This window comes from Vicia villosa, linkage group LG1 (assembly GCF_029867415.1).
Source record: "Vicia villosa cultivar HV-30 ecotype Madison, WI linkage group LG1, Vvil1.0, whole genome shotgun sequence".
Lineage (NCBI taxonomy): Eukaryota > Viridiplantae > Streptophyta > Magnoliopsida > Fabales > Fabaceae > Vicia > Vicia villosa.
In genome coordinates, this window is record NC_081180.1 from 95,086,962 (window position 1) to 95,153,928 (window position 66,967).

At 32.7% G+C, this 66,967-nt stretch overlaps 5 protein-coding genes across 5 annotated transcripts; 3 read left to right on the forward strand and 2 right to left on the reverse strand.

The window, feature by feature from the left end:
* Nucleotides 1-21,880: 21,880 nt before the first annotated feature.
* LOC131643598 (uncharacterized) lies at nt 21,881-26,020 on the forward strand. Its single transcript, XM_058913857.1, has 5 exons — nt 21,881-22,165; nt 24,251-24,608; nt 24,723-24,793; nt 25,373-25,471; nt 25,562-26,020. Exons 1-5 carry the CDS (start codon nt 21,923-21,925, stop codon nt 25,655-25,657), a joined length of 867 nt encoding a protein of 288 aa, XP_058769840.1. The 5' UTR covers nt 21,881-21,922; the 3' UTR covers nt 25,658-26,020.
* Nucleotides 26,021-32,784: 6,764 nt separating this feature from the next.
* On the forward strand, nt 32,785-34,975 carry LOC131612816 (reticulon-like protein B1). The gene is made up of 5 exons (XM_058884567.1): nt 32,785-33,148; nt 33,821-34,001; nt 34,146-34,287; nt 34,387-34,456; nt 34,577-34,975. The coding sequence occupies exons 1-5, from the start codon at nt 32,953-32,955 to the stop codon at nt 34,735-34,737; spliced, it is 750 nt and encodes a 249-aa protein (XP_058740550.1). The 5' UTR covers nt 32,785-32,952; the 3' UTR covers nt 34,738-34,975.
* Nucleotides 34,976-38,184: 3,209 nt separating this feature from the next.
* On the reverse strand, nt 38,185-43,469 carry LOC131643599 (F-box protein At5g52880). The gene is made up of 6 exons (XM_058913858.1): nt 43,177-43,469; nt 42,782-42,936; nt 40,465-40,552; nt 40,102-40,262; nt 39,643-39,788; nt 38,185-38,400 (listed from the first exon to the last, which is right to left on the reverse strand). The coding sequence occupies exons 1-6, from the start codon at nt 43,359-43,361 to the stop codon at nt 38,281-38,283; spliced, it is 855 nt and encodes a 284-aa protein (XP_058769841.1). The 5' UTR covers nt 43,362-43,469; the 3' UTR covers nt 38,185-38,280.
* A 3,749-nt stretch (nt 43,470-47,218) lies between these two features.
* On the forward strand, nt 47,219-47,739 carry LOC131649621 (uncharacterized). The gene is made up of 2 exons (XM_058919376.1): nt 47,219-47,366; nt 47,510-47,739. Exons 1-2 carry the CDS (start codon nt 47,219-47,221, stop codon nt 47,737-47,739), a joined length of 378 nt encoding a protein of 125 aa, XP_058775359.1.
* A 12,289-nt stretch (nt 47,740-60,028) lies between these two features.
* Nucleotides 60,029-62,726, reverse strand: LOC131612825 (uncharacterized). The gene is made up of 6 exons (XM_058884578.1): nt 62,311-62,726; nt 61,821-61,931; nt 61,673-61,722; nt 61,467-61,564; nt 60,446-61,271; nt 60,029-60,375 (listed from the first exon to the last, which is right to left on the reverse strand). Exons 1-6 carry the CDS (start codon nt 62,382-62,384, stop codon nt 60,290-60,292), a joined length of 1,245 nt encoding a protein of 414 aa, XP_058740561.1. The 5' UTR covers nt 62,385-62,726; the 3' UTR covers nt 60,029-60,289.
* Nucleotides 62,727-66,967: the final 4,241 nt, after the last annotated feature.

The window sequence follows — 66,967 nt, forward strand, 5'->3', positions numbered from 1 at the left end:
TTTTGGAAGGATACTAGAATTGGTAATACTCCCTTGTTTGTCATATTCCCTAGGCTTTTTAGCATCTTTGATCAACAAGAACGGTCTGTCGGGCATGTGGGAGCTTAGACTAATGGGTAACTCACTTGGAATTTAAGGTGGAAGAAACCTCTTTTTAAATATCGGCAACTGATGGTTGCAAACTTGTTACTTATTATCAGGGTTATTACTGTCTCCTAGGATCAAGGCAGATTGTCCTGGTGTCTTTCTAACGATAGTGTCTTCTCTGTTTCTTCGGCTTACCATATGCTCCTTCAGAGTGTGTTTTATAATTCTTCTTTGGAAATTCTTGCAAATCTGAATCTTCCCCTTATCTGGATAATTGGGATTCCTCTAAAGTGATTATTTTTTCTTGACAACTTCTTCTTCACAAGATCCTCACTAGAGAGAACCTATTTAAGCATAAAGTGATAGTGGACCCCGATGGTGCTTTAAGTCGGTTACCTGTTTATTTGTTGTTTGTGAGTACATTGTGTATGTCTGTTATGAGATTTTTAGGTGGTTGGGGTGGTGCCTTGTTCTTCCTAAGTATCTCACCATTATCTTCTTGTTAGTTACTTCGTTAGGGGGTAGGCCTAGAGTTAGGGGTGAGTTGTACATGATTTGGCATGATGTGGTATGGTCTAGGTGGAACTCTCATAAAGATATAGTGTTTTCGAGTGCATTTATCATTAGGATGGAAGTGAGGGATAAAAGTACTTTTCTAGCTTGGAATTAATATCTTGGCAAGCACGTGGGCAATGCTTCTGCTTTCTCTGACTGACTCCAAAACTCTCTCCTTTATCAGTGTGAAGTGGTTCTGATTTGGCGATGGAGAGTTTGTGGGGTTACTTTGGTTGATTTTTTTTTATTGATGGTGGCTCTTTCACCTAAATTTTAGCCTTTTCATTTGTGGAGTGATTCTCTATTTATTTGATTTATGGATTGTTTTGACATAGATGATTGTTTATTGATTTAGAAATTTGTCTAATTTTTGCTACTTATCTTTATTATTTTTGTGTGTTCGTGTTCTATACTTCTTATGTCATAGCAAACCTCATATGTACTTTTTGAGGCCTTTAGTTGTCATAGTGAATCTCATCTATATAGTTGTATTGTCACTTTTTCTGTAAGGTGTTATGTGTGGGTCTTATAAAACAAAATATCATAAATATGATAATTATAAAATTATTACTGAGATTTATTTAATCATTTTAAAAAAATATTGAATTGAAGTAATTGAATACTTATAAATTAATTAAATAATGTGCATACTTGAGATTCATTTAAACACTCTTTAGAGATGTTCTAATCTAAGTCAACTTTTTTTTTTTTCATATGACTACTCTTAATTACTATACAGTACTTAGACCTTTACACCAATCATTAATTAACAAAGGGGAAAAATAGTGTTCTCAGAAAATGAAATGTGAAAAGGATTGATTCATATACAAGCAATAAATTTTTTTTCCACATTAGACGAATAAAAGTGAAGTTAAATTATAATGTTCTTCTAGAACTTGAACTGCATCACCAAGTAACCTACAGATAATAAGCATGAAAGCTTCCATGTACATGTGTATAGTTCGGGAAAATCCTGATCTTATTTACATTGGAATATTTTGTGGTCCTCATCTAAGTTTTTTCTTGAGATTCTCTCTGATGAGTGACAATGGAAAATCAATACCTTAACGGCTTGGAAATCTTTTGCTCAAATACAAGACATTCACAAGAAAACAAACCTATATCATAACCATGCTCAAATTTACCTCTCATGTAAAGTACCTTTCAAAGAGTTCTATTTTGTGCCAAAAATGACTAACTTTGACTCCTAAAACAACTAAATTCTAACGTTTGGTTACAATTATATATTCTATATATTAAATCCAAAAAAATAAATAACAATTATTCATGTGATTCTTATACTGTATAGTTGGTTGGATAATGAAGAAAACATATATAAAAAGAATGAATGAAATAGTCGTAGACTCAGCAACAAACTCTGGCGCAGGAAGAGGAATCAATCTCATATCGTGCAAGCCATAAACTAGACAAGTTTCCTTTTGAAATTGGCTTGATATATGCATGTGTGATGTGTCTATTTAAAAGAAAATTGTACTTTATTTGATTCCAATTTAACGTGGATCGATAAATAGTGTGACAATATTGCATAACAAACTTTTAACTATCGGTCAAAAATATTATGTTAACCTTTTATTTTTATCATTACTAGATTCATGTAAAGAAAAATACACTATCTCTTTATTTATTCACGAAATAAAAATGGTGTTCACTAACCGAAAGATTTGGAGAAGTGATCAAGAATAGTGATGGCAATGGTATCCCTTTCATTTAATAAATATAATATTTGTATCCGTCTCATATTTGTGCGGGTATCCGTCAAACAAATATCTGTAAATTTTGAGATACCCACAAATATTTACGAATATTCATAGATACTAATATTTGAATATTTTTTTTAAAAATGATGATTTAATTAATTGATTTTTTATCTCTATTAAAGACAAAATAAATGATTTCAAATTTAACACATAATAATTACAAAAATAAATCACATTCATTTTATTTTTTCTTTTATCAAATAAACTATACAAAATTTAATAAAATACTAATAGTTTTATATTCAACAAAATAATAATAATAATAATAATAATAATAATAATAATAATAATAACTTCATATTTAACAAAATAATAATAATAATAATAGTGATTTTACATTAAACATATTAATATTTAAATAATTTTACTAATTATTAATTGATATGGATACATGCAGGTACGTGTACCATCAAATTTGTGTGCGTAAGAAACGCGTAACTAGATATCCATTTATTTTACTCGTGGATGCTCATTAAGCTATACAACTCATGCCCGTGACAGACTTTACCAGTGGTTATTGATAACACGTAAATTATACCGTTTATTTAGGTCAATTGTTTTAGGGTAAATTCGTGTACTTTTATGTGTTATGCTGGTTTTTTGATATGTATTCAGCTACTGGTCAAACGACAATGTCTGCAAGAAAAAACAGTGAAAAAGGAGAAAATGACAAAAAAATACCGAATTTCAGACTGTCATGACATGCCCGGTCAAGCAGTGACGCTTATCACCCAGCCAAACCAGTAGAATGTCAGGCAAGTGAAGTAGAAATGAAGAGTGTATGCTTTAGATCTATGACGGGCAGACCGCCAGCCAAGCAGACGTCCATCATGACCCCACGATATAAGGATACCTACTTAGTATGTCATGACGGGTAGGCCGTCAGCCAAGCTGGCGCTCGTCATGACGTTCGTGGCTAGAAAAATATCCACTTTCCAATCGTTAATTCACCACCTCCACCACTATCTCCCCACATCATTTGCATGTTATGCACTGATTCTGAAAGAATGTTAGCTTATAAATAGCAATGTAAACACTTGATTTTGTCATCCAAGCTTACCTTTAGCCATAAATTTACTCTTGTATAGCATAAATACTTCACATTTAGGTGTTTATGCAATTTACTTTATGCACTTGAGTTTATTGGCACTTCCAATGTGAAATATGGTAGTTGATTTGTAATTTCCTATTTCTCATTAATCTGGTATGTTGTTCACCCTCCACTATATATAAAGGGCTCTGGCCTTTTGGGAGAACTTTCGATATCCCTAAAAATCAGTTTCTATTTGCAAATGTACTCTCTTCCCCTCTTCAGAAGTATTTCTTATAGTGTTTGTTATTCCTCGAGCAAAGCTTTCCATTATGCACTTAACCTTCACCTTCTTCATCAAACGCCATTCCTATCGGGTATTCTTCTTACCCTGAGCTTATTTCATATCTTTAGTATTTACTTTACCATGGCTAATATAAATGATCATCCCATAAATGTGTCTAGCAATTTTGGGAGTAATGATTTTTCCCTTTTAATTAGGGCAGAAGTGTCTTCTAGTTTGGATTCTTACCACCTAGTCACTAATCAATCAGTCCCAATAGTTATACTTGTATCTCATGACTCTGATTCAGATAAGCTTTATAATGGTTCTTTGGGTAAGGAAGATTCCTTTAATGAGTTTTCCTTTGAAATTCTTTTTTCTGTTGAGGATGCAGGAGATAACCGTGTAGTCAGTTCTACGCTCACATCATCCAAAGTTATAGGCGCTTCGGTTTCCCCTGTTTTAATTCTCTCAGATATGGAGGTCTCTATTTTGAATAGGGTGGAAACCTGAAGTTTCATCAAGACTTCTCACACTGCTTGCGACCGGGATCTAAGTGATGCTGAGGTTAAGGTTCATCTGGTGCGTGGAGCTTGACTGGAAGGTGAGTTGGCTCAATCCCTTCGAGATCTTTCAAAATGATGAGATACCTCTAAAAGGAATCACCTTAGTGGAGTCGGCTGATGCAAACACATATAAATATGTGGACTCAAAGATATTGGAAACCCTTCTATTTTGAGTGATCCAGTGGCTCTGAAAGAGGCTAATATCATAGTCGGCTGCCCCATGACTCGTCAATTCTCCCTATAGAATTAAGCAAGAGGATATGTAGTACTTTTGATGAATGCTTCATCCTATTTTATGAGTGCATATTCATTCATATAAACTCATGGTTTCCCTTATCCGAGTTTGATGTTGTGGCTTTTAAGTTTATGAAGGTTGCTCCCCCGCAGCTTCATCCTGGTGCTTAGCCTTTTATAAAGGTGTCCCAATTATGGGCTAAATATCGGTCTTGGAAATCCTCTTTTCGACTGTTCTTCCATCACATCTTTGTAATACATATCTCTAGGTATAATATCCGGGTTCAACAATATATTGTGTGATGCCAAAAATTTCTAAGAGTTGGGATAATGTTTAGGGGTGTTTCCTATTGGTGAAGCCACATACTTTGGAAGCCCATTCCATGTTATATTATGTTCATGTTGGGTCTTCTCGTTTCTGCATAGATAGGATTCATAAATACTTGGCTTGGGTCCATTTCCATCATGAACCCCATTCGTATTCTATTCAAATGGATTCTCTCACCCCTGATGAGGTTATGATGAAGAGAGATCATGAGGATCTTTATTGAAGTCTCGATTTTGAGAAGGTGTTTGAACCTACTAAGATGAAGTCTTCTCTGTAGAGGAAGCAATCCATTGATACTTACATTATTGTGGGCATGGTCAATATTCGAAGTAGGAAAAAGGTTTTTGGTGAGGGTAGAATCATTCCCTTTTTTACATGAGTTTTTGATATTTGCAGATAAAATGGATGATCTATAAAATTTTTATATTATTTCTAAAGTGCAGAAGGTTGGGGTGTTCTTGTCACACCTCTGACTCAGGCCCGTACTCCTCATCCTTTCGGTCCTACCATGCATGTTACTTTGAGGCTTCTTCGGGTACTCATGGTCCTAACCAGCTTTCTTCTAGGGATCTATTGTGATTGGTGAAGACCAAACTCGTTCCTCTCCTTCTAATATAAAAGGACAAAAATTAGGACTAAAGTCCTCTCCTTGATGAAGATTCAACTAAATGGACTCGGTTGTTCGGGGATGCCGCTTCATGATCGACCACCTTTCTCTCACTCTTCAAGAGACCGGTGTTGCCATGTCTAAAGAGAGTCTGACCTACCTTCAGAATCTCCTTGAAGTGTAGAAGATGTACTTTGTACACTTACTGAACTCCTTCTGTATTCTCCCTAAATGTTGCTGGTAGGGGCATTCTAGCCTTGGGCAATCCTTCCGAATAGAGGTATATCTGGAAGGGCAAGTACGAAGATATGGAATAGAAATGGTCTAAGATTTAGGAGGAAATATTATCCCTTTAAAAGAAGGTTACTTGTGTTGGGGCTCTTCTGGGGGAAGTGACAATTCATGGCATTCCTTCTCCTTTAGTTGCCATGATTATTGAATTGAGTCCTCCCTAGAAACGAAGAAGAAGCCTCGACTAGATACAAATGTTGCTAAAAAGAAGATTAAGTTCCGTGCCAACGAGGCTTTGAAAAATATTCAGTATGAGAAGGAATCTCGAGCAATAGACTGCGAATCCTGTGATGATCGGGTGGCTGGGCTGAGGAAGGAGGTCATATGTCCCTTTAGCAAACTCTTTAGAAGGTGTATAGGGCCTTTGATCTAGTTGCTAGCTAGGTGAAAAAACTTTGTTTTGACGTCTCTATTCCTTGCTTGCATTTTAACCCATTCAAGGTCGTTTGGGATGGAGAATTGATGGAAGACCTCGATGTAGCGTCTGAAGGTGGAGACATGTGAATTTTTTCTCTTTTTCTTTTTTGTTTTTAATGTAATGTTAAAAAGGGTGTCATTTCCTTATGTTCCCTTGTTATCTACACAAACAATAATATTTATACATTTACCTTTCGTTTGATGCTTTCTTCGTATATGATATCATTTTTTAAAATTTTCTTCATGGTATTTCAGCTTTATTACTTAGGTCGTTGTCAGCTTGGTTTCTGAGCTTCGAACCCACTTGTTATTTCCTACTCTTATTGTGACTGAACTTGACTGTTTCTGTAAGTGGGGTTTATCGCATTATATTTATCCTCTCCATGTCTTTAAACCCAATTATTGATTGTCCTACTAATGAGGCTCGGTGTATTTGCTAAATTCTATAGTTATGACTAGTGGGAGTCAAAATAGTGATCAAGTTTAGTCGTTATTAGTTTCGGTTGCAAATAGTTGGTGATATTTTTCAGCATCATAAGGAATCGTCCCTGACCAAAGGTGGGGTTCTTGTCCCTGTCCCCATGTTTTGATATGTTTTATAGTGGATGTCTCCAAGCTACAACGGTTACGCTTTTTGAATGATTAGTTCCTAAGAGAAAATGCTCCAGCTGCGCTTCAAGCGCATTTTGTCAAGAGGGATCCTACTTTAAAAATATAGTTTGTTCAATATTGAAAAAGGCTATAAAGGTATTCGTACACATAATATTTCTTATAGTTAGAAGATTTATTTGTTTAAATTTTGAAGAGCTTCTAGAGATACTTATCTTGTTGGGGGAACAGTAGGTAAGGAAGATGCAACTTCTTTTCCATTTCTTCCCAAATGAACTACGTAATCTAGGAGTATGGACGCGCGTTTCCTAGACAGTCGACTCCCGAAAGTTTGAGTTTGACCATTTAGTGATCAACATATCTTAGAGTTTGGTATGTTGTTGGTGTGATCCTCGCTTGTCTATCTTATTTTAGTTTCTCGCGTCTATATACCCCCGTCTAAGGAGTACAACCATGCAACCAACATATTTATGGTTGGTTTACTTGATCATGAATAACATTTATTCTCTAACAAGTCCGATCATATATGTATGGTCACACTTATATAGTAAATGCTCCTAGCTGGAAGTTGTACGGTTGACTAAGTCGTTTACCCACTGGTCTAGTACAACATTGGAGAGTTGTCTTGTGTGTTTCACTTCAAAAATAAAGTGGGCCTCTAATAGTCTTTCAAGCATTCCGACGGTACCTGCGACTTTTCTTGGAGATTTTCGGGCATTTGATCGATATTCTCTAGCAAGTTGCTATGGTAGAATCGATGTCGGGCATTTCCTATGGAGAAATAGTGAAGAAATTTGTATTAGCTTAGATTCATCTAATCGGCGTGTACTTTACCTCAGAATGAGGTCCAAATTTTATCTTATGGATCTGGTTGAATTATCAATGAGCTAAACCACTTCAGGATCGTCGCCCGAGTTTGACCTAACTTCTTCTTCATGCTCGCCAAGGTCGAACATGATTAATCTCTTTGGACCTTCGTCTCTATTTTGCTTTCTCTTTCTCCAAGCGATAGTAGTAGACTTGTCATTCTACAAGGGCAGGTTATGGAATCGTTAAAAGCCATGGAATCTCCACCATTGTCCAGACATAAATCTAGATGACGGAGCCCTAATTTCTCGAGCGTGTTGATGTAGAGGACATTGCACAAATTTTCATCGTCTTTGAAGGGTCTTGCTACCTTGTAATTTGTTACGGTGACTGTTATACCAACGACAACTATGTGTAAGGTCAATGTAAATTACTTTATTGTGATCTCAAAATCCTAGCATCGGCTTATCCTTACTCTACGATCTAGTATTAGTCGTTTATGAAACACTTATTTCAATATTTTTGAATGATGCGGGCTCCCTTTTAAGATGACCCTACCAAACACATTAGTCACCTCTTTAAGCATTTTGTTTCTAACAAATTAGCAATAGTAGGAAGATCACTTTTCCTATTAAGTGAGCGCCAAGGCACCATTATTATGGAAAAAACTCATCTTTCCCCCATATGCCAAATTTCATATAACTTATTAACTTTTAAGCCAACTTAAAGATATCATTGTCTAGCCTCCATTATATAAAAGAAAATAAAACAATCTCTATCTCAATTTGCAATTTGCATAGCTAGCTTGTCAGATGGCTCGCATGGATATACAGCCATGCAGGCATTGAATATGGCAGTCAAAGACAAACTGGACATATCCTCTTGACCATCTTTGTTTTAAATGCTTATATAAGGTGATGGAAGCAAGTATGTTCACAATCTTCCAAAGTCTCATAAAATACCACAACACAATTGTTTTAAGATTTTCTGGATAGGACAAAACTCCTTTTTTTTCTTTTTCAAAATCATACCTTTTTATATATATTTTTTCGAGTTTTAATATGGGACTTGATCATATTTAATTTTCCAGTAAACTACACACCATGTATCTCTGAAAAAAAGCCCAGAAGCCAGAGTGCAGGCGGAAGACTGTACTGCTCCTGCAGTGCAAAGCATTAGCCAACACTCTTTGCACTTGCAGTCAACATATACTTAATTTTGCTTGTTTCATGCTATTAATGTGTATTGTACTATTCTTCACCTCAATTTTTGTTGTATATCTTTAACAAAAGTTATGTATCGTATTATCAAAAATAAATAAATATATAACAGATTAAAACATAAATAATACAATATTAATATTTCATCTTAATAATATTTTAAATTTCAACATTTAGTCTATTAACTCTTTCGACAAACGTTTTTCGAATTTTTCAACTAATGGTATTAGAGTCATAGTTAGACTCGGCGAGTGAGCGGATGTTGATCCTAATATAATCAAGATTAGTGATGTGACTGACTCACACTTGTAGAAGAAATTGTTGGGATTCAAGTGTGAGTAATTAAGTCTCATATCTATTAGAAATGAAGAAAATATTGGATATATAAGAGAAATTACTCATGTCCATATTTGGATGAAACATTTTAACGAGAAAAATAATTTTTTGAGAAAATTTAAAATGACTCGACTAAAATTCATTGTTTGAATTTAAAAAAAAGAAGTTAAAATAATATAAATTTATAAATTATTTTATTCAAGTTAATTTAAAGAAAGTCAAATTATTTAAAATAAATAAATTAAATGGATCCTATGAAATAAATTTAAGGCATTGGTTGAGTTTTGTTTGTTGTTTTGGACTTAGCCCACACATCGTGCAGAAAAAAAAATTAAAAAATTCAAATGACAACAAAATATAAAAAATTTGGAATTGCTTCTTCAATTTATATTATATAGAAATGTTAAATTATTTATAATTAATTTTTTAAATTTTGCAAGAATGTTCTCATATTTTATGAAAATTTAAACACTTCCAAAATCTTCAGAAAATTGTAAATAAGTCTTAATATATTCCAAATTTTATAAAATAGTCTCTTCAAAATTTCAAAAAATTACAAATTAATGTCTATTTTTTATATTTTAAATTTAGCTTAAATTTTTTAAAATTTATGAAACTTATTTTAATACTCTATTGAATTTAAAAATAAATAAGTTCCATTGATTCACTTAAATTGTTTAAAATTTTAAATTCTTTAAAAAATTTCAACTAAGTCATCTAAACACACTTAAAATGTTGGATGACATTTAAAATTTTAGATTGATATGTGATACAAAGATCTCTTGGATTGTAAAGATTTGACCCATTAACAAAAATTGAAAGAGTGACTATCCATATCCATTTTAATATAGGGTAAAACTTTTTTTTTTACAAAATCATCTAGCTACCTCTTTTTAATATGGAACAAAACTAATTTTTTACAAAATATCATCTAGTTATCTCTTTTTAATATAGGACAAAAGTATGTGGTATAGATAATTAATTTGAAGGCGAAGAGTGCTTATAATTCACTAATTGTATGTTTAATATTACAGTGAATTTGAGAGAATTACCATGAGCCACAGTTCAAATCGAACGTGATATCAAACGTTTCATAAGTGCACCATGAATATCTCTGGTAAAGCACAGACACTAGAGTGCAGGCAGAAGACTGCACAGCTCTGGCAGTGCAAAATAACAAGCAATACAGTCAACTTACTTAATTTTGCGTGTTTTTCATGCTACCTAGTGTACGACAAGTCGCACGGACACCTAAATTTTTTTTTTTTTTTCACAACAGATAATTTAAATATGATAATTTTTAAAGGCAGAAATTAAAATTGTCGAATTTTTATAGAAAATAAATATATTTATTTTTTTATATTTGATTAGGACTAGGGTTTTAAACCGTCATTACCGTAAAACGCATGCGACAAAACGCTATCAATAACAATATTGTTATTCACTATTTTTATATTAAAAAAATAAATTATCATTAATTTATACTACGACAATTATAATCACGGTTACACTTTTACGAAACCAAAAACATATTTAATGTTTAAAAAGTGTACTTGTGATTATAATCGTTCTAGTATAAAATAATGATTAGTTAGATCATTTACTTCAAAAATTTTACATATGATTCGTGTTAGTCAAATTTAAAATAATTAATATAAAAATAGTTAATTTGATTCGTGTTATTCAATTTCTCTTTCAATTTTGTACAAAAGTTAATTCTGAATTAAAAATAGTTAATATAAAAAATTAAAGGAGATGATCTTAGGTGCAAAATTAACTTTTGATTTCGTAATCAAATTAACTATTAACTATTTCTCTTTTGAATTTTATTTTTATTCTGTTTCCTTTTAGATTTTACTCTTAAGTATTGTTGAATTTTATTTTTATTCTGTTTCCTTTTAGATTTTACTCTTAAGTATTGTTGAGAATTCGAACATGTGAGTATGTGAATATAATGTTTGTTCATAGCAATATTTTCATGGAGTTGGCTAAAAATTCCATGGATCTTTCTTACTATAGAATTTCTCATTAAGAAGTTTTTGGTTTGGTCTCCTTATTCTCTGTCTGTAATATATATATATATATATATATATATATATATATATATATATATATATATATATATATATATATATATATATATATATATATATATATATATATATATATATATATATATGTCTCAAGTATAACTTTCAATTGATCTTTTTTAATGATACAAAATTTTTTTTTTTTTTAATATTTGAGTGTGAAATTCTTACTATACATTTATTAAACAGACTTGCGTTTAATTTAGAAAGGATTTTTTAAAAAGTTTTTTATAAATTATTGTTACACTTCTTTTGAGAAATTTTTAATCTACTCTTATACATGCTTATGGATAAGAAGATCCCACATAAAACAACTAGTACAAACATGATAAAAGAATTCAAAACAATAAAGTATTTTTTTTTTCTTTTTCTGTTCGTAACGTCCATGATGAAATGTTCAATACATGGTTTTATTTTTTAGGTTCATTGAGCAATCAATATATTTAGACGGTATAATAGACCAAATACATTGATTATCCAATTAATCTAAAAAGTCAACATTCTCTTATAAATAAGACCAAAGGTAGTAATAAGCATTGCACATAAAGACATAAAAAATAGACGAGATCTCACTACGATCGAGGACACGTGATTAAAGCCTCCAACATATTTTTCATCGTTGGATTTGATTGGAAGGCAACTCACGTGAGGCGTCGGATCTCACAAACACGGTTTTAACCGATCACGCTACATAAAGCATAACATGCGCTATTTTAAGTATTTTTTTCATTCACATTTTCAAAGTACTTTCTCACTCATTTACTGACTTGGACAATGGAGTACCTTGCAAGTTCATTCCCGCTCCACCATACAGGAAGCTCCCTCCACCGCATCAGGTATTTGTTTCATTCAATATCAACCTATTTCTGGTTCCAATACGAAACAATGATGCCGCTTGTGGGAATCGACTCCTGATTACTGTGAATTTCCATAAAAAACCACCATGTCTTCACCATGAATCTAGATCATTGATCTTTCTATTTCAGATCACTGATCATCTCTCTTTCAAAGCATATATCTCTTATATATATATATATATATATATATATATATATATATATATATATATATATATATATATATATATAGTTTGCGTATCCATTCATATTATCACAGTCGCATTGAAAGCTATAAGCTCGGCTTCTGACCGCTACTACAACCAACGCTCCTGACCCGTTGAGGGAATGTGCACTTCCTCCACCAACCGAAGACGCTACAGTCTTAGTTACTCCTTACACAGTTCTAATGTTGCAAAAACTAGCCCTTCAAACAGTTGTACAAAGGATCTTTTAAGTTCTTCCAACCTTTTAACCTTCTCTAAAACTGCTCCAAGGTCAAATATCGAAGCAACCTTCGTCGTAATCTTTAATTCCCGGACATGAAATGCTCCACAATCTCCAACAAATGCATGTTAGTTTATGCACAGAATGGAAAAACAATTTGGTGAACAATGTCTATAACCTAATGCAATAGTAGACCTCACACTTTCTCGCCGAAACTAAAATTTTATGACCGCTACTACAACCAATGCTCCTGATTCATTGAGGGAATGCCCACTTCTTTCACCAATCGAAGATGCTCTAGTCTTAGTTACTTTTTCCACAGTTCCAATGTTGCAAAATCTAGCACCTCTAACAGTTGGAAAAAGGGTTTTTCAAGTTCTTCCAACCTTCCAACCTTATTAAAAACTATTCCATGGTCAAACATCGAAGCAATCTTCGTCGCAATCTATAATTCATGTTCATGAAATTCTCCACAATATCCAACAAATGCAAGTTAGTTTAGGCACACAAGGGGAACACGATTTGATGAACAATTTATATGACCTAATCTAATACCAGAACTCACACTTTCTCGTCGAGACTAAAATTTTATGACTGCTACTACAACCAACGCTCTTGATCCGTTGAGGAAAGTCCACTTCCTCCACCAACTGAAGATGCTTTGGTCTTAGTTTCTCTTCCCAGAGTTCCAACGTTGCGAAATCTAGCACCTCCAACAATTGGACATAAGGTTTTTCAAGTTCTTTCAACCTTCCAACCGCTCCAAGATCATGCATCGAATCAACCTTCAACACAATCTATAATTTTTGGACATGAAATGCTTCACAATCTCCAACAAATCCTAGTTAATTTAGACATGCAAGGAACAAACAATTTGATCAACAATGTGTATAACCTAATGCAATAGAAAAACTCACACTTTCTCGCTGAAACTAAAGTTTTATGGTAATTCAATTTAAGTTATTATATTTTTTAAAATATAATAGTTTAATTTATTTTATGAATGTATGTATCAAGTTCCTTTAAGTTCTGAATTATTTTAAAAAAGCCTTAAAAAAGTAGAATTTTGCACCAAGCTCCGTAAAATGGAGATTTTATCCTTACACCCCACCTTAACCTGACAACCCTATATATTTTAATAATGACAAAAATACTCTTTGCATTGTTTACTTTTAAAAAATGACATTTTGTAAAATAAAAAAAAGTCCACTCTATAAAACTGGTAAAAAAAACTAAAAATCCAATAGTTATCAGAAATATCTGGTATGAACATTTTTGCAAGAAATAAAATTTATGCATTTTATTTGGATTTTAAAAATCTGGTATGAGTTTTTTCCTTTTTTTTTTTTAAATATTCGGTATTTTGTTGCATTTTTACCAGATTTTTATTGAAAAATCTAATATTTTGTTGCAGTTTTACTAGATTTTTTGGAAAATTCTGGCATTTTCTAGGTAGTAGTTGTGTTCTTTACAAAAGTTTTATATAGTTTGGTACATTTCTATCGAATATTTCAAAATATTCGTGAAGCATCGAAAAGTATTAGATTTTTAGAAAAATCTGGTAGTTGAGGATGCTAAATTTGTACGGTCTAGATCCTGATGGTTCCCTTGTAGCTTTTACTCAATTTTCCCCACTCTTTATTATTCTTTTGTAAAACACAAGACCATTTCCGAAAGAAAAAAAAAAAGATAAACGACCAAACGAAAAATCTACAATAAGTATATAAAACCAAAATATAATTCATCTTAACTTATTAATATTTAATTTACATAATAAAAATATGGATTGAATCGTTTATACAATTAAATATTAATATTTGATTCATTATTAAATAATATTTTTATTAGAAACTATATATTTTGTTGTTATAAACTATACTTTTCACTAACTATATTAATATGAAAATAACTTGACAAATAATTTAATTTATAATAATTTTTAAAATTAATTTCTAGACATTAGCATTTTTTTTGTTAAACCAAACTATCTTCACACCCAAGTGTGGATACTAATTTCTTAAAGCAATTGCGTGTTCATTTAAGAGGTAAATCTCTTCCGTCATAGGAAAAAAAGTCTGACTAAGATACCCTAAACATACAAGAATGACAGTATATTGATTTGTTATCACATAATCCATATCTAGAAACATCATCCATTTTTCTTGTGGATGAGGACCTTAACATGATATCATCAAATATTCTCTCACTTCTAAAGATCTATCTCCAAATAACTTCTCATAGCGACTTTGATCTAGCTCTTACTTCATTATCCAAGTCTCGACTGACTATCAACCAACCATTCTCACCATATCTAAGCAATGGTGCAATGAATCTAAACACATACTTTCTATCTACTTCAATATCAACTATATCATCAAAATTTGACCTATAAGTCATAGTGTGGTAAGCCCATAATTTGACCTATACACTTATACTTCAATATCATTTTTCCTTTATTTTTTTTAGACGGTGAACCCATAAGTCATAGTGTGATAAGCAATTTCACACATCCTACTTTTTAATGATATTTTCCTTACAATATTCAGTGACTTAGATCTTCTCCATAATGCTTTTATTACACTAGTCATTTCCACCTATGTTCCATCATTTGTGTGCACCTTTTAATGACCTTCCATGCTTAATTTTCTCGAATGAATATGAACAACATTTATTGGTATCGAAACACCATCTAATGTGTATCTTCCTAACTTAAAAGTATAAGGAAACACGTATGATATTCCAAGAGTATACCCACAAATTTGGATATCGGTTCCCACATAATCAACCTTTAGGAAATCTTCAACAATGCGTCTCAAAGAAGATTTGGGTGTCTGATCCACACAGATTCCCATAAAATGGACTATCTTGCGCATGCTCAACTTCATAAAAACTCTTCTAAAAAGAAGCTTTAATGTTTCCCAATAGTAACCTCAAGTTACTATCCATAGTCTCCCAACATTTTTAAAAGTCACATATAATGTTCTCCAACAAATGCTTTAATTTCCAATGAGCAAACTCAATCCTAAAATGAAAGAAAACATCAAATGATGATATACCTGATAAAAAATATCAAATGAGCATGCTATACATTAAAATGATAACAAACACATCAAATGAGCATGTTATACCTTAAAATGATAAAAAAAAATCAAATAAGCAGACTATACATTAAAACGATAAAAACATCAAATAAATATAATATAACTACTAAAAGTATAAACATATTAGTCGTGGTATTTCCCGAATGAAACATTTAATTGATTCATTCTCCAACAAATCTATGCCTATGAGAAGTGCAAGTCATCTCAAAACCATCTATGGTGCCTTGGCAGTTAAGAAAGCATTGAAATACAATACATGTTTCATATAGTCAATTAATTAACTACAATTTACATAAACATGCTTAAGTTGTTGCATATGTTGATGATACTCCACCTCATCACTTTCCCATACAAGTTTCATCTATAATGTGTCTCTCGTCTCTTGCATATCATTCACACCATATTACTTGCAATATAGGGATAAGAATAGGCCAGGCCGGCCTATAGGAGTCTTTAGCCTGACCTATTTAATAAAAGGTTAGGCTTAGGCTTTTTAAAAGCCTATTTAATTAAATAGTGAGACTTAGTCTATTAAGAAAAGTCTTTGAAGCCTTACATGTTGGTCTATATAGGCTAAATAATATATAAAAGGCCTTGTTTTCTATGTAAAAAAGTAGGTAAACTTGATTATTTGAAAGACTTAATGTGAAACAAGATTTTAAATATGCCTTTAGCCAAACCCGACTTTTAAAGGTCAGACCAAACTAAAAAAATTCTTTAATAGGCCATAGACCAGACAAAAAAAAAATCCTATAATAGGTAATAGACCAGACTCGGGCATTAAAAAATTATTGTAAGCTAGGTTCGGCCCTTCTAAGGCTCGGCCTGACCTATTTTCATCCCTACTTTCATCTTGCTTGAACATTTTTCACTAATATGAAATCAACAGAGCAAAATAATATCCTTATTGTTGCACCCCAAAATTTGCCCTCCTAATTTTACTTCTAACTGACTTATGCTTCTCATGTCATCTGCATACCTATATTAGGTCATTCACATATCATGCATTCATTCATTAAATAAAACCTCTAAAAAACATGGGATCAAGGATCATAGGACAAATTAAGGTTTCACTTAAGTCTTGGCACAAGGTTAATTATTTCCTTAAAGATGGTATCTTGCAATTAATCAGGATTGTGATTGGCTCAGGTATTTTGAAACACACTTGATTATATAGTTCCTATCTACAGGGATTTCTTGACCTAGGGTTTATTTCCCTAGGCATATGGTGGGCATGGACCTCAAAGGATTAAGGTTCGTGGTTCCATGTTGAAGCTTAGTGGTGTTCATCAATTGAGAATGAGATCAGGGTTTTGTGTTAAGGCTATCATGGTTATGATGCTTCCTCAAGTTTTGCTATCATTTTCTAGGAGCCCTCAAATGGGCTCATTACTTATACAAATCACTTAAGGTTCGAACATTAAGGTTGAGGTTTTCATTGACAATTGATGATCATGGTGGGGTATTAATTCAAGTTTCCCAAGGTGTTCAAATGGCATCAAAGGTTTTAAGTTCAAAGGTCTCGAACAAAGGCGTCAAATTCACTCGTCCTTAATTCACATTTTCGACATTCATCCAAAGTTCAAATACATTCAAATGCTATCATCATTCAAAGTTCATCATTCAACTACAAATTATTAGTACAAAAGCCAAATATTCAAAAGTCAACATTCATGTGAAAAGTCAAACCGCTCAAATTCCATTACCAAAAATCCTTACATTCTTCATTCTCTTGCCAAGTATTCATTACAATATTCCCACCAAGAAAGTTACAAAAAACTTACATTTTTACAAGAGTTGACTTTTTGGTCAAAAATTGACTTTTGGTCAATTGTTGACCATTGACCCTGTTGACCAAACTAGTTGACCTTTTGACTTCTAAGTCACCTATACCTAAACTTCTCTCCCTGATAAATTTACAGGCGATTCGATTTTATTTTGAATGATTAATTAAAAAAATCTGATCCGATCTGATTTAATTTCATGCAGTGTATTTTAGATCGATTTTTGGATATCTAAATTAAAAATTATATATTTTTTTAAGATTATAAAAATGCTAATAAATAATATCTTTATTTTTGGAGCAAATAACAATTTTATTCCAAAAACAGGACAAGTACAACAACCGATCCAAAGATCCAGGCTACTACAAGCCAAACCAAACACAGAAAACTCTACATCAGAAGATTACTACAACATATTGCAATAATTAGCCAATTTAAAATCTAAATCAACCCTGTATCAAATAAATTCCATGATGGCTTTACTCCTTGAAGCCTCCTTTTTCCCATTCTGGAAAATAATCTTGATTCTTTGGTTCCAAACAACATAGATCGTCTCAGTGACTGCTAACTTTAGATGTTTAGCACGACCCCTTTTCCCCTTTATCTGATAACAGAGCCAGTTTAACTCTTCAATCCAATCTCCAGGAACATGCCTAATCTTCATCCAGGTGAGAATCTGACTCCAAACGCTCTTGGTTTATGCACAATCGAAAAACAGATGCCTACACGTTTCCAGCTGACCACAATACACACACTTTCCATCAGTTATGATACCAAACCGATTTAGTCTATCCTTCATAGGCAGACGGTTTTGACATGCCATCCACAAAGTAAAAATGGCAAACGGTCTAGCTCTATTAGCATATATAAGGGTCCCCATATGACTTTGAGTCTATCTCCTCTAAGCAACTTATACACTCTGTTGGTTTCATAAACCCTAGTCGTTTGAAAGACTTGCCACGGGGCAAACTGCATTAAATCTTCTCTATATTTGAATATAGCCTTCAGGATCTAGGAATTGGCAGGACTGGGTTGATAAGTGTTCACATTATTCCTTTTGATGTAGTAAAGGTGGATCCACCTAATCCACAACTTATCCTTTTTAGCACACACATTCCATAGTAATTTGCCAATAGTGGTACGGTTCCATTCTGCAAGAGATATAATATTCATGCCACTAGCTGCACGAGAGCCACAAGTATGGTCCCAAGAGATGGGAGCCTTCCTTGAAGCGACATCTTTTCCTGTCTAGAGGAATCTATGGCAAAGACTGTCAATATGGGCAATGATATTTTTGGGCAAAGGGAATATTTGCATCCAAAAGTTGGCTATCACAAAAATCACGCTTCGTATAAGCTGTAAACGCCCTGCATAGGATAAAAGTCTGGTACTCCAATGATTTATTCTACACAACATTTTGTCAATAAGGGGTTGGCACATATTTATACTAAGTTTTCTACTTGCCAGAGGATCCCCAAGATACTTGAAAGGCAATGCACCTCTGCCAAAACCAGTTGCCTGTTGGATCAAACCTTGATCCTCCACATTACCACCCCCAAAGTAAACTTTACACTTAGGAGGGCTAGCATACAGCCTAGTTACAGCAAAAAACTCTCTAAATTTCCCCATCATCATTAACATAGAAATCAAGTTGCCACTGCTAAACAATAATAAATCATCTGCAAAGCACAGGTTAATAATCTTAAGATTATGGCATTTAGGATGGAAATTAAAATTAGGCTCTAAGCTAAGACCTTGTAACACCCTATGAAGGTATTCCATAATCAGGACAAAGAGAAAGGGAGACACCGGATCCCCTTGTCTCAATCCTCTCTTGGCTTTAAGGATTCTAGTAGGGGTACCATTAATAGAATATCTATAAGACACTGTTCTTACACAAACCATAATCCAGGTAACAAACTTATGGGGAAAGCCAAGCTCAATTAAAATTTGATTAAGGGCAGGCCACTCAACGGTATCATAAGCGTTTTGAATGTCCATCTATATCATACATCTGAGGGATATATTTTTCCTGTCATAGCCTCTCACCAATTCCTGAGCCAACATAATGTTATCATGGATAACCTTCCCAAGAACAACCGCAGATTGACTGTCATCAATAATAGAGTTGATCACTTTACCTAGCCTGATAGTGAAGATTTTGGAGATTATCTTATACACTGTGCTGCAGCAGGATATAGGGCGCATATCTAAATAATAGATTTGATATAATATTTAATATATATTATATTAACAATTAATATTAAAAAATGAGAATGATCGATTATGATTGAAATAAAAGAAATAATAAAATAAACAGATTTAACTAAACTAAGAAAATCATCGTATAATAAATTAACACATATCATATGAATAAAAAATAAATAAAAAATAAATAAGTATAAAATATATACTTACAATTTGGTTCGATTTTGAAAAATTAATCCGAAATATGATCTACACCATGCGTTTTTTACAAAATGACACCCAAACACATCCAATAATATTCAATTTTTTTTGGATCGGTTTAGATTTGAACACCTCTAATTTTAACGACATCATTCGTTTCCATTCACTTCATAACACCAATAACCTCCCCAAATTTTAAAGTTAATTATTCTATCCTTTAATAATCCTTTTAATTTTATTTTCTTATTTAATTATAAATTTTAGATGTATTAATATTTTATAATTCAATATTTAAATATTTATTATATGCTCATTTCATTTTTTATTAAAATTTGATGTTAAATATTACATTTTTATAAGTGGTTTGATCTATTGTTATTATTTTTATATAGAAAGATATACTGTTTAATTTTATTCAATAATAATATTATGATTTTAGCAAAGTTAATATTATTTTTATTAATTTTAATAATTAAATATATTATAAATTAAAGTATTATATATAAAAGATGTTTAAATAATCATATTTGGGTTAGTTTATCTTAGTATAATTTTTATAAAATTTTATAATTTGTATAGTTAGTTCGACTTTCTTCATCACACTATATCAATTCTAATAAAATGTCAAGGTTTTCATCAAAATGTCTCAAAATTACAAGCGTCTCATTATTTTGAGAATATATTTAACATACAAAATTTTGAATGTTTATATATATTTTAATTATATGATTATAATTGTTCTAGAAATTTGCCATATTTGACAAAAACAAAATGGTTGCATTGTATTCTCATATTTTACAATTTTAATTTTTAGTTGTTTATTAATTAAAAACACTTTGATTTTAATATTGTTGTTAAAAAATAAATGTTTGCATCGATAATTGCGTATTTGTTGTTTAGCCTTTCTTTCGAAATGTTAAAATATTTAGATATTTTTTTATAGCTTTAATGTTATTTGCATTTAAAATCTTTCTATGGAACAAAATTTTAAAATTGAAATATCCAATTGGTTTACTGGTGATTGACATTTAACAAATTTTTTTTTTAATTGAAATAGTCTTTCAAATTGTATGAGACCGCTCTTTTTTTTAATGTAAAATTTAAATAATATTTACTTTTATAATTAAATATTTAAGAATTTATTATATGATTAAAATTTAAGAACAGTTGTTCAATTTTTTATTAAAATTCTATTTTATCGTTAATCCTGAATCTCTAAAAAGTTCATATAATAAAAATAATAAATCTCTAATAATAAATAAGTATAAGAACTAGTAGTACGATAAAATAAATAAAATGAGTAGAAGTTTTGCACCTAAGACCATGTGCAATGGTGTGTTTAATTAAACTCAACATGGCAAAATCATGTGCAATGGTGTGTTTAGAGTAGTGTTGAGTGTGTGTTGGAGGAGAGAGATGTTGAGAAAACTCAACACCATGTACACTGACGCAGGGGCTGATGTGGCTGGTCTTGATTGGCTGGCCAGATTTTTATCCATTTAATACTTTGAACTTAATTATTTCGTTGCAAATTAATTTTTTTTTTAACCAAAATTCATGATTTTTTTTTCTCTATAAATAGAGACTTGGTTCATTTGATTTGGACACAGAAAAAAAACCAAGTTTTTCACTATTTTTCTCTATTATTATCTTTCTAGTAGTGTTTTTTTTGAAGTTAAGTGTCTTTTGTATCGTATCCAATTATTTAAATAAATTTTGTTTTTATTACAATAAATTAAAAAATAAATTATTAAGTATTTATTATTTTAATTTAATTTTAATCGATAATTGTAATTTTATGTAATCATAAAAATAAAAATAAAATTTGAATAAGAATATGAAAATAAAAAGTGGTGGGGTAGGGTGTTGAGTAAAAAACCATTGGAGAGGGTAAAAGTTGAATGGGTGTTGAGTTATTAGGTGGAAGAAAGAGAAAATGATGTAGAGTGTTGGAAGTTGAAAAAGTGGGTGTTAGTGTTAAAACCATTGTAGATGGTCTAAGATAGAGCAAGACACGAGTCAAATTTGAATGGTTAATAACCACACAAATATAAAACGAGATCATTATTATATTACTGCAATTGAATTAATTAGAGAAAATCAGAATATGGCACTGCAAGGATTGAGTACTGCGGCTGTGGCTGCATCAGTATCGGTAGGACCTCCTACTCTTCTCCGGATTCCTTCCTCAAGCTTATGTTGTGGAGCTCGGATTCCTTCTTCAACAATCAGAATCCGGTCGGTAAGGTGTAAAGCGGTGGGAGAAAACCCCCAAGGTTCATTGAGCGATACCGTAGTTTATAAAGGTGTTTATGGCCCCTGGACCGTTGAATCCTCTGATGTTCAAGAGGTACACACCTTCTCCTCATTCAGTTTCTATCTATACTTTGTTACGAAATTATTACCCAGTGTACTAGTAATTTCTATGATAAATAATTAATTTTATGAGTAAATGATAAAAAATGAACCTTATATCTAAATACTCTTATTAGTAAAGTAGTTAGTGTGGCAGTTAAATTGATTGAGATGTAAATAAGAGTATTAGTAGAAATTTATGTAATTAATGCCACATTGATATTCTAGAACAGAAATAACATGAGAAGGTGTTAATGTTTGATTACCACTGAGGCTATGTTTGGATATCATAAAATCAACGGAACGGATTGGAGCGGAGCGGATTGGGATGAAGCGGAATGGAGTGGAACGGAACGAAGATACCATTCCATTGTTTGGAAATTTTAGAACGGAATAAGTTAACTTGTTCATTCCGCCCAAATTGGAGGGGAAGAAAAATGGTGGTAAGTGATGGAATGGAAATTTTAGAACGGAATAAGTTAACTTGTTCATTCCGCCCAAATTGGAGGGGAAGAAAAATGGTGGTAAGTGATGGAATGGAATGAAATCCATACCACTCCATTCTGCTCCGCTCCATCCGTTTTTGAATTGTCCAAACAATGAAATATCATTTTATTCCATCTCATTCGTGCACTATAGAGGTTTAAAACAGAGTAGTCAAATAGCAGAGTGGAAGCTAAGGAGAATCTTAACAGTGCAGAACCCTATAGGAGGCTGCTATAGGGTAAATAGCAGAATTATGGAGGAAAGCAGAGCGGTTCTCAGCCCTGAGTGTTTTCTGGCCCGCTATCCTTTTCTCCGCTAAAAACCCAAAAGTAACCACCATTAAATTTACATTGTTTTAAGAGTAATTTTGGAGTTTTCAATCAAACTTGAGTTAAGACTCAACCTTGCCCTTCCTTCATAGTCCTTTATGCACTTAAAGAGTCATGTGTGCGATGATTTATGAATATTTTATGAGTTGAGTTATTTGTTTAATTTTAAATTAAATATATGTTATAATTATTAGAGAAAATGGGTCGGTGTAAATCTGTTTTTACACTATCGATTAATGACCATTGTGTATTCTCCCAAATCACACTGATATTTTTGAGTTAGTGTTAGGACATGGCTGAATGGAGAATTTCTATTGGATGATGATGTAAAATTATTTTACATTGTCATGCACTACCTTTAATCTCTAATTATTATAAGTAATTTTTCCAAAAATGATCAAATAGAGCGGTCATTCCGTATATGAGCAATCCCGCTATCCCACTAAACGGCTCTGCGCTGCCATTTGGAAATGACTACTCTAGTGTAAACAGGCATCTTAAGTAAGTATATATGACAATAACCACTAGAAATATATAGACAAGTGTGAAGTTTCTGGTTCAATTAGGGTGATGGTGTCTAACCTAATAATATCGGCTTTTGTCTAATCTTCGAAGGTTGGCCTAATAATGAAGGCTTAGAATCTGAGAGTGGACTTCTCTCAAGATCTCAAGTTCGAATTCCACTAAATTCTAACAATTCCCGTGTTGGGTCAGTCTTTACATAGAGCTTTGCTATGACTTTAAATGGACCCCTTCTCCGCCAGTGGTTGGTGGGATTGGTCCCCTTGAATTAGTCGTCTCAAGGCCCCGGATACTAAGTTAAAAAAAAAACTATTACTATTTTAAACTTATAAAATTGTTACCTTAGCAAGTGTTAGATTAGTTTCATCACACTCAACACTGATATTACCATCATTTTAGTTCCTTTACCATATGAAATAACAATTGTCTTATTTTTATTCTATAATCTTCTAATATAAAAGTAGTTTTCTATATGACTCATGAACTTTTAAGTGTTTTAGTCGTTTGTAACTAGTTCCTCGAATGTAGGGTAGGGACACAATTACAAATTATTTGCAACTTCTGGACTCAATTACACGCTTTTTAAATCAACCACATATTTCAAAATTCTCAAATAATTTTGTTGTATAGTGAAAACACACAGCAGCAACAAACAGTGTAGTCTATATATGTTACATATACAGTTGCAGCTTGAAAGCTTTTGGCTTATGCTATGCATATAACGCTAGCTATGCCCATGGCAGGTTATTTCGTACAGATCAGGATTGGTTACAGCCGCTGCATCGTTTGTCATTGCCGCATCGGCTGCCTATTTGCCCGATAACCTAAGTTCATTTCTCAAGCAAAACCAAGATTTTTTATATGTCATTGGGTCAGGTGGATTGGGTTTATCATTATTCTTGATTCATATCTATGTGACTGAAATCAAGCGCACTCTACAAGCATTATGGGGCCTCGGGGTTCTTGGATCAGCTGCGACCTATATCTACCTTGCTCAACCGGCTAATAAAACTCTAATACAATATGTTGTTGATAACCCCTCAGCTGTCTGGCTTGTCGGTCCTCTTTTCGCTGCTTTGACAGGACTTGTTTTCAAGGAAGGTGATGTTTAATTAGATGTATATACTTTTTATGTTACCATTTAGTATTAGTGGGATAGAGAAGAAAAAAATAAGTATCAATTGTCTTGATATTTTTCTTGTATTTTTTAAACAGGACTCTGCTACGGCAAGCTAGAAGCTGGAGCTCTCACGTTTATTATTCCGATACTTCTTCTTGGGCATCTGGTATTCTTTTGTTCCTCTAAAGGGCTCTATTAAACATGTTTTCTATTTAGTTTACAGTCGACATTAGGCTATAGCCTATGGTTCTTGTGTTCTTTTCTTTCAAATTTGTTAGTTAAGGATTTGGATTCACTGTTTTCAAAATATGTCATAATTACTACAATCATAATATTTGAATTGTAAGATGAAGACCTAAAGATTCATATTTGAATATTTCAGCTTTAGTGAATGTAGCATGTATATAATTAGAAACCAAATCCTTTGTAACCCAAGCATTGCAACATGTCCAATGACCATGATTGAGTTGGATAGAACTGCAGGGTTGCAGAGGATCCAATTAGGAGTAACGGCATCATATTATGGTTTCCCTATCCTTAAATTCAAAATCCGTTATCATATTTCTTTTGACGCTATTAATCGAGTCCATGCATTTCACAATGTCTGCATCTGTCAGCATCTTTTTTACCTTCATTGGTCAAGCATATTTTGATGATTGTTATAATCACCATTACTGATCGCCCCATTTATATAACATCTGTTTATTTTTCTCCTCCCGGATAAATTTGACTTTAAAATTCACAGTCCGGATTGATGGACGATGGAGCTAAACTTACATTGCTTGCTTTGTGGATGGGTCTTTTTGTGATATTTGCCGGAAGGAAGTTCACTCAGCCCATCAAGGTAAATTACTTAAGATGATTTTGTTCTTGAAATTAATATCTTCATTCTCGGCACAAATTCCCTGATCTTGGACTTGTGTTTAACATTAAGGATGACATTGGTGACAAGTCCGTTTTCACGTTCAATTCCCTCCCTGATAATGAAAAGAAAGCCTTGATTGAGAAATTGGAACAACAAAATTCTTAGTATTAACTGCATCAGCTCTATACACCTTGAGGCAGCATCCTTCAACTTGTTGGAATTTTTTTGAAAAGATGATTGCATCTATAAGCTATGCGAGGAGTGCGCAGCCTGCAGTTCCCTTATAAGGGAGGAGACCTTTCCCATTAGGTCTTCCTTTTATATCTGTAAAAATTGTATGATATTTGCCTAATGACAATTAGTACATGTTGGTGTAGACTTGTTTTAAATTGTATTTTATCTTAATCTTAAATATATAAAAGAAAAGTTGATAGGTCTGGGACATTTTTTGTAAATTCCATTTCCCTGCCCACTTTAAGGGCAGATAAGTAGTTTTATATTATAAATCATGCCCAATTTGTTGTTTTATGTGACTGCATTGTTGTTGTTGTTGTATGTGACTGCATTGGTTATTGTCTTTGTAAATATTTTTGGATGATGATTGTGGAGGTAACATTTTATTTTGCCATGCGATACCTAAGTGGTGTGTGTGCCATGTCCCGGCGAAGAAAAAACAATCCATATTCTGTACTGCTTGGATTACCTATTTGAAACAGTTCTTACCAAGTGCTATTAGTAATAAGTTCCTTATTCTATATAAGCCTTTTGAAGTTTTCTTTATCTGCTGGGACAATATTTTCTGAGCAAATATTATATTTTCTTGATTCTGACTCTGGATCTGTTAATGTTTTGCTATTGGCTTCCCATATTGATTGTCTGTGATATAAACTAAAAAAGATGAACATTTTTCGTATTGACTGTCATACTTGCAGTGTTGGCTATATTGTTTGCATTCTGGTGCTTCGAATATGATACTTTGTTTCCATGTTATAACTTATAAACCAGCTGGAGTCTCTATCATCTTTCTTTCACAGCTTCAACCTTGCAGTTCGAAGTGAACCCTAAGGTTATGTTTGGGAGTTTGGAGGGGAAGGGAGGGGAGGGCTTTGAAAAATAAGAAGAATTGGGTGAAAAGAATAAAAAGATTTTGGGTAGGAGGGTTTTGGAGGGTTTGAGTTTATTCATAACATCAAAAACCCCATAAAATGGGGGAACTCAAAAATTGTATTGAATGAGGGTTTTGAAGGACTTACATAAAATTTTCAAATATCTTTTAGGTTGTTATATTATTCTGAAAATTAAAAATTTAGTAATGATAATGACTCTTTTATCATTCTAAACAAAATCATTTTTTCAAAAAATGTCAAATATTTTCCTATATTTTTTTAAAATTTCAATTTTGGAAGCCTTCCCCTCCCCTCCCCTTCAAACTCCCAAACATAGCCTAAGAATTGGTTGCTTCAGTCACAATTTTGCGGAGAATTTTATAATAATCTTTTTGAAAATTTATTTGATATCAATTGTCAACTACTTATACTGTCAAAGGGCCAAAAGAATTTGCAGTGCTCTGGAATTGTCCTGGTGACTCGCCAACAAGTCTCTTTTCAGTGTATTCTTCACGGGTAAACAGTGTTTGCATATCGTTTCATGGGATTTCAATTGCCAATAATACAATCAACTTAGTATTTAGGGACAAATATAAAAATAAGTACACAGAAGAAGCAGTAAGGAAATGAATGATTTTTATTAAGTACTAAAGTTCAAATGGGATCTAGTAATACAATGATGTGAAATGGAGAAAGTAAAAAGCAGAAAAAAGAGGCATTTCAAGAGGCCTTATCTCTCATAAGGGGGATTTCTCCACTCAATTCATGCATACCCAAAAACGGATGCTTCCCCAATCATTTATTTGCTCAGTCCTAGATTCTCTCTCCAATGAGCTGCTGCCACCTGACAAAGCCGTGTGCAACCTTTAACATAATTTGTCCTATATGTGATCTCTCTCTCTCTCTCTCTCTCTCTCTCTCTCTCTCACACACACACACACACACACACATAATATTTGTCAAATCTACCAATTCCCCCCCTTCAAAACTCTCTTTAACCTCAAGGAGGAATGTTGGAAATCCTGCCCTCATCTTATCTTTTAACTCCCATGAATTTTCGAAGTAAGTAAGGCATGCACTTATGGATTGCAATCACAATAGCCATCAGTTCCCTCTCATAAAATGGCTTCTGTTGAGACCTCTTAGATAATGTATGACTCGTATAATAAATTGGCCTCCTTTCTTGCATGAGAATAACTCATATCCCTCTACCCGAAGCATCAGTTTCCAACACAAACTATTTTTCAAAATTTGGCATAGCTAAAATAAGTATGGTGGTCATAGTTATCTTCAACCCCTCAAAGGCTACCTAAGCATAATCACTCCACTTGAAACTATCCTTTTTTATCAGTGGGATTAAAGGCCAAGAAATTTTCCCATAATCCTTCACAAACTTCCTATAGTATCCAGTCAAACCTAAGAATCCATTCAATCCCTTCAAATCCTTAGGTCTGGCCCATTTGAGCATGTCCTCCATCTTCTTAGCGCCAGTTGATACCCCCTGTCCATAAATGATATGTCCCAAATATTCAACCCCTGTCTGGCCAAAAGAGCATTTTTTCTCTTGTTGGCATACGATTTTTGATCTTGGAGCACTTTTAGAATCATGGTTAGATGCCTCTTATGTTCCTCTTTACTCTTGCTGTAAATTAATATATCATCAAAGACAACCAAGCAAAATTTTCTAAGGAAAGGCCTCAAGACTTCATTCATTAGATCTTGGAATGTTGAGGGGGGCATTTGTCAGTCCAAAGGGTATCACTAGGTATTCATAGTGGCCCTCATGTGTTATGAAAGTTGTCTTCTCTATGTCATCCTCCTTCATTCTGATTTGGTGGTATCCAAATTTTAAATCTAGCTTAGAAAAAATGTTAGCACCTCCTAGCTCATCTTACAGTGCCTCAATCACATGTATAAGGAATTTGTTAGGGATTGGTACCTTGTTCAAAGCCCTATAATCTATGCAAAACCTCCATCCTCCATCCTCCATCCTTCTTCTTTACCAATAAAACTAGACTTGAAAAGGGGCTGGTGCTATGCCTTATGATGCCAGCTTGGAGCACATCCCTCACTATCTTCTCAATCTCTTTTTTTTTTGTTTGGAAAAATGGATACCTACAGGGTCTGAGGTTGGGTATAACAACTTCAACTTTAAGTCTAATGGCATGGTCATACTCCCTCATAGGAGGTAATCCTGCAGGTAAATGGAACACCTCCTCAAAAGGATCTAACACCTTATATTTCTTGAGGTCCACCACCCCTATGTCAGTTTTCAGGGTTTGCAAGTAGAAACCCACACCTTCATCATTCAAAGCTTTAACTATAGATTTCCAAGATGCCTGCCTAGTGCATAAGGCAGGATCTCCCTGTATCTTGTATACAAGGCCATTTCCTTCCCACTTCAAGCTTAACTCTCCAAAGTTAGCGTCAATATTTCCTAGGCTAGCTAACCAATCCATTCCCAACACCACATCTGACCCTCATAACTCCATCAAGAAATTTTTTTGATTGCATTCCACTCTTTGCATATGGAATGTCAATCCTTCACATACTCCTTGAGTTTTGACTCTCTCTCCATTCCCTACCTCAATCAAATAAGTAGAGGTCTCCTCAACCTTCAATCTTAACTCCTTCACTACCCTAGAATCCTTAAAATTACTGGTTACTCCTGAATCAATTAAGGTTAACAGCTCCATGTATTTCACCTTCACCCAAACCTTCAAAGATTTGTTGGAAGTAAACCCCTCCTTAATTTGCATGGACAACTGCAAAATATGCAATTCTTCCACTGGTTCCTCCAATTTCCCTTGCTGCACCCCTATGTTCTCTTCTATTCCTTCTCCTTCACTACTGTCTTCACACAACTTCAGGCTCATATGCTTGAATTCGCACACATGTTATTTGTTCCATTTGTCCCCACATTTGAAACATAGTCCCTTCTTACTCCTCTCTTCTAGTTCCGTAGGATTCAACCTTCTTCCCTTCAACTTCTCTCTTCACACCTGATTTTCCTCCTCAATCTCCTTTTTATACCCTCCAAAATCCCCAGGATCACTTATCCTAAGAGTACCTCCTCTATTCCCATTTTTATGAGCAACCCATTTTTTCCCTTGATCAATAAGGCTCTATCCATGAGTTCAAGACTCTGACTCTCATGCAGCTTCAATTCTGCTTGAATTTCCTCCTTCAGTCCATTCAAAAAATGGAGTCCAACATGCTCCCCTCCTCTCTACGCAAGGGTGCTACCACCATTTCAAACTTCGTCATATATTCCACCATTATTCCCTTTTATCTCAAACTCGACAAAGGCCCCATCGGGTTGTTTAACAAACCCGACTCAAACCTTCTCATCACAACCAACTTAAATTCCTCCCAATTTATCAGAGGTGTTTGTTCTTCCCATCATTGATAACAGTTCAGCGCCTTGTCCTCCATAGCTAGTACTACTACTTCCAACTTATCACGTATCCTCACCCCATTCAAATAAAAATATCGTTTAATACGTACTAGCCACCCATACGCATCCTCACCCTTGAACACCGGTATATCTAACCTTCTTCGACTCCCAAAAAATTAGGATACAGTACCGCCTCCCTGACGATGAAACCATGTGCAACCTCCCTAAATTCTCTCTCTAATGAGATGCTACCACCTGGAAAAACCATGTGCAACCTCTAACAGAATTTGTCCTATATGTGTTCCCCCCTCTCTCTTTCTATCCTTTTACGTGTCCTCTCATAATATTTGCCAAATCTACTAGCCAATTACGGATAAACGTGTGAATTGCTTGAGGAAATGCGAGTTGCAGAAAATACAAAAAAAAAACTATGATCTAGATATCTAATATTCTGCTTCTTGCTAAGTTGCTACACTTTCATAGCTCGGCGTCTTTTAATCATTACACAGAAATAATAAAGGAATTTGTTGTGATTGTTGCAATTTAGAAATTTAATAACTACCTTTTTTAAGCTCCCGGACTAAGATACCATTTGGTACGGCTTTTTGTTGACTTATCTTCTACTTTAAAAGAGAAGTAGGATCAAACAATATTTAGGAAAAGCTCCTTATAAAAAAAAACTTTTATTTTAAGAATAAAAATACAGTTTAAGGAGCTTCTACTAAAGAAGTTGAAAGGAATTTTATAATAACTTTTCAGAACATTTTCATAACTATATATCTTTGAATTCCAGTGAACACAATTTATACTATCACATTATTATAATTTTTTTTAATTCTTCACTTGAACATATATTTTCATAATGCTTCACATATTACTCTACTTTATCTAATTAAAAAAAAGTTATTCATTCATGTGTCAACATTATCTTCACATATTTTCAAATATTTATAAAAAATATTCATTTTAATATTTTAAACATATTTCATCCCTTTTAGTAATATAATAGTATTTAATTTTAATTTGTATTCATTTTTGTGTAAAAAATTTCTATATATATTTAATATTTTATTATTTTTAAAAGTATGAATAAAAATTAGTACTTTCACTCGCAAATATTTCATATTAAACACTTTACAATATTTTGACAAAAAATCATATTTTATCATTTTCTCACTTTTATATTATTTCATCTATATATTGAATAAAATATTTTTATAGATATATATCAAACGGTTTAGTTTAAAATTATTTTTAAAGTTAAAAAATTATAAATATTACCAAACAATTTTAACTTTTTTATAAAGCCCTTATTTTCAACTTTAACTTTAAAATAACATTTACAACCGAAAAAAGCTCGGCCAAACGATACCTAAGTTAGTTGAAGCGGGTCGATGACTAGTTGGAGCTGAGTGGCATAGGACAGAAGTTGTGGTTTGGTCAGGCAGCGGGTTTTGATCCGGGTGGTTAATGGAATTGGGCTTGGTCGTTTCGATTGCAAATTCATTTGTTAATGAGTCATGTTTTGGATTCTTTATGAATATCTTGAGTTTTAAAAATTATAAATATGTATATCTATTAAGGATGACAATTTGACTCATCGATACTTGCAAAAAATACTCACTACAAGTAGGGTAAAAACCCACAAAATAGGTACGAGTATGAACTCTAGTAAAAATCTGCCCCATATCTGAACAATATTTATTTATATTATTATATAAAAATGTATGTCTATCAAGCTTTTTGAAAAACATCAAATATTAAACTATTACATATTTAATATAAATGTTCATTTATTTCATAATTCAACAATAAATTTTTTGAAAACTTCTTTAAGAATTTTAAAAACTTAAAATGATATGATATTTTATAATTGATTTATTTATTTTTATTAGAAATGTGGGTAACTGATATAAGTATGTGTATTTACATATTCTAAAAGGGTATGAGTTCGAGTATGAAGATTTTTTTAAACCCCACTTATGGAAATGTGAAAGAATAATTTTTCACTAACGTTAGCACCCATACTTGTACCGATACGTTTGGGCATATGTTTGGACATACGTTAGCACCCATACGGTTTGTGAAAATTCATTCATTTTGGTTGAATATATACCTTGCCCATTATCATGCCTAATCTTTATCGTTCTTGTCTTCACAACTTTAAAAACTTCAAAGTTGAAGATAAATAGAAGAAACAACGCGAAGTATCACATTTTTCATTACAAGTTGATGACGATATGAGCCGACCTATTTAGAGCGCGAAGGATACATAAGGCCTTGCAATGCGACTAAAAAAAAAGATAAAGAGAATGCGATGAAAAATAATGTGGTCTTCTTCACCGAAGAATTGAATGAAATGGTGATCAAATCCCTAAAAAAAAAGATCGACGGCCCTAACAAGTATGATATGAATCATTTAATGAAATTAATCCATGAATTCCTTGGGGGAGACATCCGGTATACATAAAAAAAAAAAAAAGTAAAATGAGTATATATTATGTTGAGAGTAATTACAAATTCAATATTTTTTATTTTCTTGTTTTTCTCAAAATATAAAACAGCTCATTTATTTTGAAATTTTTATCATAAAAAACAATGAATTATTTAATGAGTTTAATTATTATATACACGTCGGTAGTTATAATAAAAGTAAAAAATTAATATTTATAGATTTAATATAATGTATGTTTAAAAGAAGAAAAAAGAAAGTAAAAAATGAAAGTAATTTGATTTGAAATGCTGGAGTACGTACGTAGCAGCAGCTGGTAGTAAGTAGAAACTTTCCGTTATTCATTCTCAACCAATTCCGAACTTGAGGCTTGAAAAACTCAACAAACAACACGCCACATATAAACAATAACTCGTTCAACGCAACTCGCTCTTCTCTCTCTCTTTCATTGCAACTCTTTCTCTCTCTCTCACTCCTTCCTTCCATTTCCATTTCCACTTCATCCATGGCAGGGGAAACAGAATCCTTCATCGATAAGGTAGAAGAGAAATTTCACGACCACAACTCTGATTCAGATTCATATTCCGATTCCGATGATGACCACAAGAAGAGGCCACCCAAATTTGCCTCTAAAGCCAACACTGTTTACCGTCTCTTCGGTCGCGATCGTCCCGTTCACAAGGTCTTAGGCGGTGGAAAACGTACGTCGTAACGTGTAACTCCTTTACGTTATTGCATTCATTAACAATACTGTGTTTTTCTTTTTATTTTGTGATCTGAAAAGTTATGCATGAAATGTTTGATTTAGATTGAATTAATAAATAATTGTCAATCTTACTCTGATTACAGAAATTTAGATATTATTTGATCTAGATTGAATTTGGTTTGTAATTATGTTACATTCAATCAAGGTTTTAAATAACTGTCCGTGTAAAAACTTTCGCGATTTCTGTCTATATGTGTTATGATATTGATTACTGTCATCACGGTGTAAACTAACCACACTTTCTTTTTCATCATTCATCGTAAAAACGGTGAATAATGATATTGGTATCGACAATGGTGCCAGTACCTTTTTGTCATTATAGTTTTCGCAATGGAAAGCTTTTTAAAACCATGCATCCAATACAAAATCTTATATTCCATGGAAAGCTAGTTTTGTTGTTTTGTAAAAAGGTTGCCATAATTGGTTCTAAAACCAATTATCCCTATCAAATGGTCAGAGGATGTTGGTGGTTGCCATAAATTTTAGTAGGGAAAAGTGGAAAACAATGAAATGGATGAATTTTTATTATAGTATTACATTACAAATTGGAAATTGGGAATTATGTTTCCTCTGTTACATTATTACATTATGAAGTTTTCTCTTGCAGCTGCGGACATTTTACTATGGAGGAACAAGAGATGCACGGGAGTGGCACTTGGTGCTGGAACTGCATTGTGGATTTTCTTTGAGTTGATGCAATACCACCTCATAACTCTTGTTTGCCATTTAATGATTTTGTCTCTCGCGGCCCTTTTCTTGTGGTCTAATGCATCTGTCTTTATCCACAAGTAAGTAAGCCTTTCCAAATTCTTTCATTACTTTTCTGTTATGGTGTGTCCCTCTTTACAATAAGGTGAAATTTGTTATACCTTATAATACTGTTAATCTTAATTTATGCACTTTCATTTGGTTTTTGACATTTTTGCAACTAGGTCTCCACTGCAAATCCCACATATTGCAGTTCCTCAGGAATGCGTTCTTGAGGCTGCTTCTGTTCTCAGAGTTGAAATTAACCAAATGTTCACTGTTTTGAGGGAAATTGGAACTGGGAGAGATATTAAGAAGTTTCTTACCGTAAGTTCATCCCTTCCTTCATCCTTATGGGAGAAGCTATGGTTTCGATGCTTCGATTTTGTAAGAAATTAAGTTAAGTATTTTTTATCCTATTATCAGGTTGTTGCTGGGTTGTGGGTTATCTCAGTTATTGGCAGCTGGTTCAACTTCTTGACATTGTTTTATTTATGTAAGAGTTCATGCTTCACTTCCATTATTCTTCTCAATGTTACCAATTTTTAAGTTTAATGCTTAAAAGAACTTATTTTATGGTATTCTATTAACAATGTGCCCATTTGGTGAAATACAGTCTATTTATCATTGTTCACATTGCCACTGGTGTATGAGAAACATGAAGACCAGGTTGATGCACTAGCTGAGAAAGCAATGATAGAGATCAAGAAACAGTATGCAGTGCTTGATGCTAAAGTTTTGAGCCAGATACCAATTGCGGGGTTCAAAAAGGATTAGAATACATTATCTCTCAGGATTAGCAGTTTTGTTCAGATGTCAAATTTATAAGACTTACTTCATTTTGGATTAATTGAGTCAAATATAGTTTTAGGAATAAAAGTCCTCGTAGTCCCAGCTTTATTTTTAGGTTTATCTTGACTTATTTATCAGTAGCATCCACATTTTGTTTTCCACATTGACTTCATGAATGTGTACTCCATGTCATCTAATGAAGTGATTGCCATGTTTAATTTCATTTTTTTTCTTCTATTTTTTGTGTTTTTATTCTCTATGGCTTAATAGGAGCTTTGATTAGCGTTTTCACCTCACATACTCCAAAATTCTTCCTTTTTCTGTGAGGTTCTATATTGCACATGTAGTTTGTTATTCCGAGTTGTGACAGCTAACTCATCTATTTGTATTGTTCTTATATAAAGACTTAAGAAAACAGAATATTTCAGAATAAGAAAGTAAACATCATTCACCCTTTCTAAACTTGTATCATAGGGCTCAATTTTGATCTCTGATCATGACATAAGCTTCCTAGTCCCCTCCTCTGTCTCCGTCACCGCCACCTACGCCTTCGTAATATCGTCTAAGTATGATCTTGTAACTGTTCAATTAAAGATCTTGGAGAAACTTGATGAAAAAACTCTCATCTAACATTAACAAATTTAATCAGTTATGAATGCTCACAACTTTCAAAGCTTTCTTCTCTACTTCAAAATTCCAGATCATTACTTTGTTGGTTGTTGAGAATACTCATTTTCCAGTCTAGATACCTACAAGACCAATGGCGATTATCATAAATTCAATCCACCATTTTCAGTTTGGATATTAATAATGCATTCCTTAATGGTCTTTTAAATGAAGATTTTTTCATGGACCAAACCTCCAAGTTTTTCTAATGGAAATCTGACAGCATTATTTTCGCTTTATGCTCTTCAAGTGTGGCTCCTCTCTCTTCACCTTTCTTTCCAAAGGATTTGTGGTGTGTATTTTAGTGCATGTTGAAGACATAATCTGATAATCATTACACGTAGCTCAACAGCTTTGTTGACTGCCATCTCAACCAAGCTTCAACATTTTTTTGCCTTCACACAACTCGGTACACTTGACTATTTTATGAGAGTTGATGTAAAATCTCAAACTGATAACTCACTATTTCTATGTCAATCAAATATATTTGTGACTTGCTGCACAAAACAAATATGGCATCTACAGTTAAGTTCACTAATTCCCTTAGGATATGTTTGGGAGTTTGAAGGGGAAGGGAGGAGAGGGCTTTGAAAAATAGGAAGAATTGGATGAAAAGGATAAAAAAAAATTGGGTAGGAGGGTTTTGGAGGGTTTGAGTTTATTCATAACACCAAAAACCCCATAAAATGGAGGAACTCAAAAATTGTATTGAAGGAGGATTTTAGAGGGTTTTGAAGGGCTTACATAAATATTCTCAATATCTTTTAGATTGTTATAGTATTCTGAAAATTAAAAATTTACTAATGATAATGACTCTTTTATCATTCTAAACAAAATCATTTTTTTAAAAAATGTCAAATATTTTCCTATATTTTTTTAAAATTTCATTTTTGGAAGCCTTCCCCTCCCCTCCCCTCCAAACTCCCAAACATAGCCTTAATTTTCATGATCTCACTCTTTATAGACCTGAACCCCTCCCCTCCCCTCCAAACTCCCAAACATAGCCTTAATTTTCATGATCTCACTCTTTATAGACCTGAACGTACTGAGCTTCTTATTCAACAAGGTATTTTAATTTATTTCTCATACCTTAGACACTCACTTGTAGTCATGTGTATACTTAGATACTCCCTCTATTTTTATTTATAAGCAAAATTTAACTTTTTAGATTTATTAAATAATTGATGTATCTAACCTATATATAGTCTAAATACATTTTTTATTCAATGAACCTAAAAAGTCAAAATTTATGATGGCTCACTAGTGCTAAGGAAGAATATTATGGTCTTGCCTTGATCATTTATGAAGTTTTATGGCTTCTGACTTTGTTACATAAGCTACAAGTTCCCTTTCAATTCCTAGTTATTTGTTCATGGCACACGGTTAGGAAGCTAAATCTAAACCCTAACAAAACTAGAGAAAAGTTGTAAAAATAAGAGAAAGATAAAACTAAGCTATCAAAATTAAACTTCATTGGTTTTCATTGATATCTCAAATATGTCAAAGACATTATATTATATAACATTCATAATGGATAATAAAACTAAAAGCCCAAATACAATTAGAGTCCAATAATAATAATAATACTAATAATAATACTAATAAATAATACTATAAATACTATTATACCCTCTATCACACACAGTCTAGTTCTCCATACTTGCTCTAATCACATTGAGATTGACCTGTGTTTTTGTTAGGGAGAAGGTTGTGAACAAGCAACTTATTGTTGTGCATATTTCTGGGAATCTTAGAAAGAAGACATCTTCACCAAACCCCTACATTCTACAAAATTTCCTAAGTTTAGGTCCAAGATTATTATAGGTGTCACTCAAACTGATCTTGGTGGGGTGTATAAGTTACATGTAATTATTTTTAACGGTTAATATCCAATCATCTCTATGCTATTCTGAAAAAAGTCCATGTTAAAAAATACAAATCCTCTATCATATAAAAATAAAAATTCTCATTTTGACTCCTCATTAAAACTGGTCACCATTGTAAGTGGAATATCTGAATGATTTTATCAACCACTGTGATAAAAAAGGGTGGTCAATGTTAATTATCTGAACAAACGGGTGTGTTTAATTCACCTACAGACAACTTCAAAACAACGATGATAAAGAACCAAGTTCAATTCATCTACAGACAACTTCAAAACAACGATGATAAAGAACCAAGTTCTCAATATTTGGTTGGTATCGTTATGTAGGATCAATCAAGTGGAACACTATCGTGGTCAAATTAGTTTACGTGTTACGTAGGATCAATCAAATGGAACACTATCGTGGTCAATTTAGTTTATGCTATTTGTTCAAGTTTACTTCGTCTCAAACACTTGACAAAATTAAGACATAAATAATTAAATTCGATGAAGAAACTAGTTTGCCTCTTCCATGATCTTGTTTATATTTAATTGATGATTTTAATTTATGATGATGTGTTGTTGTTAGTACTATTTAATTGAATTTGAGATAGTAAAATATTTTGTTGGTTTGCAAAATGTAAAATTCTAGAATCTCAACACTCAAACACTTGCTAAATAAATTCTAAAATCTGTATTTTTAAAAATTCCATGAATTTCTGTGAGGAACCAAGGGAAGAATTTCACAATTTTTAATAAATATAAGAGCATATTTGGTCCTTTGTTTAGGATTCTAAACATACTTTATTAGTAAACAAAGGGGTTATGAATTATGATGTGTTTGGTGAACTATTTTAACCTTTGACTGCAAAAGCAAGTCGAGTTGAAAGTACAATCTCTAATGATTTTTAATTCTATTTTTCCGTTTGAGAAACCAATAGTCCAATACACTTCAATACAGTTGAGAGTAAATTCAATTAGTATGAGCCAAACAAATTCTAGTATTTTCTTAAATGCTTGGGATATACCCATAACTTAGAAACTGATCCTCCTGAATCACTGTCACTGTCCGAGGAAGATGCTATGGATAGAGAATCATCTAGAAGATATTCCACAACCTGAATTAAAAAAACCTTTACAGTCAGTATCAGCTATTTATTTCAGTAAATTATGTTTTAAAACAGCAGAAGAAAATCAACATGATATATGGAATAAAAGTGTGTTTTAATTTTGCGGAAGAAGCTAATCCCTCACAACTTAGCAAACTACAGTACAGATAGGTGTTCAGCATTTCCAAACACAGGATTGTCTTTGGTAGGAGCAGACATTTTTTTTTTTTTGATATCAAGCATCATATAGATTAATTAAGAAGCCCCAGTGGCCAAAGATACATCCAAAGTCTCAATAGAAGGCAAAGAATCTACCCAAGTTCTGTTTCCTAAAGCCGGTAGGAGCAGACATTGAGTTCACCAAAAAAGTCGATTTTTTCTCCAAATAACTGTATCAATGAATTCCATTTTCCCAAGTATGAACTCAACAATTTTGAGGAAAAAGAAAAATAGTTACTGCTAAAGGGACAGTTTGCCAGGAATCAACTGAAAAGCTCTAATACCCATCAAAATTAAACTAATGGACAATTTTTGAGAGACTAAGTTCAAAACTTCCTTTACAATATAGCTTGTTCTCACATGAATCTGTTACAAATATTATCCCGGGGAACAAAATTCATATTATAGTTTAGTTTTACATGAAGTAGAATTCAGAATGCAGCTAAGAAACTATTACAATACTTGCACCTCATAAGCTTTGTTGTCAGTAACAAAATGGCGTAGCCGTGGTAGGATTCGACACGATGATTTTGGCTTGTGAGCCGCCATCTGCAATTGGGGTTGTTGCAGCCGCTAACGGCAACAAAACTGCGGCCCCAAACCGCTATCGTGTCTGCTATTAGGGTTTCGAGGAGAAATTTCTCAAATCCTTTTTCTTAAATCTTCGTCTTTATTATACAGGTATAAATGTCAATTCAAACTTTTTTGAAGGTGATGTTCTCACAAACAAATCGTCCTACTTTTACTACAGTTCTGTTATTTTCTTCTTCTCTGTTTATGTTCCGTAGTTTATGTTCATTAGTTATTAAGCATGATGGTCTGGTTAATTTTGTGTATTTATATATTTTCAAGTGTTTACTTTGCCCTCAGACTGATAGTCTTTGCAATAGCGGCTATCCTGCTTTCCGCAATAGCATTTTAGGAGATTGGTGTTATGCGATGCTATCTGGGATTAACAACATAGCTTCCAAGAAGAAATAACTATGATAAACTAACCTAATACAAAATGGCTAAATACAGAACAAAATATACCTGGAATGGCGTTACAGGTTTGGTATCATGAATTTCAGACGTCATTCCTCCGTGTACATTGGCGCATTTTGAGTTGTTTAACCAAACTATAGCTTTGCAGTGTTCACAATATCCTCTATTGGTTGTTAATTTCTTGGATAATGCTCCTATATCAAAACAGACTAATCCTGATGAGAAAAGAAAATACAAATATGCAAGTATGCACATGTTCTCCATCTGCATGAGGGGAAGAATAGCATAAAAGTTGAACTGACAAAACTTAAATGAAATTCAACACTTCTTCTGACTGTTTTTGAAGGTGTAGTTTGGAATCTTATGAAGAATAAACTTTTGTTTCCAGTCCCCATGTGCATGAATAACATTTAAAATAAAAAAATCTTGATTCCTTGAAGCATTTGTGAAAAGAAAACCAAGTTAAACATCATTTCTTGACATCTAAGAAAGGAACATTTGACTTACCAGTGTATGCTCCTTTAACAGCCTCTTTCCAGTCAGTAACCGCCCTAGTATCGAGGGGTTTATGTAAAAGCTTATCATCCGGTCTCTTAGGGGGCTGTTTATACAGTACAGAATACTGTGATTCCCATAGATGGTTATCATTTGCAGCCATGTTCCATGACCTAAATACAAATATTGAGTCACCACCAAATCAATATTGTTATATTTTATCTAACATTCATGACAAATTTAATGTACTAGCTGATGCAAATAAAAGATACCCTATTAGCTGCTGCACCACTTCACGTGCTCAAGAACATATAAGTAGGCCAAAACGATTACTTTGATGAAACATAAATAATTTGCATAAAAGGACAGAATTACCAGTTGACTATCCCCGCTGAGACCAAAGATTGCATATCTAGAAAACTGAAAATGTGTACAAGAATATCTTGAGGTAGTTGGAATGAACCTGAAATACAAGAAAAAAGTAATTCTTTGACACGGCTCATTTTCCTTCTTAAGTAAAACAACACAAATCCAATTCTTATCTACCCTTATTAAAGGGTCAGTGGCTAGTGGAAACATTCATGGGGTTCAAATATGTAGAGGGGCACCTATTGTGTCCCATCTACTTTTTGCTGACGATTGTTTTCTGTTTTGCAGGGCAAATCTTACGGAAGTTAGACATCTAATGAGTTTACTTGATATATATGCAAGTGCAGCTGGTCAGGAGATTAACTTGACAAAATCGGAAGTTTTCTTTAGTCGTAATTTGAGCTTGCCGGCGCAGGAGGATCTAGCCAATATTATGGGAGTTCGACATGTTTTGGGGACTGGTACTTACTTGGGTTTACCTTCTATGATAGGGAGAAGCAAGAGGGCCATATTTTCTTTCATTAAGGATCGCATTTGGAATCGTATCAATTCTTGGAAAGGGAGGTCCTTATCCAGAGCAGGTAAAGAAGTTATGATCAAATCAGTTCTTCAAGCAATTCCGACTTATATCATGAGCATTTTTATCCTACCGGAGGGGGTTATTAATGAGATTGAGAAGATGTTAAACTCTTTTTGGTGGGGAGGAGGATCTAATAACAAAGGAATAAGTTGGAAGGCTTGGGATAAATTGACTTGCTCGAAAGGAGCGGGAGGCTTGGGCTTTAGGGATTTTAAAGCGTTTAATTTGGCTATGGTTGCTAAGCAAGGTTGGTTTCTCATGGCAAATCCGAGTGCCTTAGTGACCAGAATCTTCAAAGCGAGGTATTTTCCGAAGTCTAACTTATTCGATGCTAAGTTGGGCTACAACCCGAGTTTTGTGTGGCGGAGTATTTGGAAGGCTAGAGAGGTTCTTATGCTTGGTTGTAGGTGGCGGATTGGCGACGGTAGGAATATAGGGGTTATGAATGAACAATGGTTGCGGGGGAGTAGAGAAGGTTGCTTGATGGGTCCTCAAAATCAAGGTGTGTATACTTTAACCGTTAAAGATCTTTTGTTGCCTAATGTCAAACAATGGAATATGGGAGTTTTACGCGATTTGTTTGACTATTCAGTGGTTCGAGATATTTTACAAGTTCCATTAGCAGAGGAGGTGAAGGAAGACCGCATGGTTTGGAAGGATGATGCTAAAGGTAATTATAATGTTCGGTCAGGTTATAGAATATGGCGGAAGCATCAGGAGAGAGTTGATTTGGCTAGGGAGGGACTTAACTGGAGTAGTCTTTGGAAAATAATAGCTCCGGCACGAGTGAAACATCTTTTGTGGAGAATTTGCAGTGATTTCCATCTAAGGTCCGTCTGGTTCAGCACCATGTGCCGTGTAATACTACCTGTCAGCTTTGTGGTAATAACTATGAGGATGATTGGCATGTTTTCTTTGGGTGTTCGGAAACTTTATTTTGTTGGCAATCGGCAGGTCTTACTGATATTATATCTCCTCGTCTTATTATTTTTCAGGATATCAGGTCTCTTATCCTTGATATTTGTGAAAAGGAGGATAGGAAAACCGCAGGAAGAGTTGCGGTTATGTTGGAAGGTTTGTGGAAGAATAGGAATGACTTCGTTTGGCATAATGAGAAGGAAGATGCGTCTAAACTTGGTTGGCTAGCTTTTCATAAGTGGCAAGAGTGGTTTTTGGCCCAAAATTTTCGGGAACCGCAGTCAGATAACGGAGATTTGGTTCAGTGGAATCGGCCTTCTTCTGGTTGTTTTAAATGTAATGTCGATGCCGCGTTTAATCAGCGTGTCGGATCTACGAATCGTGGTTGGTGTATTCGCAACGATCATGGTAACTTTATTGCCGCAGGTACTGCGTGGGATATGTGTAATTTCTCGGTGCTAGAGGCGGAGGCCTTAGCTCTTAAGGAAGCGATCCAAGCTAGTTCTACGTTTCACAATGCTCCGATGATTTTTGAGAGTGATTCCCAACAGGTGGTCAAAGCTCTTGGTTCCAAATCGAAGGGTAGTTCGGAATTTATCACTATTATTAATTCTATTAAGTCGTTACTTCTAGATTTTCCCAACTTTGAGGTTAAGTTCATAAAGCGTCAAGCGAATATGGTTGCCCATACTTTAGCCAAGGCGGCCAATTCTTGGTCTCGACGCTGTCTGTTTGATGTAATTCCTCCTTGTATTACTTTCCATTTGATTAATGAAAGCAGTTGAATTTGTTAACGTCAAAAAAAAAAAAAAACTACAATCCGACCTTCCTCTACCTGGTGAGCTTTAGCGCGCCTCTTCCGAGCAACCATTGCTTGCTTAAATTCTGTTACAGCCATATTCTTCTTCTGTTTCGGCAGTGCCGCCTCAACACTTTGAAGGAGTAAATGGACTGCTGAAACAGCATTCTCAGTCTGCATTCTAGAATTAGAGAGCATCAACAAAAAATAATGAGGCAAAGTGATCCTCTAAAATTGAACTTAGATGCTCAATTAGTATCAAATTAACATTGATTAAAATTAGTTAGACACATTTGAACATTCCCCTAAGAAATTACATAATTCACATTTTAGGTTTTTATCTATAGTATACTAAATAAAAAGCATAAATCATTCATTATCACATGAAATTGATGAGAATTGAGAAAGAGAAAGAACGTACTGTGGGATGAGACGGAAGGCAGAGAGAGTGTCTTGGAAAACGATGGTTTGCAAATTCTTTGGGAATTGATGAAAAGCTTCTCTGAGAATAAAGCTTAGTTCTTTGCAAGCAATTGGATATCTGTAGGTTATAGGTAGAGATTCTGTTAGTGCAAGTTTTTGGTACCTTTCTAATAGGGTTGACATTGTTCTCAATCGAATTGTGCAGAGGATCAAACGACAACGTTTATCTCTTTGAGAAACATTAGAGAGAGAAGGTTCTGGTTTTGAAATTGTGATTATGGCCAAACTAGTTAAATTATAAGCTATCTGTTTTTTATTGCGCTAATAATATTCCATGTTTTAAAATCCGAACAATCCGGTCGAACCGATTCACCTAAACCGTAGTCTAATTTAGTTCGGTTTAGACAAATAAATGTTTAGGTCTACAAAATTGAGATAAAATTGTTTTAACGGTAAAAAAGCAAAATAATCATAGAATTGACATGGTTCAAAAAATCAAAGTTAATTTGTATGTTTTTATTTTGATTAAAAAATTGATTATAACAAACCATTAAAAAATTATATAGATGAAAGATAAAAAAAATAAATTTGAAAGACATGATATTAATGAAAATAAAAGGATAAGAAATAATGTAGTTTTTGTGGATGTTGGATAAATCATTTTGAATAAAATATTTATTTTATTTTAATTTACTAGTTTAAATGTAATATACGATTCAACCGCGGTTTAATCGGTTGAACAAATTGAACTGTGAAGCGCACACTTTATCGGTTTATTCTCCAGTTTGGTTTTTCAAACATTGATAATATTATTAATATTCAATTAGTAGAATTAAACATTAAAAGTAAGAAAAAAAATAGACGTGTGTGGTATAAAATTGCTAATAATATTTGTATGCATAATTAAATATAAGATACTATGTATTTTGTTTTAGATTATTATCATGATAGTTGGAGAAAAAATTGTTGAAGGAGAGGATTCAAGCTCTTAAGTTATACTAAAAAAATAAATTACATTTTAAGTCAAACTTTAAACTTCAAAATGAAATTATATATATATATATATATATATATATATATATATATATATATAATGCTTGCAATATAAATACCTATGAATATTCACATATCAAGAAGATGATAATAATATTTGTGTTCTGTATGAGAATAAAAAATGGATGATCTAATTCTTCATAGAAATTAGAAATGAAAGATGTTCATTAATAGGGGTTTTGAACGATGGTTCTAATTTCTTTTATGGCGACGAGGGACGAACCTGCATAATTAGTACTCTAACGCCCAAACCAGTTTAAGATTCAGAAAGAGTATAGTGAAAATGGAGATTAGAGATTGTGTACCTGAAAACCTCTTGTAATTTTATTTATACTTCGGGCTCACTGAACCGAGTGAGATGAATAGGTCTCATCTTATTGGGTGTTTGACTGGTCTAGAACAGCTGCCCTCAAGACTCGTTGGATACTCTAGATGTCGGAGGAGACTTTAAGCACATTTGGCTAACCTTCAGGAATAGTGTATATGCATCGATGAGCATGCACTGCTTTGGTTTTTCCAAAGCATGATGAGGTACATGAGCATTAAATGCAGCTCCATTATTGAAACTTTCGCCGCATTTCTCATGACATGTAATCTGAAAAGGTAGCGAGTGACGTGACACTACTTACTGTGCACTTGAGTTCAGTTGTGTTCCCAAGATGAAATATGACTGTTGATCCGCACTTGCTTCGTACTTTCAATCTGACCTTCCCAATTGTCTTTGCCTATATGCAGATAGAGGAAATTTGGGGAAAAATTTGCAACTTATTGGATTAAATTTTACATATTTCCCTTAAGTCTTTCCCCCTTCTTTAGGAGCATATTTTGAGGAGTAACCGTCGTCACATATTCAAAGTTTCGAATTTCAGCCTTCTCTTTTCTTTCACTACCTTCGACCTTCATTTCAAGGTACCTTCTTCCCACTTAAGCTTTTTTCTTCAAGTATTTATTGTCTCCCTGTTATGATGAGTGATATACTTATTAACATAGAGAGTGATTTGAAGGGTAAAGCTTCTTCCTCTTTGAAAAGAGGAATGAAGTCTGAATCGCATTTACTCTCTTCTGTCAATGGGAATTTTGAACCAAATATCGCCTCTCTAATTGATAATTCGGAAACATAAAGAGTGCTTGGAGAGGCTCTTTTTTAAGGGAGGGCCAGTGGGGGTATGAGAAATCGATGTCCCCCATGTCTTGACTGACGCAGAGATGGAAGTTACCCAGCAAATGAAGGAACGTGTCAGTAACTTTGTCAGCCTATATGAATAGTCGTGAGTCTAGTGCTGCTGAAATTGCACGTCATTTAGAGTGTCATGGCACTCTAATACGGTGTCTTAGATCAGTATCGATGATCACTTTAAAGCTAATGAACTCGCCTGAAGGGGACTTCAGTTAGTTGAGTCGCATAGTGCCAAAAGATATCATTGGGTGGTCACCTAAATGGTAGGTACTCCTTCCACTTTGAACACTTTCGAGGATATAACCAATACCGACATTATGGTCGAAAACTCCTCAGATTGGTTGGTCTTTCTAATAGATTCGGCGGAGAGGATATGCAACTCTTTTATAGGTTGATCGGTTCCTTTGTACGAATGTCTCTTCACCAGGTTGGGTTATGCATACCCTTTTTAATTTCGAGGTGGTCGAGATGGACCGCCTGCGATTTGCCACCTCACAACTTCATCCTAGAGATATAAAGGTGTTTGAACTCTGTTCCGAGCATAAATCTTGGAAACCTACTTTAGAACTCTTTTTCTCTCTCTTTAATGTGGTCCGCACCTGTCAAGATGACGTCCGAGATTAGGGATTGGTCTTTATTTACCCCTCAGGTACCTTGGTTAGACTCTTCTACCAACGAATGAGGTAATTTTCTTGGGTTTTAAATGTTGGTGAAACCTGTTACTCCTAATGCTCACTTTTCCTTATGTTCGTCTTCGGACTCACTAGAGTGTGCTCACTCTTGTAAGATCAGTTTTTTGAAGACCTGTTACATAATTCACATCCACCTGTCTCTTTCTTCTTACTACACCGGGCTAAGTCCTATATCCTCTGAGGAGGTGAAAATGAAAGAGGATATGTGTGCTTAGTATCAATTGCTCTGCTATGAAGAAGGATTTAGTCCTGACGAAATGTCTCCTTCATAGTGAAAGAAGAAATAGATTGAAACAAATGTGTTTCTTAGTGCACCCGATCATGTAGAGAGGCAAGAACTCTTTGGTGAAAATAGGGACCTGGGGTACCACTTTTTTAGTAACGAGTGTGACTTGTATCTTGCAGATAACATCGACTCCTATATTCAAGTGGTGGAGAGTTATGTTGATACCGATATTCTTGCTCTGATGATTCACTCACCAACTACAATTTCGTCCCCAGCGACACATGCTATTACTATCCCATTAATAGGTTGTTTCGTTAATGTTTTTAGGTTGATGTTTTGGATTAATTACATTTAATCAAGTACTTTATTTTAAAGAGATAATTTAAAGTATGTTTTATTTGTTGAGTTCCGCTGCAAGTTTCCGATTTAATTGAAAGAGTATGCATGTTGAGTATGTTTAACAACTTATCTTTAGGAAATATTTGATTATCTTTTATAAATAAAGAGTCGGATTTTAGGGTGTTATATAGTCGATATTAGAGTGTGGTTGGTCCATCCGGCTAGGCTTTGTGATGTTATTTGTTCCCTAGTATGCAACATGTATATGGACACTGTCGATACATGTTTCTTCTAATAGTTATTTACTAGTGTGCAGAGAATGGGTGGAGGTAGAAACGATTAGGCAATTGCTAATGATTTAAGAGCAGTGGCTCAGGTGATGGCACAAGCGAACAAGGCTTTACATGTGATCAGCAGAATCAGTAGGGATCGGTTGATGAATTTTGTGGGCTGAGTAAGTTTTAGAGGAAAAATACGCCTACGATCAAGGGAAGGTACAATCCTAAGGGTGCTTAGAGTTGGCTTCACAACATTAAGAACATTTTCCTGGGTTATGGTTTGCAGTGACGAGCATAAAGTGTTGTTGGGGACACCAAAGTTATATGAGGAGGCTGAGTATTTGTGGGATAATGCTCGTAAGAGATTGGGAGTGGTAGGTACTAGTATCACTTGGAGAACTTCAAGAAAGAGTTTCTGGAGAAGTACTTTCCGGCTGATGTTTGTAGTAAGAAAGAGATTGAGTTCTTCAAGTGAAGAAAGGAAACATGATTGCGACTAACTATACGGCTAAGTTTTAAGAGTTGGTTAGAATTTTATCCCCTCTATAATGGTGTGGAATTTGAAGGGTTAAAGTGCGTGAAGTTTGAGAGTGATTTACGTCCTAAAATCAAGCAGTTCATTGGTTATCAAGAGATTTTCCAGTTTTCAGTGTTGGTTAACAAATGCAGGATCTACAATGAGGATAGTCAGGGCAGATCTGCTCAACACAAGAATGTTAGTACGAAGAAGAGTAGGAACAAGAACCGTGGTAAACCTTATGGGCCTCCAGCTGATAAGGGAAAACATAATTTTTAACAAAATCCTGCAAGTGGGAAAGAAGCAAGTGAGATAGGCACTCATGCTGCTTTGAGATGCTTCAAATGCAGAGTGATGGGTCATCGTGCTAATGAGTGCAAGAGTTCTGGCCAAAAGTGTTTCAAGTACGGGAAGATAGGACACTTTATTGCTGAGTGTAAGAGTACTGTTCTGACTTGCTACAACTGCGGTGAACCGGGTCATATCAGTACCCAGTGCCAAAATCCAAAGAAAGCCAAAAATGCATGACTGTCACATACCAAGTTATATACTATATTAAGGGGTGGCATACATTTCAATGTAAGTAACTTACATTAAGGTCAAAGGACAGTAAACTTGGGGACTTCTCAGCCAAATAGAAAATTTTCTCAATCTCAATATTTTCATTAGATGATTCTTCTTAGTATTTCAAATCATTTGAACACTAAGTAGACATATCTTCTAAAATTTAAGCCATTGCTTTGCATCAAAGCATTTGCATCATATTTTTGAAATAACACAATACATAAATATGCTTTCAACAGGGTCGACTCAAACAATTCGGAGGCCCCGTTCAAATCTTAAAAAGAATACTTCAAAGATAAATTATAAAAAACATTATAAACTAAAATATATATTAATAAATAGGGAAAATATCTTTTTCGCCCCCTTCCATATGGGCGATGTTCGAAAAATCCCCTTAAAAAAAGTTGCATGGATTCCCCTAACTTTTCCAAAAAATTTTAATTTTAACCTTAAGCATGACACATCATCAAAAATGCTGATGTGGCTTCGTTTTTTATTATTTTTAATTCAAGCCACATGCCACATGTGTTTAATTTTTTTGAACATACCAAAATACCCTCTTTATTAGGGATAAAATTCTTGTGTCTACTCTCATGCCCTAACCATCTTCATCTCGTTTCCTTGTCTTCGTTTCTTTGTTATTTTTCCTTTCTTGTTCCTGTTCAGCGCTCTTGCACCAACTTCAGAATTCCTAAATGCGGCCATTACAGGAACATGAAAATGTTTGTTTCAAAATCGTAGGAAAATCTTGGAAGAAAGTCATGGAAGTGTATGTTCTGGGGAAAAGAGGATGATTGCAACTTATTCCATTGGGATCATGGGTTTTTTGGTGAAATAGAGCCAACATACTATCATGGAGAAGGTGTAGATCGAATGAGCAAAATAGAGAAAGATCTTACCAACAACATGGAAGATTTGAAGAAAAAGGTTGAGGGCTTAAGGAAGAAGATGAATTTTTCGATAGTTATAGTTGTTTGTACATGCTTTTCATTTCTACTTGGTTCATGTAACAAATAGGTTGTAATAGTTGTGTGGTCCTGTAAGGTTGCAATAGTTGTGTGGTCATGTAACATTTTGAGGTTGTAGTGAATACACTCTGAGCTTGTAATGGTTGTATCACGTTTGACCTTGTATCACGTTTAAATTGTGTTGTTTAATAAAGTTGGTTGTGTTTGTTACATATAAGTGTTTGTTACATTGGAGTTCTGATTGTTATATAAGTAAGGGCCTATAAGTAATGGTATATAGTAGTAGCATGTTTCATTACGTGCCTTACAAAATAACATGTTTCAAAATAGCATGTTCCAAAACAAGTAATGGTACATAAGTAATGGTAACAAAATAGCATGTTTCAAAATAACATTACAATCAAAATAACACATTATGGGCCTTACACATTAGTAGCATTAGTAGCCGCATCAAAATAACATTACAACCAGAATGTTAAAAATAGTTAACAAAGCACATTATGTATGAGGCAAATTCTATGTTCAATATGCTCAAACATCTCCTCAAAGACACTCACAAGACCCTGAAATGGAAACAGTTGACATATATTATGTAATGATATTAAAATACCATTTCCAGCTGCATACATATATAATGAGTAACTGCATACATATCTAATGAGTAACTGCGTAAATATCTAACGAGTAATTGCATAAATATCTAGATCTGTATACCTTCTACTAATCTGAGATGAAAACATATTTTCTTTCAAAACCAATATCTTCCATGAGCAACTGCATAAACCATTTCCAGTTGTCCTTAGTTTCAGTCTCAACTACACCAAAAGCTAAAGGATAATGTTGGTCATTTGGATCTTTTGCAATAGCTACTAGTAACTGTCCTCCATATTGGATCTTAAGGTGGCACCCATCTACTCCAATAAAGGGTCTACATGCCTTAGTAAATCCCTTTTTACAACCATCAAAGCAAACATAAAACCTTTCAAATCTTGGTTGTATGGTTGACAATGGCTTCAAAGTGTTAATCTTGACAGTATTACCAACACAATGCTTCTTTAGCTCAGCTGCATAACTCCACAACATGTTGTATTGCTCCTTTGCATCCCCTTCAATGATTTGCTCTGCCATTGATTTAGCTCTCCAAGCCTTACCCAGGGTTATGCCAACTGAGTATTTTTGGCGCAGTTCAGACATGATTTCTGAAACTTTAACTTTACCTTGTGACTTCCTCTTTTCAACAACTAGTTTAGATACCCATTTGGCATTAGCAGATCTGTTATTTAATACCCTTGCACATGTGTGTGTCCCCACCAAAGTTTTTATTTGATAAGTTTCTATGTCCCCCACTTTACTACACAAGGATAAAAAAACCACAATTACCCTTCTTACACACTAACCTAACCAATTGCCCTCATTCTTAAGAAATGTTATCTCTCTTCCATTTAACACAGATCACTCCCTAATTTCATCCTTAAATTTAGCCAGAGATTTGAATTCCATACCTAATTTGAATTGGAAGTCCTTGTTGAGAAGCTCACCTCTGAATTTCTCATACTTTGGCTTGAGGGGTATCTCATCCTTCTCACTTTCATCAGGGTCTGAATTATCCATCTCTTCACTATCATAATCAACCTTACTCTTTCCAAAGTTATTTACGTTCCTCCTTGAAGAATTTCCCAATACAAATTTTGGAACCATAGCATTCATCTTAGTACCCCTCTTTATGGGTGACATCTTCTTAGGATCCTTGGATGCCATCATCTTGAACTTCAATGATTTACCATTTACCTTAACCCTATTCCACTAACAGGTATTTCTACTTCCACTCGCTTAAAGTTTCATCTTCTACTTCACATGCTCTTTTTTCTTCACTGTCATCAAATCTTATGTCATCATCATCAGTAGTGTCATCTTCACTGCAGTCATTAAATATTTCAACATCAGGGTTCAACACCTTGGTCCTAATGTCTTGAACCCCATGTTTTACCCAAATGTGTCCATCCACTTTACAAGACATGCAGTGATTGGCAATGTGTCCATCTTGTGCATCATCAACAACATGAGTAAACCCTTCGTCCACTTGTGGAATCTTCCTCCAAAGCCTAAAGCCATCATAACCCCAGTCTTTGACCAAACCGACAGCTTCAAAGAAACTCCACTTAGTCTTGACCTTCAACGATGGTTTCACTCACTCTCCTGTAAAACGTGTGATTTTCATGCACAAAGTTTCCTCCATGATAAAAGATTACACTGAAACAACCCATTTCTGCAAATTCACGGCTATCAATGTAATATCTAACAATGCTACTTCAATGATATTTCCACAAATGACCCTAAAAATCATACATTTTTGAAGAAACGTGCGTCGATCCTTGCAAGAGAACACTTTTGAAGTTGAAGGAGATGATGAGTGTCACGCACAGTGTAGAAACCAAATAGTGGGTTTGAAATGAGAGTACTGAAATGTGCCTTATCCCTAATAAAAAGGGTATTTTGGTATGTTCAAAAAAATTAAACACACGTCGCATTTGGTTTGAATTAAAAATAATAAAAAATAAGTCACATCAGCATTTTTGATGATGTATCCTGCTTAAGGTTTAATTTTTTTTTTTTTGAAAAATTTAAGGCAATCCATGCAACTTTTTTTTTACGGGGAATTTTTCAAACCTCACTCATATGACAGGGGGCTAAAAAGCTATTTACCCTAATAAATATTCCGACTAGAATTTGACATGTATAAGTATTATTTTTGTATTTTTTAATAAAATTTTTCTATTTATAAAAATTTTATACTTACATTTTACATATTAAAAATAGATTTACAAATATGAGATCTTTAAAGTTTTTAGACATTGTTAAAAATATGATTGATCTTTTACATACATATTTTGAATGAACTTTACATATAGACTTTGATAGTCACTCTTACAAAAACGATAAGCCAGTGAGAAATGTTATAAATCTTTACAAATGATAAGTTAGACAAGATTTTGTTAAAAATTTATTTAAATTTAATATTGTAGTTGTAATGATTTAATTAAAAAGAATAATACTTTTTAACTTTTAAACATATTATTATAAAAAATAATACAATTTTAGAAAGATAATATATATTTTTATAAAAATATAATATATGAGTTAATTTTGAGATAGATCTTTAAATATTTATTTATAATTCAAAAAATATTATCTACAATTTTATAAACAAAAATCAGAAACAATAATTATATTATTTGATCGAATGGTGAATAGACACACATTTATTATCATAATAATGAGAGAAAATGAATTAATCAAATATATGTATTTGAAAGAAAATATATAATATATGGAAAACTGTTTTCATAAATAACATGTAAAATAAAACAAAAAAAATGGGTGTGATTTCAAGGAAAGAATACGTGACTATGTTACAATGCTACTACTTAGCCGCTACCTTAGATTTAAATTCTTTTCAATACTTTGAACTAAAATAATATATATGAAAACATATCATCTAATATATTTAATATATAGTAAAAAAATTATGAGGCCCCATAAATGTTGAGCCCCTCTGCCTGGCTTTCAAGTACATATAAAATCAGAATCATGACTTGGGAAAATTGAATATGCTCAATGAAAAAGAGTTTTAATGAGTCTGCAATTAAAGCACACAAAATCAGCCTCTTATTTTGGGCCTAATGACTCTGCAATTAAAGCACACAAAATCAGCCTCTTATTTTGGGTCTGTTTGGTAAAAATAGCAGTTGACTGATAAGCCAGTTAATAGCTTATAGCTTATGACTGATAACAGATGACTGATGACTTATAGCATATAGCGAATGGTTGAGACTGATAGCTTATAAGCTCATTGAAGTGTTTGGTAAAATTAGCGATTCAATTAACTTATAAATGTAAAATGACATAAAAGATATTTAATATATAATTATTTTATTTTAAATTAAAATAAATTATAAGGGTTAAAAATGGATTTTAATTGAAATAATAAGGATAAAAAAGGAAGAAAAAGTAATAAGCTATAAGACATAAGCTAAAACGCTATTTGAAATAGCGTCTGGAAAATAAGCTATAAGCTAGTAAAATAAGCTATAAGCTCGTGATGAAAAGACCGTTACCAAACGGGTCTAAATTATCATATGAGCTTATAAGACATAAGACATAAGTTATAAACTCGAAAATATGTCTTACCAAACAGAGTCTCTGTGTCTGCAATGTCCCTTCTTAGGGTCTGTTTGGTAAAAATAGTGGTTGACTGATAAGTTACCTGATAGCTTATACAGAGCCGTCTCAAACTTTTGAGAGGCCCTGTGTAAGAAGTTGAAGTTATCTTCAGTTGAATCGTGAAAAAATTTTAAGGACCCTATTCAAGCGTAAATTAGTAGTGAATTATATTATTGGAGGCCCTTTTTGCCATAGCTTAAACATGAAAAAGTGTGAGGCCCTGTGCTGTAGGTCGCCTTGCACACCCTCAAAGACGGCCCTGAGCTTATAGCTTATGACTGATGGCTTATCACTGTTGACTTATAGCTTATAGCGGATGGTTGAGACTGATAGCTTATAAGCTTATTGAAGTGTTTGGTCAAATTAGCGGTTCAATTATCTTATAAATGTAAAATGACATAAAAGATATTTAATATATAATTATTTTATTTTAAATTAAAATAAATTATAAGGATTAAAAATGGATTTTAATTAAAATAATAAGGATAAAAAAGGAAGAAAATATAATAAGCTATAAGACATAAGCTAAAACGCTATTTAAAATAGCGTCTGAAAAATAAGCTATAAGCTAGTAAAATAAGCTATAAGTTCGTAATGAAAAGACCGTTACCAAACGGGTTTAAATTATCAAATGAGCTTATAAGACATAAGACATAAGCTATAAGCTCGAAAACATGTCTTACCAAACAGAGCCTTAGTGGTATAGAATAAGAAAATTTCTTTACCCACCTCCCTATAGCGAAAACCCCACTTTACCCCTGCTTCGAAAATGCATTTCCGAAAATTTTTTTTCTAAATTTTTCCAGACTTCGGAAGTGCATTTTCGAAAAAATACCAAAAATTGAGATTTTGATTAATTCGGAGATGCATCTCCGAAAAAACAAAAAAAAATTTAAAAATCCCAAAAATTAATTTTAGGATATTAATTAATTCATATATCATAAATTTGATATAATTGATGAGTAATGAATAATAATAATTATATATTTTGATATAATTTATGAGTTATGAATAATAATTATTATATATTTCTATTCTAATTCATATTTTAAAATTTAAAATAATTTTAATTAAAAAATTAAAATAATTTCACTTACAAAATGAGTTATAATTTTTTATTTGTATATTTATATATTTATAATAATTATTATATATTTAAAAAAAATAAAAAATGAGTGTTTTAATTTATATATTTATATAATAATTATTATATATTTATAAAAATTATTATATATTTATATAATAATAATTATATATTAATTATAAATATATTTATATATTTATATAATAATTAAAAAAATTAAAAAAATGAGTGTTTTAATTTATAATAATTATTATATATTTATATATTATATATTTATATATTTCACTTACAAAATTAATAATTATTATATGTTTATATATTTCTATTCTGATTCATAATTAAAAATGAGTTATAATTTTTTGTTTAATTTAAAAAAATTTAAAAAAGGATTTTGTCTTAATTTTATTTAATGAATAAATTTTATATTTAATTCTATATAATTCAAAATTTACTTATGAAATTAAAATGTTTTTGATTTATATAAGTTAGTAAAATAATTTTTAACTTTAAAATTGTTTAGGAAATTTTGATTCACCTTGATTTTATTGATTCACCTTGATTTTATACCTATTAATTGTATTGATTCACCTTGATTTTAATTTTTTAATAATTATTAAATTCTTTCGGAAGTGTATATCCGAAACATTCCAAGACCAATTTGGTCCTTGTAATATTTCGGATATGCATCTTCGAAGACACCCCTCTCCCAAAAAAAAGTGTTTTCGGAAATGCATCTCCGAGTGTATTTCCGAAATAAGACAAATTTTGAGGAAAAAAAAAGCGTTTCAGAAATGCATTTCTGAAGTAAGGATATCTTGGATTTTTCACCGGAGGTGACCAAGAAAATAGGGAGGTGGGTAAAGAAATTCTATAGAATAAAATGGAATGAAATAAGCCACTTATATTTGAAAACTGAAGTAACTCCTCTAAGGATTTGAAAATTTTCTCCATCACGATATTTTCATTGGGTAGTTGTTCTTCATATTTATTAAAAGTAATTTTAATATTGCATTCCAACAAAATTAATTCTTTTAAATTTGCTTATAGCATTTATCAACCACATATTATTTCTTTTTACCCAATTCTTTTAAAATCACTTCAACTAAATAAAGTATACCTACCAAAACAAAACCATTCAAAGTCTAAACACAAATATAAAAAAAATAGTCTTATGTAAAAATATTATCCAAAACAAATAAAAATAAACTGTCATTAAAAGATTTTTTTTTAATCATTGACTGCAATATTTCTTAAAGTAGTTCGAAAGTCTTTTAAAATCTTCAAGTACTTCATGTTAATATTTCATTCTCCGTCGCCATTGTCATCACGTGAATCTAAAATGTTTAGAGTAAAAAGTTAGTATCTAAAACACCATTTAAAATTTTCTATTATGCATGCACATAACTCAAATAAAATAATATGCATTTAAATTCTTACCCTAAGTAAGAAAGACACTACTCACAAACTATAACTCCATGTTGCTCCATCCCGGTTTTAATGTCATCCATAATAGATTTATCATAATCATAAACATAATCACAATCATCATCATTATTAAGTATGGATTCAATTAAATTTTAATCATATCAAAAGGAGAGTCACTATCCAAATCTTCTTCAATATTCAAACTAGTTTCAGAGGCCGTTGTGAAACTTTCAATCTCATCCAAAATTTCCTCTTCAAATAACATAGAAGATAGATTGTGTGCTATTAAACTATCATCATGGGACAAATTTTGATTAGTGATATGATCAATATCATAATCATAACCATACTCATAATCATAATCACAATCATCATCATCGAGTATGGATTCGATTAAATTTTTAATCATATCAAAAGTAGAGTCACTATCCAAATCTTCCTCAATATTCAAACTAGTTTCAGAGGCCGTTGTGAAACTTTCAGTCTCATCCAAAATTTCCTCTTCAAATAACATAGAAGGTAGATTGTGTGCTATTAAAATATTATCATGGGACAAATTTTGATTAGTGATATGATCATAATCATAATCATAATCACAATCATCATCATCATCATCATCATCATCGAGTATGGATTCGATTAAATTTTTAACCATATCAAAAGTAGAGTCACTATCCAAATCTTCTTCAATATTCAAACTAGTTTCAGAGGCCGTTGTAAAACTTTCAATCTCATCCCAATTTTCCTCTTCAAATAATGTAGAAGGTAGACTGCGTGCCATTAAACTATCCTCACGGGACAGATTTTGATTTGTGATATGATCAGTTGAACAATCTTCTACATTTGTATTGAAATATTTAAATTTTAATTCAGGTTGAGGTTGAACATCATAGGTAAGTGGAGATCCATGAATCATACGGTACTCCCAAGCGTAATCTGTATCAAAGCATAAATATTTTTGTTAAATAATTCACAATATTTAAATATAGTGCATAACTAATAGAAAAATATGATCAATTAAACACTATATACCTAATTCATTATAAGACGATGGTAGAAGCTCAATTGGACCTTCAAACATGCTGATCAAAAAGAGTTACAAAATTAATCAATATACATAAAGAATATATAATCACTTAAATACACACAATGTAGAGAAGAGAGTTTTTGTTACCACGACAAATTTTGATCAGATATACGATCAGTAGAACAATCTTCTACATTTGTATTGGAACAATTTAATTTTAATTCGGGTTGAATCTGGACATCATAGGGAATTGAACATCCATGATACATACGGTACTCCCAATCGTAATCTATATGAAAGCATAACTATTTTTGTTAAGTAATTCACAATTTCTCATAAATAATAACAAAAAATATGATAAATTAAACATTATATACCTAATTCGTTATAAGGCGAGGGTAAGAGCTCAAATGGACCTTCAAACCTACTGATAAGGATAAAATAGTTACAAAATTAATCAATCTACGTAAAAATAAATACATAATCACTTAAAATCACACTAAAAAAAATATGTTACCTAGACATTTTGCAAGTTGAATCGCCCTTTCTAATTTCAAAACTATCTGCAACACCAAATTACATAAAAAAAACACAAAGTCATCATAAGTTAAATAGCACCGTTGTTGAAATTTCCATTAAAAGTTCAGCCAAGTTCAAATAGTTTTCTATAAAAACTAGACAGAAAATAATTTAATATCTATTTTATAAGAGTATAATTTTTGGATTGGCAAAGAAAATTAACAATATAACAATGATAAACTTTAGTAAAAAAAAATATTTGTGATACATTTGTATTTCAAGTTCATTAAAATTTTCAACAAAATATTCATTTTACTTTTTACAAATAAAATATTGATTACATTGTATACATAGAAATTCATGAGTTTAAAAGCTTACCTCTTTGATTATTCTGAATTTGATTCTCAATCCAGTCACTCTTACTTTTCACTTAAAGTGTTGAAAGAATGGTTAAATGCTTGTTTATATAGATTTTAGTTTAATTTTATTTTTTTAGTAACAAACTTTTTAATCTTAATATCGTATCTTATTTACCTCGCATTCTTTTTATTAGCTTTATTTATAGATTTTTTACTTATATTTTTTAATTTTTATATTAATAACAAACATCCCGATATGATTTCTTAAAGCATATTTTAAATTAGTAACAAACATCCCGATGATTTTTTATAGCCTCCTATTTTTAAATTAGTAACAAACATCCCAATATGTTTGAAAGTTATTCTTTCTCTTTGTTGCTGTAAAAAACAAGGCAGATCTGATTTCTTAAATTTAACAATAGTATTTTTTTACACAATAATATACAACAATAATATCTATAATCAAAATAATAAAAAACTTAAAACAAACTTAAAGCATAACACGTAATATCTATAATCAAATGATGTGTTAAACGTGTTATGCTTTAATCATTTGAATTAGTTTTTAATAAGAAATGATTAAAGCATAACATTATTAAGTTCTTAGAATTGTGCTCTTTCTTTCTATAATTTACTCATCAATCATTTGAATTAGTTTTTAGTTTTATCCTTTTTATTTGGTTTCTTTGAACTATTTTAAATTTCCTCTAACATTTTTGTTGCGATTGTATATCTATAACATTTGAAAAATGAAATCTTGGTACATTAATTTTGAGCAAAGTAATACTGCCTTCTTTTGAGTAGGCATTAATACATGTGTTATCAAGTTTTTAACATTGTGGATTTGTTGTCAGGGCAGTAACTTGGCGTAAAATTCTCCCTAATATCATAATAGATGCCAATTTCATATTACAAATCTATTCCAAAAACACAATGGAGAAATAAAATGTAAGCGGAAGAGAACTTAGTAGCTGGAAGAAATTAAAGGAAAGTGAAAGGGAATCTCTTCTGTTAAATGTTTTAACAGAGGTAATCCGTGTTAAGAGAGATTTATCATATTAAATCATTAAAATTGAAATAAAGGGGGATAGTGTATGGTAAGAATTAAGCAAGGAGAGGTCAGTGCTAAGTTTTTGTGACACCAGATGCATAACAACCTCCTTTTTAGTTTCCACTTGAATAGCAGTATAGCGATATTTTAGTAAAACAAATCAATAAAAAGAATACTAGTATATTTCATATTTATTGAAAACAAAAGCCTTTAAAATGGTGATAAGTTATTGTGTGTATATATGAGGAAAAATGAAAATCTTGTCAATTCATAACCACATGAGAATATGATTCAAAACTTTCTTAAACTATTACAATGCATAAATTATTATATTAGATTAGAATCAAAGCATACTCTTATCTAGCTAACTATGACACAAGGTTCTGTTGCTTCCAACAAATTCGTCCTCAACAGAAATGAGGCATTCCTGCAATCGCTAAAGCTGCATCCGGATGATCGGTGCAAAGCGGATACATTCTCAATGCTCAGAAGGCAAAAGATGCCAGATTCAACGACTATTTAGAACGGCCAAAGCAGCAGTCACATGACATGACTATGCGAGGACCATGTGAATGTTGATTGTTCAGCAAAAAACAGGAATGTGGAGGAAGCGAATGTGAAACAGAAGAAATCGATCTTCTGTTTTTTTCAATGCCGTCTCAAATGCATGTCTGTCACATACCAAGTTATATACTATCAAAGGGTGGCATATACTTCAACAAGGTCTAACAAAATGAAGTAACTTACATTAAGAGAAGTAAAGAAAAACTTGAGCTTCTGAAAAATCATAACTTAAACTTCCATTTGATGCTTGAATAGGAGTATTAAATATTAATATATTATGGAGGGTTCACAGGTTAAAGTCATCCATGTCATGGACTTATATGGTTTTGGCAAAGCAATCAAGCACCAAAATTTGTATTCACTGCACCATGTACCACTTTGTTGCAATGGCCAAGAAAGTACTCTACAAATAGTTTTTCTTCTCAAACTGCATTTGAGTTTTTCCCTGCTGCTTTAAGAATATCTTCAAGGAATCAAGCATGTAATAAAGTTTAATTTACCATGATAATCCATATTGCTAGAGCAACGCTATGATAAACAAATAATGACACATATCAAATATAATGACTCTGTGGTTTAGCTTTGAAATTTTATAAATGTTCATACTTCTGATTTTTATTACCATTTTGGGTGGCTTTTATATTTATGTCAGTTATCATTTAGCTGTGATTGAGAGTAAACTAAGATAAAGACAAACATCATTCAGAATAAGTGACTCCTTATTCCGATGCCAAATCTTCTTAGAGGCTACCAGACAAGTAATCAGGGTCTAAAACAAGCAAACACATTATCCAAAAAAAAAAACAGAAATATAGTTACTAACTAGGAGCTAACTTCGATAAAAAAAAAACTAGGAGCTAACTTATTTTTGTTTTTTGTTTTCTTAATATACTAGCTAGGAGAGATCTATTTACAGCAGCTTCAGAGCATTCATGGCTGCTTCACAAGAAAATTTGAAAAATAGCAAAGGATTATCACATTCTATTCTTCATCCTAATATTCCTATCTCCATATTAACAATTGCTAATCACTGTGGAAAGTCTGCAACTAGTAGAAACCTCCCATGAACTGACTTGCTCCCAGTTTCCTGTCTTCGAAGTTGCCAATTACTCCATTGCCATCACCAAGAGAATCTAACATGTTTAAGTTTTCAGTTATAAAAGCACTTGACTCAAACAAAATATTATGCAAACATTTTCTTACCAGGAGTTCCCTTTACAGAACAGTCATAGCCTGGATGCTGATATTCAAAACAATTCTGCATTAGATTTGTTTTCTCCTTCCATGAAGGCACCTCAAGTGATGGAATTATACCCTGTTGAAACATTGATTCATCAGCTCCAAGACCAAACCTTCTTAGCTCATGATCACTGTGACAAATGTCGCCGCATGGACAACAGTGGAAAGGCAAAGAGAATGGACCCCTTCCTAGATTCAACTGATCAGAATGAAACGGCTGGTAAGAAAGGTTTAGTTTAGCAACTCTAGCTCCATGCTGGACCAGATCCGCCATAATATCATCCATAGAGGAACTATCCTTATCAAAACTATAATAATCGTCATCATAATCATCATCCCCATCGAGTACAGATTCTACAAGACTCTTGATCATTTCAAAAGTTGAGTCTGGACTATCCAAATCATCTTCAATCAGTTTGCTTTCAGGGGAGGACATGAAACTATCATTTCTTGGCGGAATTTTCACTTCAAGGGTCCAGAAAGGTTCGTCATATGTAATTAAACTGTCCTCATCAGGAAAACTAAAACCAGAGATAGAACTTGAACAGTCCTCTAAGCTGGTATTGGCAGATTTAAATTCTGAATCCTGTTGAATTTGGACATCATGGATGAATGGAGGTTCAAAATACAAATAAGTCTCCCAAAGCTCCTCACTCTTTGGAAATTTTGCAGGAGAAATGTTTCTAAGTTTATCTAGTTCTGCTTGCACTTCCTGATTTGTACACTCAGAAGATCCAGATATGTCAGTCTTTAGTGAGCCATTGCTGTCTCCACTTGAAGAAGATAGTGCCTGAAAAACAGGATAATATGAACCTCCATTCATCAAGAAACAACAATATTTGAATGCCTAAATCTGCCTTACTTCATTAAGAAAGTAAACCATATCTGAATGGCTAAATCAACCTTATTTCATCAAGAAGCTAAACCATATTTGCAGATAGTATAATAAGCTAAGTATTGTAAATAAAGATAATTAAAATCAAACCTTGTTGCGACATGGAGGCAGATATGGTTGATTACTCTTATGCAGTAGATGGACATTATCCAGAACCTTTGAAGCAGAAACTTTCTGACTAACAGAATCTGTGTCAAGGCATAAAGAACCTTTAAACGCTTTTGTTAAACAATTTACAATATTCAAAGATGGCTAATAACTAATAGCAAGAAGATAATGAATTAAAGAGTATATACCTAGTTCACTATAAGGTGAGGGTAGGAGATCAAGTGAACCTTCATACATGCTGATCAAGAAAAAGTTACAAATTAAGCAATCTATACATAAAGAATACATAATCTCTTTAAGAAAAAACACAATGTAGAGAAGAAGGTTTGTTGTTACCAAGACATTGCAAACTTAATCTCCTTTGACATTTTCAGCGTTCTGTAACTATCAGCTTTAGCTTTAGCTAAAGAGAGAAGAAAGCTTCCTGTGTATGATATTCTTGAACTTCTGCAAAACCAAATTAACAGAATCCTCATTAACAAATGATACTATATATAATGCATTACTTAGGCGTAAAAAAATAACAAACTAAAAAGATAATCAATAACAATATATATTTTATATATAACAAACTAAAAACAGAACACCTTTATTTATGACTAAAAGTCTAAAATAAAATAAAAAAAATTGATCGGATCTGATCAACAATTTAATAATATTAATTTTTTACACAATAACTAATAATAATAATAAACAGTAATATCGGTCAAAAAAGTATATAGTTAAAATGATAACAAACTCAAAACAGAACATGATTAAAACATAATGAAAATAAAAACGGTTAATTAGTAAAAATTAAAGATAATAATGAGAAGTGGAATTTTACTTGTAAGGATCTTTGACGTAAGAATCGGAAGTAGACGGTGGTAAGAATGGTGCATTTCGATTTTCCTTATTCATTTTCGCGGGAAATTTCTCACTCGCAACAAGTCAAAAAATCGAAACGCACTTCACAAGAGCAAGAACGAATGTAGAAGTATCAAGATGTAGAAGAAGGTCCTAAACCCTAAAATGAAGAATGTACACAAAATGTATATCTATATCATCGGAGATTTACGGCAAAAAGAAAAATAGCAACCGTGACAGCAACGATAATGGCGTTGGGAGGTTGAGGTGGCGGTGGAGGAAGAGAAGAAAAGTACAAACGAAACATTTTCTCGCGCTATGGATTTTCTGGAGAAAGTGATTTTGGGGGGAAAGGAAATTAGAAGAAAGAAGAGAAAAAAAACTTGCAGAAGAAGTAAGACATAATCAAGAACCCCAAAGAAACGATACGATACTTCACTCTATTTATAGTATTGACTGCAAAGCGACGCGCCGTGACGCGTTTGACTCTCAATCACTTGTCATGTTAAAAGTTAAAACAGTTGGAGATTAAAAAACTGACCTTGGTCTTCAATGTAACTCTCAAACTTAATCTTACTCTTCACTTGTGATGTTGAATACTTATGGACTTAAGCTCCTATTTATAGATTTTGTTTTGTTTTTTATTTCGGGTTACTTTTTGTTATCTTTATGTAACACATTTTTTGGTATTGAGAATATTTACATTTTTTTAAAATAATTTTTTATTGAAAATAAAGAGAGTCAAAATTTTCTCATTAAGAGAGTAATAATTTTAAGATGATTCATAAAACGAAAGACAACAACCGAAAACTTAAATAAAACATATAATTTTTATAAGAATTTTTCTCTCAATATATATAAAAGATTTGCAAAGTTTCGTAATATTTTGAAAAGTTTCGATTTATTTTGATTTTGTTTTAGTGTAAAGTACTAAAAAGACAGAAACAATGAAAATTTTGATCCATGGATCGAATTTTCAGTTACCTTTTTTTTTCTTTCCAAAAGCTTCTCTCACAACACATAAAGAGGAACTAAAGAGTTTCGTATCATTCCATCAAAGGTTCGATTTTGCCTTTCTTTACCTGGCTTAGTCGTGCATGTGTTTCTCAATCATGGTCCTCAATGTTCTTATGCCTAAGCAAAATATTAAGCCAAATTTAGATTCTGTCTCACATTCCTTAGAATATTCCTTGGTCGTGTCATAGTCAAATTGTTACCGACAATGTTGTAACTTCCTGTAATATGGATGTTACAAATCTCGATTTTGGCTCACATTCCTTGGCATTGATTATGGCTTTGTCGTAGGCCTGTCGTTCACCATTCATGTGTGTTTCTCTATCATTTCCCTAAATGTCCTATATCATAAGCACAATTCGAGGCCAAATTTTGATGTTTCCTCACATTCCTTGGCCTAGCTAAACTTTGATGAAAAACGATACAACATGTCGTAACACGGTTGTAACCCATTCACACTTAGGTCGTGCACAATTCCCATTGTGTCTCCGGACTGGCACATACAACATACATGATTAGAACTAGGCCCCCTTTTGCCCAGATCTCATGAATCAATTATTTTTCTGATATTCATTTTGCTGACTTTTCTTGCCTACATAATTCAATCGACAAGAGGCTATATATTCACCTCAGAGACCTTAATATATACTAACATTGATATATACTAACATACTTCATTTGATGCAAACATAAGTTTTACACATTTATGCAAACTGGAAAGACGGATTAAATAAGGCCAGTCTGTTTTTATTATTTTTAAATGATTTTTATAGTGTAACATGTTTTTGTTGAAAAATTTTTACAAAGAATTTTTTACAAAAATGTTTTAAATAATTATTTTTAAAATGTTATTTTAAATTTTTATCTTTTTGTTAGAATTTTTTTAATATCAAAATTAAAAAAAATTGCTTACATTTCAAATAGATTTTGATAAAATATATTTTTAGGATACATTGTAATTTTGATCTTCAATAATATATAATATATAATATGTTATAAGATGCTAAAATTAATCTTTTAATTTATAAAAAAACAAATTTAAAATTTTTTTATAAAAAAATCCTTTTATTTTAAGGTAAAACAAACCTCCCATTATTTCTTTCCGAGTTACTTAAATTGATCTTAACAAAGAGACCAAATAAATGCCTTGTGAATTTTAATTTTTTCAAAGTCGTAAGCTTACATAGTTTCATAAGTGCAATGCGGTATAATATGTCGTTGCAAGTCTTTTATTTTATTTGGCCTATGATTCACTCAACTGATTCCTATGCCTATTAAGTATAACTGTCTATGTAATTGGATCTTAATCTCATCCTTAAAAAAAGATAAGAAATAAATTATTTTTAAAGAAAAAAAAAAGTAACTAATATATCAAAAGTATTGGAAAATATTTATTTAAATATTATTTAATTATTATATTTCAATAATATATATATATATATATATATATATATATATATATATATATATATATATATATATATATATATATATATATATATATATATATATATATTAGTTGTGAGATTAAAGGTAGTGCACTGTTGAGTATAAACTAATTTTACACCATCATTAATAGAATTATAACATTCAATCATGTTGTATAAATATTTTCAAATTAAAAGTGTGACTTGACAGGATATAGTTCTTTGATTGATTGTATTTTATGCTGTTAGTGCATGCTCTTTTTTCTTTTATTTATTTATCAAGTTAAGAAGTTAATTAAATTTTTATTTAAAAACTAATAAACTAATTTAGTAAGAGCTATATGAGAGGATGTCAAGATCATCCATTTTAATATTTATTCTTCTTGTTCTTTATGTGATAAGAGGGAGTTGTGGTTGCGTTTATTGTATTTGAAACGTTCTTACTTAGATGGAGAGTGGATTATTGACGGAGATTTTAATGCGGTGAAAAGAAGGAGTGAGCGGGTGGGTAGATTCGGTAGGAGTAATGTTGAATGGAGGGAGTTCTCTAATTTTATTGAAGAGAGTGGTTTGGTGGATGTGCCTTGTAAAGGGAAGAGGTTTAGTTGGTTTTGTGGAGATGGTAAATCTAAGAGTAGGCTTGATAGATTTCTAGTGGAGGATTCTTTGGTGTCGTCTTGGGGAGTGGTGGGTCAAATGATTGGTCTCAGGGACATTTCGGATCATTGTCCGGTTTGGTTGATGCCAGAAAAGGAGGATTGGGGGCCGAAACCGTTTAAATGTAATAATGAATGGTTTATGGACGAGAATTTCATTACTTTTGTTGAAAATGAGTGGAGGGGTTTGGAGGTGGTGGGAAGAGGGGATTTTGTCCTTAAAGAGAAGTTTAGGCTTATTAAAGATAAATTAAGATGGTGGAATAAACATGTTTTTGGCAAGTACGGTTTGGAGGTGGAGGAAGGGGTGGGTGTTCTAAATGAGTTGGATGATAAGGAGGGATGAGGGGAGGAGGAAATTGAGGTAAAAAAGAAGGCTAGTAAGAAAATTTGGTTGAACTTAAGAATAAAGGAGAATATGTTAATTCAAAAGGCTAGAATAAAGTGGGTGAATGAAGGAGATAATAATAGCAAGTTTTTTCATCGTATTTTGAAGGAAAGGAGGAGTTGGAATCACATTGGCTCTATCAATCATAATGGTGGAATTGTGTCGTCGGTTAAGGAGGTTAAGGAAGTTGTTAAAGGGCACTTTAAGAACAAGTTTAAGGAAGATTGTATTTCTAGACCTTTATTAAACGGAGTTCATATTAGATCTTTGAGTAGGGAGGATAGTCACGAGTTAGAGGTTCCTTTCTTGGAAGCGGAAGTTAAGGAGGCGGTGTGGAGTTGTGATGGGGCGAAGCGTCCGGGACCGGACGGATTCACGTTTTTGTTTATTAGGAGATGTTGGTCTTTCTTGAAAAATGATGTGATGGCGTGTTTGACGGATTTCTATAATCGAGGTCTTTTATCAAAGTCTATTACCTCTTCTTTTCTCTCGCTTATTCCAAAATCTTCCAACCCTTTATGCCTTGAGGATTATCGGCCCATTGCTTGATTGGTTGCATTCATAAAATTTTAGCCAAGTTATTGGCCGGTAGAATTAAGAGGAGTCTTTCATCTATTATTTCCGATTGCCAAAGTGCTTTTATTCCGGGTAGAAACATGTTGGATGGTGTTCTTGTGGCTAATGAATTAGTGGATTATTCTTTGAAAGAAGGAAAGGATTGTCTCCTATTTAAAGTTGATTTCGAAAAAGCGTACGATAAAGTTAGTTGGAACTTTCTAAGATATATGATGAAGAGGATGGGTTTTGGGGGAAGGTGGATGAAGTGGATGGAGGCTTTAGTTTTTACTAGCAAGATGTCGGTGCTTGTCAATGGTTGCCCTACTTCGGAATTCGGGGTTGAAAGGGGTTTACGGCAAGGGGATCCTATCTCTCCTTTTCTTTTTGTTATTGTGGTGGAGGGTTTGAAATGCTTAATTAATAAGGCAGTGGAGAATGGGGATTATATGGGGTGTAACTTGAATGGTAAATGCTTCGTCGATGTTTTACAATTTGCGGACGATACTTTATTGGTAGGAGATGGAAGTTGGAAGCATTTATGGGCCATCAAATCGGTCTTAAAAGGTTTTGAGATGGTTTCGAGCCTTGGTATAA

Bases quoted from the DNA above. Each gene is read 5' to 3' on its own strand.
- LOC131612816 (XM_058884567.1), top strand. From the start codon at position 32,953: ATGGCAGGGGAAACAGAATCCTTCATCGATAAGGTAGAAGAGAAATTT. The intron at 34,002-34,145 runs GTAAGTAAGCCT...TTTTGCAACTAG, and splicing joins GCATCTGTCTTTATCCACAA to GTCTCCACTGCAAATCCCAC. The intron at 34,288-34,386 runs GTAAGTTCATCC...TCCTATTATCAG, and splicing joins ATATTAAGAAGTTTCTTACC to GTTGTTGCTGGGTTGTGGGT.
- LOC131643599 (XM_058913858.1), bottom strand. From the start codon at position 43,361: ATGTCAACCCTATTAGAAAGGTACCAAAAACTTGCACTAACAGAATCT. The intron at 42,937-43,176 runs GTACGTTCTTTC...CTCTAATTCTAG, and splicing joins GCCTTCCGTCTCATCCCACA to AATGCAGACTGAGAATGCTG. The intron at 38,401-39,642 runs GTATATTTTGTT...TTTTTAATTCAG, and splicing joins AACCTGTAACGCCATTCCAG to GTTGTGGAATATCTTCTAGA.
- LOC131612825 (XM_058884578.1), bottom strand. From the start codon at position 62,384: ATGAATAAGGAAAATCGAAATGCACCATTCTTACCACCGTCTACTTCC. The intron at 61,723-61,820 runs GTAACAACAAAC...TTTCTTGATCAG, and splicing joins ATTAAGTTTGCAATGTCTTG to CATGTATGAAGGTTCACTTG. The intron at 61,272-61,466 runs GTTTGATTTTAA...CCTGTTTTTCAG, and splicing joins TGCCTCCATGTCGCAACAAG to GCACTATCTTCTTCAAGTGG.
- LOC131649621 (XM_058919376.1), top strand. From the start codon at position 47,219: ATGGTTTGCAGTGACGAGCATAAAGTGTTGTTGGGGACACCAAAGTTA. The intron at 47,367-47,509 runs GTACTTTCCGGC...TGGAATTTGAAG, and splicing joins AAGAAAGAGTTTCTGGAGAA to GGTTAAAGTGCGTGAAGTTT.
- LOC131643598 (XM_058913857.1), top strand. From the start codon at position 21,923: ATGGCACTGCAAGGATTGAGTACTGCGGCTGTGGCTGCATCAGTATCG. The intron at 24,794-25,372 runs GTATTCTTTTGT...TAAAATTCACAG, and splicing joins TACTTCTTCTTGGGCATCTG to TCCGGATTGATGGACGATGG. The intron at 25,472-25,561 runs GTAAATTACTTA...TTTAACATTAAG, and splicing joins AGTTCACTCAGCCCATCAAG to GATGACATTGGTGACAAGTC.